We start from the raw sequence: 70,830 nt of genomic DNA, 5'->3' as shown, positions 1-70,830 counted from the left end.
ATTTATATATAATTTTTAGCTTATATAATATATATAAATATTTTTTGCTTGCCCTAGTAAAAACCCCGGAGAAGATTATAAAAAACCTAGATTAGTTAATAAAATAAATAAATAATTTAGTATAAATAACTAGTAAGTACTTGCCTAATACTTATTAATTACTTACTAAGTACTTACTTTTACCTAAGCTAATTTTTTTATAATCCTTAACTTAAGGCTTATTATTAAAAAAACAGGGTTTTTATACTTACTAAACTTTATTTAAGTTTTAGTAATAAAAATAAAGTTACTATAATTTTTTAAAAGTAGTGCTTATTATTTTATCCCCAGGGGCAGGATATTAATAGCTTAATTTATTTATATAAAGTTAATAAAAAAGTTAATATAAATACTTAGTAGTTACTTAGCAAGCACTTGCTAATTACTTAAAAATATATTTAAAAATATTTTTATAATACTTAGGGTATTATAATTTTTTATAAATACTTAAATAATATATACTTGCTTTTTAAGCTACGCTTGTTTAAGGTTAATATATTTTATAAGTAGATTTAGGGTAAAAAAATAAATAAGGTTTTATTTACTATATTTTTTATAAACTAGTATAAAAGTAAGTTTTAATTATTTAATAAGTGCTTAACAGGCGCTTATTAATTACTTACTTTACTTATAGTTATTACCCTTTTACATGTTTTTACTAGTTTAAAAATAACTAAGGGGTATTATTTATTATTTAAATAGGCTTTTACCCTAATTTAAAAAATAATAAAAAAGCTAGTTTTATTTAACCACCTTTATAGCTTTAAAATTTATAGTTTAGTTATAAATATAAATAATAAGTAATATATAGGTTAGTACTTATAAAGCATTTTTTAAGTACTTATTAATTACTTAGGTTTTAGCTAGTATTTTTATAATATTAATTTAAAAAAGTATAATATTATATAATAACTTAAGTAAATCCTTGTTTTTTATTATGTGTATTTTTAGTATAATATTTTTAAGGCTATTAATACTTAGGCCTATAAGGGCGGCTTATAAAATTAAATAATAAGCTTGCTAAAATATAAGTTTAAAAAAAACTATAATAATTTAATTAATTACTTAATTAATAAGCTACTAAGCGCTTATTAAGTGCTTATTAACTACTTGTTTAATACTTGCTAATTTTTTTATAAAATATAAAAGTAAAATAGTTTATAACTAGGCCATATAAAAAAAAAACTAGGTTATTAAAGTAGGCCTAAATAAGGCCTGCTTAAAAATTAAGTTAAAGTACTTTAACTTACTATATACTTATATTAATATAGTTAAGTAATTTTATTAAAAATTTTATACTTTAGGCAAGTAGCTTATATTAATATAAGCCTTAAAAAAGTAAGTGCTTGCCTAGTAGTTATTAAGTACTTACTAATTATATAAGGTTAAATTTATAGCTTTATAAAACTTAATAAAAATAATATTATTTAGTATAAGAATTTTATAAAGTATGGCCTTTATTATGGGTATAATGCTTTAAAAATAAAGAATAACTATTTAAAAAATATAAAAAATTAGCAAGTAAGTAAGGTTAAGGGGTAATTGCTTGTTAAGTGCTTGCTAACTAGTTAAAAAAAATATAAAAATATTAATACTAGCTTGCTAAGGCCTTAAATATTTTATTAATATAAAAGGTATTTAAAAAGGCTGCCTTAAAGTTAGGCAAGGCTTTTAAAAAAAAGGTAAAATTAGTTATATTAGTACTACCTTTTTTAGTACCTAGTATATAAAATAATAAGTATAATACCTTATTTTTTATTATTTATTAAGTGCTTATTAAGTGCTAGGCCCCTGTAATATATTATTTTAGTTATATAATTTTTTTAAAATTTTATTATTAAAAGGCAGGAGCTTAAGCTATAATAACTAAAGGTATAAATTAAGGCGCAGGATAAAAATACACAGGTAAAGTAATTAATTAATAAAAGGGTAAAGCTTAAGCTTATTTTAAAATATAAATAAATTTAAAAAAAATAAATATATTTATTACTTAATAATTACTTAGTAGCTATTAATAAAATACTTATAAATTTTTAGTTATGCTAGGGGCAGCCTACTCTTAATATATATATTAACTTAAGTAAGTAATATATCATGGTTGGCCTTATAAAGGACCATAAGAATTTTAAAAATATAGGCTATTTAATAATAAATATATAAATTATTTAATTTACTTTTTATAAACTAATATATATATATAAAATATATAAATAGTATTTTATGCTAAAAAAAAGTAAGTAAGTAATTAATAAGTAATTAATAAGCACTTAGCTTAACCCCCTTATTTAATATTTATTTATATATATTATTAAGTTTAATATTAATTTTATAACCTAGTAGTTAGCAAGCACTTGTAAAGTAGTTTTTAAAAAAATTAATATATTATATTTTAAAGCTAGTTTAAAACCGCTCCGTGCCTAGTTAGCTAGCATATTAAATAATAAAAAAAAGTTTTTAAAAAATAAAGGTAAAATAAAAATAACTAGTAGTTACCAAGCACTTAGAAAGCATTTAATAAGTAGTTTAGTTTAATATTATAATATAATAAAAAAAAAAAAAGCCTAAATAAAAAAACCTAGTGCTTACCAAGCAGTTACTAAGTAATTAATTAGTAATTAAAATTTAATTATTACTAGCTATATTAAAGGATTTTTTATTATTATTATTATACATGTTTTATTATAGTTAATAAGTAATTAATAAATAATTAATAAATACCTATTTTAAGATTAGTTAGCTCGCGGTTTATTTTTTTAAAAAAGGGGTTTTATTATAAAGTAAGTTAATAAATAATTAGTAAGTAATTAGCAAGCACTTACCTTTAGGTTTATTTTTTTTTACTTTTTATTTAACTTTTTTTTAAAGCTAGTCTTAATAATAGGTTATAAATAATTAGTAATTAATAAGTGCTTAAAAAGCAGCTAGCCAGCACTTACTTGCTTTTTTTTATTACTAATTATTTAAATACATGCCTTTATACAGGTGGGAAGGCAGGGAAAAAAGGTTTTTTATAAGTAATTAATAAGTAATTAGTAAGTAATTAAAAGGGTACTTACCTTTTTTTTTTTTTTTTTTAGCAAGGGTGTTATAGCGGGCTAATACTTAAAATTAAAAAGTAAGTAATTAATAAGTAATTAAGGAGTACTTATATAAGGGGTTAAATTTTTATAATTAAAAAAGGTAAAATTTTTATAGGATTTTTTTAAGTTTTAATAATATATTTTAAAATTATTATAGGTAGTGCACGGCACCTTATAGCCTATTTTTTTAACTTTTTTTTTTATATTTATAATATAAGTTTTTAAGTAGTTAGTAAGTAATTAATAAATAATTAATAAATACTTATAGTACCCTTTGCGTTGCAAGGGAGGGGGGGCTTTAAAAATTTTTTACTAGTAATAAAAAAAGCTAATTACTAGGTAATTACTTGTAAACTACTTATAGCAGTATTAGTAAAAAAAGGAAAAAAGGTATTATTAAAAAAAAACTTAAAAAATGCTAGGGGGATTAGTAATAATTAAGTAGTTAATAAATAGTTAATAAGCACTTATTAACTACCTAGGTAATATTTTTAGTGGCTATATTATTACCTTTTAACTTTTTAATATTTAAATTATAATTATAAACATGCAATCTAAGATTATATTTTTTTTTAAAAAATTATAAAAATAAATAGTTAGCAAGTAATTAGTAAGTAATTACTAAGTACTTATAATAATAAATAAATAGTTTTCCACGTGGTAAAACTTTTTTTTAAAGTAAATAATAATATAGTTATTTTTTTCCTATAATTAACTAAGTAGTTAGCAAGTAATTAATAAGTAATTAAATAAAAGAATATAAAAATTAAAAAATTATAAAGTTTATAATTATAAACTTAAGTAATTAGTAAGCAGTCTAGGAGCACTTGTTAAGTAATTTATAATAAGGTAAGTAAAAAATAGGAATAAACTTAAAAAATTAATTTTTTAATAAATAAAAAATTAAGTAGTTAGCAAGTAGTCTAGGAGCGCTTATTAAGTAATTTATAATAAGGTAAATAAAAGGTAAAAATAAACTTAAGAAAATTAATTTTTTAATAAATAAAAAATTAAGTAGTTAGCAAGTAGTCCAGAAGCGCTTGTTAAATAATTTATAATAAGGTAAATAAAAGATGGGAATAAACTTAGGGAAATTAATTTTTTAATAAGTAAAAAATTAAGTAGTTAGCAAGTAATTTAAAAGCACTTATTAAGTAATTTATAATAAAGTAAGTAAGAGGTGGGAGTGGACTTAAAAAATTAATTTTTTAATAAAATAAAAAAAAAGGGTAAATACCAAGCCCTTTATAAGTACTTAAAAAATGCTTAAAAAAAAAGTAACTTATAATTTTATAAAATAGGTACTATATTTTTTCCTTTAGGCCATGTTTAAGGTACTATTAATATTATTTTTAAAGTAGTAAATAAGTAATTAAAATATACTAAAAAGTAACTTAACTAGTTTTTAAGGGCTTAAAAAGTAATTAATACTTATAACTTTATTAAGCTAACCCATGGTTTATAATATTAGTAAAGCTTTAATAATACTAGAATATTATAAAAAAAATAAAAAAGGTTAAATGCGTGGTAAAAAATTTTTGGTGTTTATAGGTCATATAACCGCTAAGACTTAAAGATTACGTAATAAAGGCTTATGTAAGCGTTTGGAATAGCCCAGGTCACCTCAACCCTCATAATCTGCAGCGGATCTGGATCAACCGGCTGTGCTCTAGAAATCGGAGCGGATACGACCGCAGCGAGTCAATGAGTCTCTGTGGGTCGGATTGAGGGTTCGGAACTTCGGACTTTGGAAGACGAGGTCGTTTGACGCTAGGTAGGTTTTAGTTAGGCATACAAAATAAAAATTCAGTTCTGCGCGAGTTCCGATGATTGCCGGCAATGGGATAGGCCTAGGATATCGAAACCTCAAGAGTGCCGTCCCTAGTAGTGCCTAGGCATTACAAATAACGAGGGTCTTTTCGACGCCGGCCATTCATCGATGATCTCCCGGGTCCCTGGCCCACTGCACTGATTCAGGACAAATCCCTGAACCAGAAGTCCAGTAGTGCGAGCGCCCACGGTCCAGACTCGGCCACCCCCTGCGTATGTGGAAGTGGAAACAAGCTTCGGAGGATTGACCAATTTCGCGTTCCTGACCGGCTAAGCCGCATCGCATCGGCCGAAGCCAGCGATGAACAGTGGAGAAAGGATTTTTGGAATTGGCCTGCGTGAGGCTGCGAATGGGAACGAGACCTTTCCGAGCAGCTCCACTGTCCATGTCACTAAGGGTCCTGGGTCCTACCGAATACAGTCATTCGCACGAGGTGACTTGGTAAGGTGCACAAAGCGAGCAACAGACTTACTGCTTGGAGTATATGCAGAGTTTTCTGCGCGGTTAAATTAATGGCAAAGGCATTCGGCCTTGAGCCACACGGTGAGGATCGAGATTGGTAGCTTTGTTGATTTAGAGACAAGCTCTCGTCCAGGTACGGTAGTCTAGGAAATCTGTGTGTCACATGACACCTTAAGCGACCACCACCGAGACGGCCATCGCGGGCTTCCCCCCGGCTTCCCCTTGCTCCTCCTAATTCTGCCCGGGTGCGTCCAGGCCCACTGCTTTTCTTTTGTTCGATCTTTCTGGATCACCTTCTGGGTTGCCAAGCGATCGATACTTCCAGCGATGGCACAGCCAACAACTGATCTCCTTTATGCACTCCTCCTTGACACAGTCTGTCATAAACCCTTGGAAGAACTCAAGTCGATCTTGCCCAACATTCCGAGAGACGTGATCAGTCAGCTCAAGTACGATGGTAGAACTCCCAAGGGCATCATCAATGCGCTCATTGTGCAGCGGTATTATCAGCTACATGATAGACTCGAGTGGGACCGGACAGTTACAACTCCAGCTGGCGCCGATTCCGCTCGATACAAGCAGGACTTTGAAGCGGTGAAACTGCTTTTGGCCCACGGCTTCAACCCCCAAGACATAGCGCCGGAGCAAGACGGTTACGATACTATAAGTCCTGTGCAATTGGCCGCGCAAACCGATGACCATGAGGTCTTACAGCTGCTCCTGGAGGCCGGGGCTGATCCAGTAACTCATTATGATGATGGCTGTAGTTCGCGAACGCCGTTCGATGCTACCCATCCGCCTTTCCAACTTGCTGTGTTGACTGCAAGCCCGGCTGCACTACAATGCCTCATTGATTGGTCAAGACAGCATCCAGATAGCTTTTCCATCTCCGAGAACGGCAAGTGTCTTGCCCTACGAAGGTCCGCAACGCATCTGTTTTCGGGCATACTGCAACTTTTGCTATCGTCGTTTGAATTCTCGGAAAGTGCTTTATCTGAAGCTTTGGAGATTTCCATCGGACTAGACGTCTCAAACTTCAAATGGAAAGCAGGGTCACAGTACGCCGGTGATCATCGATACCGGCCAGAGAACGTTGTATGGACAGCGCAGATCGACATCGTACGAATGTTATTGGAGGCGGGTGCGAACCCTACTCACATTGACGAGGACGGAAACAGTACATTGCATCGAGCAATCGGCACAGCAAAGGGCACTGAGATAATTCATCTATTGCTAAAGCATGGCGTGCATGCTGAACCAACCGATCATAAGCTCACCTCCTTGGCCCTTCACAACGGGAATACCGGGCTTCTCCGGACATTCTTAGATCTGGGGCTGATTCCTACACAGAGTCTCACCGAGTCCGTCACTTGCACGCCTCTCCACATCGCAGCAGCCGAAGCATCAGTCGATACACTCAAGTTCCTAGTGTCCACGGGGTTCGATCCTTCAGCCCAGGACTCAAACGGATGGACCCCCTTCCACTACGCATGCAAATGTTATTCGATCGAAAACATGAAATATCTCCTCGACCTCAACCCTCACGCCGTCAATCAAACCACCACCGACGGCTGGACAGCTCTCACCATCGGGTACAAGGAAGATGCGGCCCCCATTGAATACAGCGACGGCGCCGCATTCCTGATCGAGAGCGGCGCCAAAGTAAACGTCACAACCCCCGACGCACCAAAGTACACGCCGCTCCATATAGCAGCAATGTGGACTCTCTGGGATACGATGGACCTACTGCTTCAAAATGGGGCGCAGATCATCAAAGCAGAGGGGAGCGGCGAGACGCCGTTGCACTGCCTGAGCTGTGAGGAGTGGGATGCGGACGACCAGCGCGGCGTCAAAGCCCTAATCGAGTACGGCGCCGACGTCAATGCGCAAGATGACGAGGGGTTCACGCTTCTGCACCGTCTCCTCAGGAGACACGACCCGCCCGGGAATCTCGGAGAGTTTGTCGATGTGCTCTTGGAAGCCGGTGCTGATCCTAGCATCAGGGATAAGGAGGGGAAGACGGCTAAGGACTGGAATGACGAGTTGCCGGAAGATTTGCGGTGGGGTGGGTCGGAGAGGATGGAGAGTTTGGTAGAGGCAACAAAGATACAACAGTAAAAACCGGCTAAGCAATAAATATACACCGGTAAAAGGAACGACGGAATCTCCCTACCCAGGCCCAGCCGGCATCCACTGCACCCGAATCGGCTCATGCCCCCCCTGAACCCTCACCCTCCTGTCCCTCGACCAAAGCTGAAACGACAAATCCGCCGCCCCAACAACAACCCTGACCTCAAACGTCGCCCGACAATACCTCGGACGCACATTATACCACTTCCCATTCTTCACCTTCCGCTCCACATCCTCCGTGCTGATATCCAGACTACACACGCGTTCGACGCCAGGATCCGCTACACTCCGCGCCAAACTTTCCGCACGCCGCAACGAGCTAACGATATGCGCCTTCCAAGGCGACGCCTCATCACCAGGCATGATCTTCAACTGGAAAGCCTTGCTTATCCCGCACGGCGGAACAGGCTGGCCCGCGACAACAAGCCACTCGATCTGCTCGACCGCGTAGAGGTTGTTGTCTCTCGGGTCGCGCCGCACGCGTTGGCCCAGGTGCACGGCTGCGTCGTACAGCTGGTCGCAAATGATGCCGTAGCTTACGGGGGAGCAGCGCGCGCCGAGACTCGTCAGGCCGTGGTGGAGTTGCTGCGTGCGTTCGAGGACGAGCCCGTGCACGACTGCTAGCTGGCTGGGCCCGTCAAACGCGAGTTAGTGGGTGGTGGGTTTGCTGGAATGGCAAAATGGCAGGAATGCGTACGGTTCTTCGGCTAGCAGGAGCTGCGCGCCTAGGATGTTGGCGTGCTTTGTTAGCCCTGGCATGGCGTAGCGGGTGTGCAGGCGGGTTTTGACGTAGGGGGAGCTGCCGAAGCCGCCGGAGAGGACGATGTAGGACTGCTGGTGTTAGCAGGGGGGTCTTCCCGGGGTTGTGGATTATGGGTTATGGGTTGTGGGTTATGGGTTATGGGTTGTGGGTTACTGGGAACAGACTATTTGGCTCAGAGGATGTCTCGTCTGCATCTGTTGGATTTGGCCGTCGAGGAGCTCGCACATCTCGTTGATCTTGGTGTCGAAGGCGGATCGGACGTGCTCCCTGCCATGGCCAAGTAAGCTATTGTCAGTACACCATTCCATTAACCGGACACTCCTGGGTTGAGTAGAAAAAGCGGGCGGACGCACCATTCAATCCGCATACTCCCGTTTGAAATGCCTGCCTCGGGCAAATCAACCCTTTGGTCTTTTAGAAACGGCACATCAAGGCTCAGGAAAGGCGTCTTTGCTGCATCAGTTCCAAAGGCGCACTTCAGCCGCTGGAACCGACCCGAGATCATTTTCCACGCTGTGTACTCGGGTGTCTGGAGGAGGTGGTCGGTCGCTTTGCTAAGGCGCTCAGCGATCAGTTTGTGGATTGCGCGGTCGATGAAGACGGATCCAATGGGTCGTCCTGTTCTCTTAGTGGAATGTCAAGTTTATGGATGGGCGATAGGCACCTTCCACGCTGCCGAGTTGCTCCAACTGGACGGGTTCGCCTCGGGCTGAAAGGAGTCGGAGGACATTTACATCCTGTAACATCAGTATTAGAGTCCGACTTGTCGATTGGAAAGGCAAACAACCGTAGTCCCACCGCCACTGTCACAGACCAGCACGATATTTCCCGGCTGGGTTGTTAGTAAGAGCGCCCGAGGTCGAGTTAGGGCTAGCATAGCAAACCTGATAATACCCCCTACAAGCATACACCGCCGCAGCTTCAGCCTCGGTAAGCGCTATGCAAGCCCAATGGTTCGGTCTATGGACAGCCTTATCAAGCAGGGCGCGGATCTCCTCAATAACACGCACATCCTTCCAAGTCGTCGGCACACTAAACATGAACTCGACGCGCATGGTTTCAAAACCCGGAATCGAGCCCGTCAAGTGCTCAAGGACATGTCTATAGATGCACGAAATGTAATCCTGGAACCAGCGCCTCGCTTCAGCCTGCGTAATCTGCAGCCCTAGGTCCGCAAACTCGCTCTGCGACGTCAAGTGCAGCTTGAAGAATTCCTTGATGTCTGCTGAGCGATCTTCGGTGTCACAGCCAAAGCCCCAGTCCCTTAGTATTTTCCCATCAGGGCTGTAGACAAGACTGGTCGGGGCTTTGTTGGCGAGTTCGCTCAGTAATTTCCCCGGCCAGCGTTGGATGGTCTTTGGGGGGCCCCAGTCTGGGCCGGTTGAGTAGGCCACGCCTGCCTCATTCAGCTATGATACGAATGGAATCTGATGGATGGGCGGCGTACCAGTGCATGTCATCCCAAAGTCAATCCCCACGACGATATCGGGAAACCGCTCCTCGACCCATGTGGATGGCGACCCGTTCACCTTGACGGGCGGGCCCAGAGCCTCTTTTTCGTCCATGTTTAGTTTGATACAAACCTTGAGCACAGTCTGGAGCAGTCTGGAGCGTGGGCTCCAGACTGGTGTCTGGGGAGGCAGAATAAAAGGGGCCTGCTGACCCGGTTAAGTGACACAGACCAAGACCAGTGCGGCGAAGCTCGTATCTGCGGTGACCCCAGCCCTGATACCAATCTGGTGTGGCATTGTGTATTTTTCAAAGTCCGCTTCTTTGTTCGTGCTTAAAGTGCCTCTGCCCCTGGCTGACGTTCCAACTGGTGTCAGCTTCTTTCTACCCCGTCCTTTCGTTCAATCCCAAGCATGGCTTCGGATGCAGATGCAGATTGGACAAGCCGAACCACCACCCTACCGGGTGTCGCAACAGACACCACAGTCGTGGCTCTTGATCCCCCAAATACCTCCACCGCTGCCTCGACATGGTTCATCCACAGCGGGACAACAAGCGTCCTCTACACGACCTGGAGAGATAACGCAGCGACCACTGTGTCAACCTCGTGGACTCCAGCCCAGGAAGCCGCCACTGACGAACAGTCCCCCTCCCCATCCTCTACGTCTAGTTCACGCACCTCTACGTCTACCTCCAGCATAGATGAATCGCCTGGAACGCCGACGATCACACCTACGCCCTCATCCCCGTCGTCCAATTCCACGAGCACACAGTCTCACCAAGCCAATTCGGGTTCTTCGAATTCGAAAAGCAGCGGTTATAGCACGGGGACTCTGGCGGGCGCAATAGTCGGAAGCATCATCGGCACCGCGCTCCTAACCTTGTTCCTGGCGTTCCTTTTCTTCCGCCGCCGCCGCCGCACCGATGCATCCCAGCCCGATCACAATCCAGGAGTCCAGTACGACAAAGCCGGGACTGCGATCTCTGAATCCGGAACTGGAGCTGGAGCGGGAGCAGTCTTCTCCCTCGCATCAGTAACTCCACAGCCCGCAGACGATGAGACGGTGCGTCGACGGATTCTCACACTGATCGACCAGGCGGATCTCCATGTCGACAATTACTACGTCCCGGCCTCATCCTCAACATTGCCGCATCTGACTCAAGCCGACATTGCCAAACTGGAAAAATACAACTCGGAGTACCTGCCCGACTCGGTCGTGGATCTGCTCCAGAAACGAACCGTCCAGCGACAAGTCGTCACGCATGTTCTGGTTTACACACTGCTAAAGGCGATAGGTCCAGGAGGAACGTTGCTGCCGGCGCTGCTCGCCGCACAGCCACAGGTTGAGACCGGGACTACATGTATCCATCGTCTCCCCTAGATAACACAAGCCCTCCTAACAAGTCCATTCCTCCCGCAGCAAACGAACTCCCAACCTACCTCTTCGCCTGGCGCATGCTCACCGCGCACCTCTACACCAATAGCAAAGGCAGCGCTCGCCCCCCTCCCACAAGCCCACACGCTGGAGATCTAGCCGCGCAATTCACATCCGCCTTCGCACCCTACGCCGTGTCCGTCCCAGAGCCCGACCGCCTCGCGCACCTTGAGAACCTCGCAACAGCCACCGCCGAGCTCGGGACATGGCTATTCGCGCAGCCCTGCACGTTCCGGATGGATTGGGAGAGGAGGGCGCGGGGGTTCAGCGTTTCACCGGGCGTGGTGAAGATAGCTGATGAGACGGGGCGGAGTCTGCTGGAGCCGCAGGTTCTGGTCGAGGAGGTTGAGGCGAGGTTTTAGGGTAAGTGGCTTTATTCTATCATGAGGACGGCACCAGCGTCAGACTCGGACAATATGATGTTATGGTATTATCACCGCCCGCCCTCCCGACCCTGCGCCTAGCGCCAGGATAACATGTCCAGTAACTCGGTCTCCATCTCGCTAGTAGATAAAGGTGGCTGGATATCCTCCCACTGCCCCTGCCCCTGCCCCTCAGATCCGGCCGTCGCACAGCGACTGTGTTCTGTTTTGGGTCTTTGCGATCCGGAACAAGACCCTCCATCCCAGCATCCTGCACCTCAACCGCCAAGTCCCACTTCGGCCTCGCCGCGCGCTCTTCCGGAACGCCAATTGTGGTCGTGTATGGCAACGCATCTGCATCTGCACGAGCACGCGCACGAGCACGCGCACAAACAAACCCCGTATCTCCCGCCATCTCCGGCACCCCCCGTATCTTCGGGTGTCCGTGAACGATCTGCAACCGCGCCAAAGCACCCATCAAACTGAGGCACAAATACAAATACTACGGGATGGAGTGCAAATTACAGGATACTGTAACTTTACCAGAGACTGGGTGGACCACCCGCAGCCTTGAGTTGGTTGGTCTAAATTAGCTCCAGCCCATTCCGAATGGCTCGGGCCGTCCACGGGTCCCCACTCTACCTGCCCAATCCAGCGTGCGGCAGACATTTTTCACCTTTCACGTTTTAAGCATACTCCATACAATTGCGGAGCAGCCGTGCCTGGCCCTGGATACTTTAAGTTTGCACTTTGCAGGCATTCCCCAGAGCAACACAGAGCAATGAGAAGTGATTGCCCTTGGATCCCCATTTCTCACCTCAGACTCTGTGCACCCATGTCGCGAAGCCCCTAGTCAGCTACGTCACTCACTGCCTGAATGTTGTCACTCCCACCACCCAATCCAAGCCGTGTAAGCATATCATCAGCAGATGGATCGGGGCTGCGCCGCACGGCGCAGCATAGGAGAGGAAGTTGGAACCAGCCAAACAGGAGTGAACCATGAATGCGACCCAAATGCAAGTTTCCTCTATTTTTTCCATCTGCACCGTTTTGCAATACATTTCGTGGAATGAGAGTTGGCCATGCGACGCAGCAACATAGGTAACCCGCATCCTTAGCTGCGGCTCTGCGTGGCACCCACACTTAATGCCTTCCGACGGCGCGACGCAGCCTGGTAGATGGAAGGACGGAGTTCATTCGGGAACAACCCTCAATCAGTCTTCATTAGATGTGTGAAGTGCGCTTGGAACTGCGATGGACATCAATGTTGGACCAGCCTTCCGCTGTACTAATCCAATTCACCACAACAATTGTTGTACACATCCCCGTTGCCGTAAACCTTTAGCGCACCCTGTTCCCACCCCCATCATTGTGCTACCTATTGTGGAGGGGTGGGTATACTTGGCGAAACTGCACACTAGATCAGGCCAGTTGCATGATGACTGCAGGTGGATGCTCAGTTTGGATCTGCCTGCGCTATCATAATAGAATAAACGCACTTGGACTGGTTCTGAAAACATCCTAACCCTTAGTACCCTACTATTGTTGTATCGCCTATGCTGTTAACACATCAGTCTTGTAAGTTCGCCTGTCCAAGCGCCTTCTGAAATACCGGTATCCCCAGGCCATCCCATCTGTTGCCTCCAGCATTAATTCATTAACCTTGGAATGGTACTTCCGCACTTGATGGGAATTCAATGCATCGCTACCTACTCCGTACGCTTTTCCCACATGTTGATCCACAGGGTCCACCTTTATTTTGCTTCCACCCCACCTCTTCCCCTTCTTCCATGTTCAGCACATGTTCAGCACGGATTGCACACTAGGGCAAAACCTCAGATAGCAAGATTTACTACTCGTGTAGTTGATACCGATCATGGCAACAACGAGATTAAACAAGAAGTGTCCCGTTCATTCTTCCAATCCAGGGATCTTCCGTATTGTCGCCGATAAAAAAGGACTTCTGTTCGCCTTGGTAGCTCAAATTCCACTATATATATGGCTTTATATCAGGAAAATGCATATCGAAACAAACAAAGATATCTGAGTGTCACAAGATCACCGCTCCAACCTTGCCCAGGTATGCGGGCTGCCACTAACTTCATACTTGAGGGCTAGGGTAGTAGTACCACCAGCGGTCGGGGCATCCAGTTCTGGCTGCTCTTCCGCCGATGCTTCTGCCCTGAAGACGAGGCAGATATGGAACGTCTCACGCAGTTGGCCCTGCCACTGAATATCCTGCCGAAATGATTCGCCTTTCCCAAGTTTGCATCTATGAGCCTCAAAGTTAATGCTGACTGCTCTTCCGTGAACAAGGAAACCGCAGCCTGAACTTTGGAGTCGATCCAGAAGCACACGCTGGTAGCGCTGCTCCAACCGACATCGTATCTGCGCTCGGAATGCAAACCCAATGCCATCTGGCAGCGGCAGTTTTGTCGGAGACTCAACACAGATGTAGAAAAGTGATGCGAGCAATGCCTCTGCCGCGCTTCGCAGCTGTCGCCGGGCGCCTGGATCATGAAAAAAGCGTCTGGTGTCATCATCCATGCTGTCCACTGCGCGGGTATCCGCCATAAACGGCAGAGTGCCTGACAGCTTGATATTCAGCCGATGGTGGCGGCGTCGGCCATCTTCGTCCAGGGTCGCGTGGTATTCTTGCCACAAGCGCTCGGCGTCGAGCTTGCTTTCGAACGAGTCGATGCATCGTTTCAGCCAGCCGTGCACAGCATACTGGGATAGTGTATTCTTCTCGGCGATGCGCCCTTCGGCGGAGCCTGTTCCGATGCTCAGCACAATGTCTACCTTCGGTCTCCCGGTCCACAGAGACGGCGCTTCCTTTACAGCTAATCCGACAGGGTTATTGTGGTTCATTCCCCCGTCCTGGAATGCATGGCCATTACTTGCTCTGTACACTGGGAATAGGAAAGGTGCAGCGGATGTGCATCGTGCTCTGTGGCAAAGAGGTCGGTATCAGTTAGTGCTCTGAGATGGACTAGAATAAGAAAGGAATGGAAAACAAGGGAGAGTGCAAGAAGAGTAACGTACGCTTCCCAGACCTCAATCTCCTCATCCATATCGTCTTCTCTGTATATGGAGACGGTTTCGTCATCTTCCCAGTACAGTCAGTGCGGGAGGTCAAAGATATTGATGGTCAACTTGCCTTCATTTTGTATCTTCCGATTATAATTGGTCATAAGAGTCGTATGATTGTTAATCACATTGACTGTTGTCACGCCCACTTTGAGATCTCTCATGGTAGTTTCAGAGCCAAGGTTGTCCCTCGCGCCCTTATAGGGCTCACTAAACAGGAACCGAGGCTCAGTATCAGTAGGAGCAAACGTATCTTGCAATGCTTCTTCGATAGCAGATGCGTCATAGTAGCTATCCCGCCCCAGACTGAGGAAATACCCCAGGACAGGTATTTTGCTGAAAGCGAGCTGTTTGAAAGAATTCTTGGACAGCCTCTTAAAAGCATCTATACACCTTGCAGCAGACCATAAGTTCGCGCCCATTGCGAGGGAGATGATACCTCCTGGAACGAAATTAGCTTTTTTATACTGCACCCCGGTTGAGATAATGCCGATGGGGAAGACTATCAACGCCAGAATGAAACTCTTACCTGAGCTCGTGCCGACAATGACGTCAAAAAAGTGGAATAATGGTAAATCGAGGCCGATTTCTTCTTCCAGCAGCTGCAGAATGCGCGCAGAGATCACGCCGCGTACACCTCCACCATCGATGGCCAAGACGCGAACACCCGCCTTTTCGGGCTTGAGTTGGATCTGGGCAAAGGGTTGTTGAGTCTGATCTCCTTCGCTACACAGCGGGCAGAGATCGAGGGTGTAGACTGGATCTTGAGGCAGTTTGTGGCCAAGCATCTTGACGCAGGAGCAACATATTGCATGCCCACATTCTAGGCTGAAGTCAGGCGGTTCAACGAGGCAGCAAAAGCATATTATGTTCGAAAATGTTTGCTTCCAGAACTCTCGTTCTCTTTTAAGCACCTTCAGATGGCGCTCGACGATTGACTTGTCCTTTTCCAGGCTCGGCTCCTCGAGTAATGATATCCAATTCCTGGAGTCTTGTATAATGCCTTTCTTGAAATCAACAGACTGTTGCTCTTCGTAGTCGGTTTCATACTCCCCAGAGGCGATAGGTTCTCCACGATAATCCAGATGACCTCGAGTGTGGCCTTCCCGAGTGTTGCGGCACCGTCGTCGATTTTTCTTGAACCAACAGCGGGCAGAGGTGTGGAATTCTTTATGCGCGGACTGGAAGTGTTCAGCAAATGTTGTGCCTTCTAACACCCCTTTGATCGAGGATCCTGTATATAATATGGGTTAGCTTCCAAGTACAGAGCGCTACCTCAGGCAAAGAAAGATCGGAAACCGTTTCGTACCGGACATTCTCTCCAAGGTCATGATTACCCGGTAGGATACAAAGAGCCGATGGCAGCGTTTATCGAGCTCTTTCTGGTTTGACTCTGTTTCTTCCATCTTTGCCATCAGATAAGTGGCGTTGCCAACAATGGATTTGGACAGCGGCCTGTTAATCCTGGCAATCTGGAAGAAGTCAAACGGTTCATCGAACTTGGTGAAGAAGTGCTCGATCCCGATATTGAGGAAGGACTCTAGCCACCTTGAGTTGAGCTGATTGAATGTATGCAGCCTCTCAAGCCCGACCTCTTTGCTCAAACCCAAGATCTTTGCACGAAGCTGCTGCACTTGACGGTAGAATCCTGCACCCTGTTGGATATTTCCGCGGGGAGGCATATAAACGACCGAAAGGGATTTGAAATACCGGAGGAACAAATCCATGACTGAGTGTATCTGGTCGTCAAAATCAAGGATGCGGTTCCATTGGTCCGCGATTTCCTGCAGTTCGCCGCTTAGATTGGTGCAATCCTTCAGTCTCTCAACCACTATCTGCGTTGCCGACATTCCATCTTCCCATGACTCCCTCTCCTTCTCACTCAGCGTAACATTGTTAAGAACCAGAACAACGCGTGGAAGAGTAACCTGATTTAAAGACGCATTACGTGCCTTGTCGGCCCACATGATCATCTGTGTTACCAGTGATTCCACGACGCGAGGGTTCTGTTGAATCACATAGCATAATACTTCACTGAAAGAATACAATATTCGCGGATATATATGCTCAACGCAATATTTTCGGGTGATCTTATGTGTTGATCCCTTCCAGGAGATCATCTTTCTAGATTTCTTGTCAGTGAGAGGTTCCCGAACGTGAGGACCTGACGGGTACCTACCTAGCAATGCCAGCGATGCTCTCGATAGAGGCTGCGAATGGGGTTTGGTTGCCTCCCAGAAGGCCCTCGCTGTCGGCAAATAGGATAGGTCGGGCGGTGTCAATTGTCGCCGTGTCATGGTAAAGGTGTACGTCAGAACTCGTTGGTCTTGCGGAAAAGGCTTTGATGCCCGGGATTGGAGTAAGAATGCGAGCCCAGCCAGTGGCATCGGCCTCGTGTTTGCTACCAGAGATCCCATAGTTGATGATTGCTTTCTTTAGCATCCATAAGCAGGTACTCTGGTGCATTTCTACCATTGGGATGAACTTACAATCAGAGTGGACTTTCCAGCCCCGGTATTCCCGATAAAGGATACTAAGCTTGGGAACTGCTTCTCCCGATCTTGAAACGCTGATGATAGAATAATATCTCCGTAGAGATCACTGTTGATGTGAAAGCTGCCGTTGGTGAGATCGGCACCGAACCAAAACGATGGCAGGTTGTTTTTGTGTTGCTCCGAGTGCGCTTCCCCATCGTCTTCGTGCCACTCCTTATACTCTTCCTCCATCCTTGCCTGCTCAAGAAACGGGATGCGTTCATGTTTCGCGGCTTCCCTGGACTTTGAGTTGGATTTCAACTTTGATTTTCGCTTTCTTTCCAATTGCGACTTATGAGGGTGCCACAACTCCCAATCTGTATCGCACAAAAAGATATCGCAGGTGTTGCATTTGAAGAGTCTGGACTTGTCGCTCTCACCACACATTTCGCACATCTCTTCAGGTCCCAAATATTCAGATGCGTTATCAGACTCCCTGAATTAGATATAAGTATGCTTCATCGATGCAGGGAGGTGGCAGGATCTTACATGATTCCAAATTGACTGGCCGTATTTCCGATCAGTGGCAGGAAGAACGGAGAGGGCGGGTTGCGAGACGACAATCGTGAAGAGGACGAGGGGGACGTGGGATTTATCCCACCACCCGAAGCGCGCGCGAAAGCCTACCACCCGGGCCTCCCCTCAGCCTCGCCCATACTAGATTGGTTGATTGGCTCTGATTGAACTTGTGATCAGGCACGGCCGCCCTGAGCCTTCACACTTGATAAAAATAACAGGTCGGGCGTAATTCTAACGTGCTGTTACTTACCCATAATGCATTCAAGTAAGCCTACTCACTGTTTCAAATCAGCTTGGCTGAAATCAGTGGTCGGCAACAGTTGACATCCCACCCAGGAAACCCCGGGGCGGTGGGTGTAAGCGCCCTGTTTGCTTTTCCTGGGTATGATGAGGCTCCCTCTTTGCTCTCTTTTCAAATTCAACAGTCCATATGATTGCTCGGAAATCAGCCCAGAGAGCGCGAGCGCCAACTGTAACATAATCGGTTTCCGCCCTATTTGCAACTTTCACTGCTCCCCTTGACGCTTCGTTAAGGGTGTCGACTCTGCCTTGGAACCTTAATGCGCCATGAGAAGGCGCCTTGTAGCCGCCTTGACTGGAGAGTCAGGATTGATGTCGCGTCTGAATGGTGATGAAGTCTTCTCTTGTCTTTGAGTATGTTCAAGAGTCTGCAGATAACTTCCAGCGGCTGGCTTTGATGAAAAGGGTGATGATACTGGTTATGATCAAGCAAGGGTGAAACTACTAAAAGGAATGAATAGTTACTGTATGTAGAAGTCTCTTGTATTGCTTGGTGTACTAAACTAGATATTTTAGGGATAGATAAAGAGTTTTACAGGTGGCTATTTAGGCTAAAAAAACCTTTTTTTACTAGAGGCCTAAGGCCACTGGTAGCCTTAGGCATTTACTTTTAGTACTTTCCCTTATTTATATAAAAAACTTTTCTAAATTAGTAAGCCATAAGCTATTAATATAAAAAAAGTTTTTTTTAAATTAATAAGTTATAAGTTATTAGTCCCGGGAAAAGGCTTTTTTAAAAATATAATTTATAAATAAGTATTAAAAAGCTAGTAATTAAAATAATAAAATAATAAGTATTAATAAAAGCTTTAGGTATTAATAGGCTAAAGTAATCCTAAAAATATAAATAAATAATAATAAAATATATAAAATAATAAACTTTTAATAAAAGCTTTAGGCACTAGGTAGCCTAAAAATAAAGTAAATAATAAATAATAAGCTAAATAATTTATAAATTTAGGGGCTAGCCAGCGTGTTTACTAGCTTTTTTATAAATTATATAGCCCCTTTATATTTAAAAAAGTAATAATAAATATTAAAGTATATAAAAGCTATTTTAAGGGTAAAAATAAGGCCTAATTTATATAAAAGGTATTATTAACTAATAGTAATAAACTAATATATAATAAGTTATTTAGGGATTTTAATTCCTAGTATAAGGTAAATTACCTAGTATAGTAGTATATTAAACCTATTAAAATATATATTTTAAGTATTAATTTTTTTAAAAAAACTTAATGCTAGTATAATATTATATATTTTAAATAATATAGTATTAGCCTAGTAGCTATAATAGGTATAATTAAGCCCTAAATATAAAGTTTTTAAAGCGTAGGCTAGCGGGATTATAGTAAAAATTATAATTTTAAATAATAATATTTTTTTATTAAGAAATAAAATTACTATAGTAGCCTATATATACTAAAAATTAATAATACTATTTAGCTACCTAATTTAAAAAAGTTTTAGGGTTTTAAAGGCTGCTAGCCACGTGGTATAACCATGCTTTAAAGCCTAAAAAAATATTAAATAAAAATTTTAATTAGGGTAATTAATAAGCTAGTTATACTAATAAGCCTATATTCTAGTATTTAAAAATAAGATTTCCTATAGGTAAATATAAAAAGCACTAGGAATTTTATTAAATTAAGTTAAAAATATATTAACTTTTAGTATTATAGTTAGTATATTATATAAAACTAAGATAAGGTTTTAAAATAGTATAATACTATACTATTTTTACCATAAGGTTAATTCCTAAAGATAGGGATAAAGTAATAGTAAGCTAAAAATAAAAATTATTAAGTATAGTTTTATAATATATAAGTTATTATAAATTTAATATAAAAAAGGCTAATTCTAGTATAAAAACTACCTAAAAAACCTACTTATATAAGTTTAGGAAGGATCCCTAATAAGGCTTTAAAGTATTTAAATATCTTAGGCCCTAGTAGCTTAATAAGGCTATTTATTATTTATTTTTTGTAAAAATAAACTAAATATTAATAATATTTTTAACTTTTTTTTTTAAATATAATAGTGCTAAATATTAATATACTTACTTTAGGTATAAAACTAGGGGTTACTAGCTAGTATTATAATACCTTTATTATTTTTATAAATTATAATAGCTATAAAATTTATTTTTTAAGTATTTATAAGCTTTTTTAGCAAGCAGCAAAGCTAAATAACTTTTTTAATAATTTATATTTTTTTATATACTTAGCTTTATAGGAAAATAAAGCTATAATAGGTTAATACTTAAAAAACTAGCTAATAGCTATAAAACCTATATAAAATATATATTTAAAGGTAAAATAGCATGTTTTTAAATTATTACCTTAATTAGTATTAATATAGCTAGTTAGTAGTTAAAAATCCTTAAAAAATATTAATTTATAATTTATAAAGCCCTAAAAATAATAAAACACGTGCTTAATAGTTACTACATGTTTTTTTATAGGTTTGGTAAAAAAATAGCTTAAAATAAATATAGGGTAGGTAATATTAGCCTAAGTACTTAATATAAAATATATTAAAAATTTAATAGCGCTTTAATACCACTTTAAAATATTTATTAAAGCTAAGTACTTTTTAAAAGTAGGCTTTAGCTTTAAGCAGGGATTTATTAGCATGCTATAAATTTTAAAATTATTTATGTTAAACTAGTAAAAAATTTTATTTATATAGCTAAGTTAAAAAAGCTAAAGTATTTAGTTAGCCTAATTTTAATAAACCTTTATGCTAAAATAATAATAGCACAGGCTAAAATTAAATATTTTAAAGTACTTATTTAAAATATTTTTAATTTTTTAAATTTAAATTTTATTTTTATTAACTAGTAAGAAATTATTTATATATATAGTAATAAAAATCTTGCTATTAATAAAAACTTTTAAGTTTAAATAAATAAAATAAAAGCCTAGGGTGGCTAGGAAGTTTATAAGTAGCTAGTACTAAATTTATAGCACTTGCTTTAAATTATAAAAAGCCTTTTAAAGCTAGTAAACGCGCTTAAAGCTATTAATAAAAAAATAAGGCTATTTTATAAAAATTATAATATTAATATCCTTATATAAAAATACTATTTTTATATTTATTTACTTAATTTTAAGGTTTAATATAATAATAATAATAAATAAAAGCTTATAACTTATTAGCTTTATTATTTTAATATAGGTTTTATAATAATTAACCTTATAAACTTACTTAAAGCTATAAATTACCTAGTAAGCTTTATAATAAAAAATCTAGCCTTTTAATTTTTTTTTAACCTTTAGGACCTATTTACTAAAAAGCAAGTATTTTTTAAAAAGTAAGTTAATAAAATTTTAGGTTTTATTTTTTATTAAAAAATTATATTTATTTTATATATTTTTAAATTACTTATTCTATTTACCTTTAGCTTTAGCTTGCTAAACTATTAATTTATTTTTTTTAAAAAAATTTACTTATAAAGTATTATAACTAGTATTAAAATACTATTTAAGCTAGGCTTACTAGCTAGTACTTAAAGGTTATTTAAATAAGGTTTACTAGCTAGGGTAATCCTATTTTATATAGTTTTAATAATATTTTAAAAATAAAATAAATAGGCTAGTTTATTTAAAATTTAAAAAGCTTTTTTAAAATTAATAATAGCTTAAGCGCGTGTGTAATACACCAGGCTAGTATTATAAAAGCTAAAATTTAAATTTTTTAAAAATATGTTAACTTTAATAGCTAAATTAATAGCTTTTATTACTAAATTTTTAGGGTTTATATACCTAGAAAGGTCCCTAAAAGCTAGGCTTTTTAGGAATTTATTTTTAAGGTTTTTTTTAATATCTAGGTTAGTATTAGCTAGTAAGCTTTTAAAAATAAAGGTTCCTAAAAAGGCAAGAGCTTTAAAAATAAAGATTTTTAAAAATATTAAAGCTTTTAGTGCCTTAAAAATAAAAATTCCTAAAGAATTTAGAGCTTTAGGTAGTACCTTAAAAATAAATATTCTTAAAAAAGGTAAAGCCTTGGGAATAAAGATCCCTAAAGGCATTAAAGTAATTATTTTTAGTAAAAAATCTAGCCTAGTGTAGTAATTTTTAATAATATTAATATTATATATTAAAACCACGTGGCCATTATTTAAAAAAACCTAATATAGCTTATTTATTTTTTTATTAAATTTAACTAGCCTTTTAGTTTTTATTTTACTATTTTTATAAAGCTTCTTTTACTTTTTTAATAGGTTTAAAACATAGACCTTAAACTAAAAAATATAAATATAAAAAATATTTAACTAGTAGCTATACTAGGCTTTAAATAATATAATATTATTTAATATAAAATATAAAGTTTAATTATATAAATAACTAGTATTTTTATAAAATTTAAATCACATATTAGCTAGGGCTTTAATATTATATAATATAAATTATATAAGGCTAAGCAGCTTATTAATAAGTACTTTAGTATAATTATTTTATTTATACTAGTTTATATTAAATATTTTTATAATAGCTTTAAAGCTATAAACAAGGCGTTATAAGTTATAAATATTTTTCCCCCTTAATTATAATATATACAGCGTAGTAGGAGTTTAAACATGTTATATTAGTAAATAATAAAAAAAGCTTAAGTAATTAATTTATTCTTGCTAGCTAGTATTATAACCTAGCACTAGTAAAATTTATTATTTATAATAAAGTTAATATATACCTTTTTATTAAATAAAAGTAAATATAAGCTAAAAATATTTATATAAATTAATTTAAATAGTTAATTAACAAGTATTATAATACTTTTGTAAGGCTTAGCCTGCTAGTATATAATAATATAAAATTTATAAATATAGCCTTTAGGTATGTATATACTATAAACCACTTTTTTTATTTTATTAAGGTAATTCCCGGAAGTGTGGCCTATTTATTAATACTAAAGTTAAAAAAACTTATCCTGGAGAATAAAGGCTATTAATATTAAAATAATTAATATTACTAGCCCCTGGTAAAAATTAAAAAAAACACTTTATAAACTTTAATAGCCATGTATTATACTAAACTATAATTATATAAGGTAATAATATTAGCATCCTATAGCTTTTTAGCTTTTATATTTTACTAGCTAAAGCTAATTAAGCAGTACTTATTTAGTAACTAAAAAATAAAAATTAGTATAAAAAACATGTTAAAATAATATAAAATATTATTTAAAGTTAAAATTTTAAGCTAGCTATTAACATAATAGGAAATCTTAATAATATTAATACCCTAAGTATTAAAAACTTTAAGATTAATACCCTTAATACCAGGGCTATTATAAGGCTTAAGGTTTTAAAATAAAAAGTAATTATAAGTAATATATTATATATAATTATTATTTAGAGTAATTTATTAAATAAAACTATTTTAAATAATCTCCTACTTAAAATTAAAGCTAATTTAAGCTATAAATACTAGCTTAAGTATAGGTTATATATTTTTTTTAAATTTAAAGCTTTTTTAAGAATGCTTAGCGTTTTTACCACCCTAAAAATTTTTTAGGTAATTTTAAGCTTAAAATAAAGTTAATAATAGGTTTTTTAGTTATAAAAAAGCATGTTATAATAAGGGTAATAGCATGTAGTAATATTTATAATACCCTTATTTTTATATATTTAAATAATATTAATATAGTTTTTATAGCATTTAATATTAAGCTTAAATATTTTATTAAAAAAAAGTGTTAGGGTACTAGTGCCCTGGTTTTAGTTTAATTTAGTAAACTTAGTAATAATTATAAAATTATTTAAAAAGGTAATTAACATGGTGGTGTCCCCCAGGAAATATTTAATAATATAATTATTAAAGTATATAGCCTTAAAGTAATTAAATTAATTACCTAGGGCTTAGTAAAAGGTAGTAATAATAAGTTTAATTAAAAAAGTAATATTAACACGTGTAAATTCCTGCTAAATCTCCCTAAGTTTTTTACTAAGGTTAGAAATGCTTTTATTATAAAATAAGGATATTAAGTTAGCCTAGGCCTTAAAAATTATAGTATTAGTATTAGGTTTAAAGTAACTTTTAATTTTATTAAGTAGCTTATATATTATTTATTTATTAGTAAAAAAATTTTATAAATTAAAACCTAAATAACTAAAAATTAAGGCTATAATATAATCCTAGTTTTATTACTAAATTTTAGCCTTGTTATAGTTTACTAAGGGCGTAGGCTTGGTAATAATAGCCTTAATAATAATAGTCTTAGTAATAGGCTAAGCAAAAGGCGTAGTAGTAACTAAAACTTTATTATTAATACTTATATTTTTAGCTTAGCTTATAGTGGATTATTAGCTAAAGGTTTTAATATCTTTACCTGCTAAAGCTAGTATAGTAAAAGCTAAAGTAATAAAAATAGTTTTTATAAGGCGCCTTTAATTTAGCTATTTTATAAAATAGCCGTAGCTAGCCTTCCAAAGCTTTAAAAATACCTATTAATTTTATTTAACCTACTAGTTTTTTAATATTAAAACCGGGATATTCTTTATTTTAATTAAGGTTATTTTTTTTATTTTAGCTTAGTATAAAAAAACTAAATAGTAAAAAAATTAAAGTAGTTTAAATACCAGGAATTAAAGTGCTTAGGGATTAAAAACCTAAAATAATTAGGAATAATAAGCCCTAAAAAGTTATTATAATAAGGTTAAGGTTAAATAGGCTAAAGCCTATGCTAAAATAGTTATAAAAAAAGCTAGTAACTAAAAATAGCTAGTTAAATATTTAAAAATTAGTTTAAATTTTTAAGGAGTAGTTAAAGTTAAAGTCTAAATTAAAAAACCTAAAGGTGTTATATTACCTTTAAAGATCTTAAAACTTTTTAGCTACTAAAAGAAACTTATTTTTATTAAGGAATTAAATATATATGGCCTTAAAAAGTAAATATTTATAAAGTTAAAAGCTAATTAAAAAGGTAAAGGTAAAAAAAAATAAAGAATTTAAGGTAGGATAGAACAAAGTTATAATATTTATATTTTTATAATAAGGCCTTTACCCTAAGTGTAAGGCTTTTTAATTATTATAGTAACTAGTAAAGTTATAAAAAAATATAAAGTTAAATAAGTAAAATAAGAAAATACTATGTATTTAGTTAGTATAAGTTAACTTAAAAAAAGACTTTTAATTAAGTATATAAGTTAAGTAAACCCGGGCTTATAACCTACTAAAAAAATAAATAATTATTATATATAAAAGTCTCTTATATTACTTGGTGTATTAAACTAGATATTCTAGGGATGGATAATGTAAGGCCTATTATACTGTATATAGCCTTTTATAAGACTTAAAGATATCCGCGGATAGCTTTGCTCGCGAATAGCTAAGTTAGCCTTTAGGTGCTAACTTAGTATATACTAAGGATATCTAGCCTCTGCAAGGCCAAAGATTTAAACCTTAGTATTAATTTTAATATTTTTACTTTTTTTAAAATTACTATTTATAAACCTTTTTTTTAGGTATATTATATTTTATTATACTATTTGCAAAACCCTAAGGCTAAAAACCTTATAATTTTAATACTTATTAATATATTTAGTTTATTAAAGGTAACTTATACTTATACTATAAGTTACTTAAGCATCCTTGCAGTAATTAAAAGTAACCTTTTATAAAATTATTTAAAAAAAACTTATTTACCCCTTATAAGTAAACCTATTTATAGTTATAAAAAAAATTTAAAAAATAATAATTTAAATTTTAATATATTTTTATAAAAAAAATAATGGCTAGAACCTTTCGCGGGTAACTAAAAAATATTTATTTACTTAAAAAACTTAGCTTAAATAAGCTACGCCTGCAAGCCACGCGAATTAAAAAAACTAAAAAAATAAAATAGTTTATTTATAAAATTTATAGGGAGCTTTTAAAAAGTAATTTATTAATAAGTTTTATAAATAATCCTATTTTTTTTATAAAAAAAACCATTTATCTCGCGGCTATTTAATAAAAAAAAGTAGTATAAAATTACTACCTATAATAATTATTATGCCTTTATAAAAAAGGTAAATATATTTAAAAAAGTAAATAGCTTTTTATAAAAAAAGATATTAAAGTTTATAATACTTTATTTAAATTTAATTTTATAAAAATAATAGGCCGTGAAGGCAAAAATTTTAAAATATTTAACTTAAAATACCCTTTATAAATTTTTTTTTAAATAACTAAAAGACCCTGTAAATAAACTATATATAATATAAAGTAAGGTATTATGCATAACTTTTAATAAGGGCAAGTTAAATTATATATACTTATAATAATAAAAAGAGTAATAATTAAAACTAGGTAATTAAAAAGGTAAAATAAATATAATTCTTTTATAAATATTTTTTAAATTTTACTTATTTATAATAAAGTAAAAAATTTATAAATAATTATATTTTTTAAAAACGCTTGCAAAACTAGTTTCCCTAGTTACTAAACTTTAATTAAACCTTTTTTTTCATAAGGTGCACTAAGCACTAATTTAAAGTTTATAAAAACTAATTTTTTATAAAATAAGTATAAAAAATTTTTATAAAAAATAAATAATTATAAGGTAAAAAAGCCCGCCTTTATAAAAAAAAATAAAAATAAGAGCCTTAATATTACTATTATAAAAAAATTAGGTATATTAAGTTAAAATACCTAAAGCTTGTAAAAAAGTAAAAAAGGTAAAAAATAAAAAGTAATATAAGGACCTTGCGGTGGTGGCAGTTATTACTAGTAAATAATTTTAGCTAAATATAAATTAGGTTATTATAAAATAATTATTTTTATTTATAAAAATTATATTACCTAGTAAAATAATTATAAATTATAAGGCCCTTATAAATTATAAAAGTGCTATAAATATAGTTTTTTTACTTTTTATAAAATAAGCAAGATAAAAAATCTTATTATACTAAATTTTTATATAAGTTATTAATAACAGGCGCGTGCGGAATAAAAATATTATAAAAGTAAATATATATTTTTAAAATTTATATAAAACTTAAAAAAAGTTCCGGGTGCTTGCGGTAATATTACTAAATATAAAATAAGTAATATTAAGCATGCTATAACTAAAAATTTATAATTTATAAATAGTTTAGGTTATAAAAAAATTAACCTTTATAAAATAAAAGTATTATATAAAAGGGGTTTTTATAAAAAAATTTATTAAAGGTGTGCACGAAAAGCAAGTTAAGACTTTTTAAATTAATATAATAAAAGTTAAATAAATTATATTAAGCAAGGAATTACCTAACTAGTGCTGGGATTTTATAAAAAATATTTTTAAAAAAAAAGTTATAATAGCTCCCACCTTACTATAAAGGGGTTAATTTAAAAATTAAGGTTAAAAATAGTAAAAAACTATTATTTAGGCCTTTATATTACCACTCCCCGCAGGAAATAGCAGTTATTTATAAGTATATATAAATAATATTTATAAATAGCTGGATTTAATTATTAAAGTCTTTTATAAGGGCGCCTTTATTATATATACTTAAAAAAATAATAAAGTTTATATATGTATAAACTTTTGCGGGCTAAATACTATATTTATAAAAAATTAATATTTTTGCCTTTAATTAATAAAATAATTATAAGGTTAAGTGGTGCTAAGATTTATATATAATTAAATTTTTATAATATATATAATTATATTTATATCGCGGCTAGAAATAAATAAAAAATAGTATTTTATATAAAGTATAGGCTATTTAAGTACTTAATAATATTATTTAAACTTATTAATACGCCCGTGATGTTCCAGGGCTTTATAAATTAGGTATTTTATAATTTATTAAATATTATAGTTATAATATATATTAATAATATTATTATATTCTTGCAGGATATAAAAAGCCATAAAAAATATATTTATAAAGTACTAAAAAAGCTTTATAAGGCAGGCCTGTATTATAAGCAAAGTAAGTATATATTTATAATATAAAAAATTAACTTTTTAGGGTATATTATTACACCTAATAAAGTTAAGATAAAAAAGTTATATATAGCTATAATTTAAAAGTAGCTAATATTAAAAATAATGCATGATATTCTTATATTTTTAGGCTTTATTAATTAATATTATAGGTTTATTTATACCTACGTGGTAGTAATAATAGTTTTTATAAATTTTTTTTAAAAAATTAAAAAATAGTTTTATAAGAATAGCTAAGAATAAAGTATTAGTTATAATATTAAAAGCTTGTAAAGTAGTAAACTTTTTAAAGAGAAAGTTTAAAAAATAATATATTTAAACTATTTTATAAAGAAGTTAACCACGTGGGTAAAAATAAATACTTTTAAAGGTAATTTTTATAATATATTAATTTAATTATATTTTAAAAAAAATATAAAAGCCTGTGGCTTTTTTTTTATAAAAGTTTACCTTAATAAAGTATAATTATACTACTAGTAAGTAAAAGCTTTTAGCTATTATAAAATCCTTTTATAAATAAAGGCACTATTTTTAAGGTATATTATAAAAGGTTAAAATAATTATAAATTATAAGGCACTAGTAGTGTTTTAGTTATTTATAAAAATATTTTTATAAATATAAATTTATTAGGCCTAGTTTCTAACTAGGTTTTAGTTTTAAATTACTTATTATATAGGTAAATTAAACCCTGTAAATAAACCCTTATAAAAAATTAATTATATATAAAATAGTTAATATAAAAAGAATTAAAAAGGTTATATAAAGTAAGTAAAAAAAAGCTACTTTAATAATTAGGTATTACGGACGCGCAAGGTACCTATAATAATAAATTTATAAGTATAAAAAGCACTAGCATGCAGGCTATATAAAAAAACCTAGTTAAAAATTTATTACCTAAAATTATAAGTAAAAAATTTATTATTACTATTATTAAAAATAAAAAAATAAAGAAAAGTTACTAGGTTAAAGTAGGTAATAAATAACTAAGCCATGCATGGCTTATAGTTATTAAGGTTATAAATTATAATACTTTATTTAAAATAAAGGTGCCTTATAAAAAGGTAAAAAGGCTTTATAAAAAAAAAGGTTTATTTTATATAAATTTTTTATAAAAAGTTATAAAAAGCCTACTAGCGCTTTTAAAGCAGGATTTTTTTATAAAAAAAGTTATAAATATTATTTATAAGTATAAATTTAAGCTAAAAAATTTAGGTGCGTGAAAGAGTATTCTATAACTATAAAAATAATAATATATAAATAATAGCCTTTTATATAACCTTTTATAGTTATATATCCCTAATTATTACTAGTTATAAATAAAAAATTTAATAAAGTTATATAATAACCTGTTTGCAGGGCACTTTATAAAAAAAATATTAAAATTAGTTTAATAAAGGTTTTTTTAGCTAAAAATGCGGGATTTTATAAAAAAATATTATAAAATATATAAAATTTATTAAAAATTATAGGTATTACGTGGTAAGTAATAAGGCTTACTTTAACTTTTATTAATACTTATAAAGCCTTAAAAGTAAATTAGCATAAACTTTATTATAAATTTACTTATAAATATTAAAATTAAAAACTTAAATAACTCGCGAGAGGCGTATAATATTATATTAGTAATTATAAATAAAATAAGTAAAATAGCTTATTTTATTTTAATTAAAAAGTTAATTAAGGGTTACAAGCTAGCTTACCTAGTAATTTATAAGGTATTTTATTTATATAAAATACCCGCAAATATTATAATAAATTATAAAAGCATATTTATAAAAGGGTTTTAGTTAAACTTTATATATAATATATTAATTAAGCATTTAATAAGTACTACGTACCACCTGTAAATAAATAATTAAATAAAATACTTAAATAATATTTTAGAATAGTTTTTGCAAGGGTATATTAACTTTTTATAAAATAATTAGGTTAATTATCTACCTTTTATAAAGTTTACTTATAATAATTTATAATAGGTATTTATTTATAATATATTATTTTATATAATATATAGGGTAAACCCTAGAATTATAGTACTTAACTTAAAACTAAAAAATAAAATATTTTATAAGGTATTAAATTAGGTAAAGCATTTATAAAAAATTTAAAATATTATATAAAAAAGTATTAAAAATACCTAAGTAGTGCAAGCAAAATATTTTAATAAAAAAAAAAATAAAAAAAACCTTTATAATGGGTAACTATGTTTAGGTTAGTAATACTAATTAATTATAAATAAAATTAAATTAAAAGCTAGACTAGCTATAAGCTAGTCTGTGTAAGGTAATTAAGTAAATAAGGTAAAATACTTATTATATAGCTTTATTATTAAGTTTTTATATATATAATATTTTTTATGTGTTTATACTCCGCGAATATAAAAAAAATAAAAAAAATAAATATTTATAAGTAATATAAAGCAAGGTTTACAAATAAAAATTAGGCTAAGTATTATATAAAGGTAATATTAAGGCCGGGGATAAAAAACCCTAAGTAACTTTATATAAAATAGTTAAAATATAATAAAATAATAAAAAAACTAGTTTACGGGTTAAGGCACTTATAAGTATATAAGAAATATATAATAAAAAAAATAAAACCTAGTTTTTAAAAATAAAAAAAAATAAAAAATAACTTTTGCAAGCCTAAAAAAAAACTAACTAATAATTAATAGCACCACTACCTATAAATTAAATAAGATTATTAACCCCCTTTTATAACTATTAATATTTTTTATAAATTACTAATTAAACGCGTGTGCTTTTTTATATATAAAAATAAGAACTAATATTTTATAGGTGTAAAAAGCTTTAAAAGTAATATTAAGTAACTATTTATAGTTTTTAAGCTAATAACTATTTAGTACTAGTCCAGGTTTTATATAAAAAAGTAGGAATATAAGTAGTATAAATAGTTATTATATTTTTAGCTAATACCCTTCAAAATGTATTCCATAAAAGTAGAATAACTAAATAATTTTTTTAAAAAAATATTAATATATTTTATATACTTATGGCCCTGTAAAGGTTTTTACCTAGCATGTATTATAAAAATAACCTTATAAGTTTATACACGTGTAGTAATTTAGGCTATATTAATAAAATTATATTAATATATATACCTTTATACTAGCATAAAAATTTAATATAATTTATAGCTAAATAGCGGCTTAATACTATTATAAAATAGTAATTTTAGTAAAACTAATAAGCTAGTAATTATAAAAAATTTTTTTAAATTATTTATTATATTCCTAGGAAGTATTATAAACTAGGCTTACGCCTAATTTATAATACTTATCTTGCCTAAAGGTAAGGTATCCTATATTATTTTAGTAAGTAGCCCTTTAATAAGGTAAGGCGTAATAATAAAAAGGGTGCCTGGTAGCTATAAATAAGTTAATAGTATTTTTATAAATAGGGATTTTATAAATAGGAATATACATAGGTAAAAAAGTAAAAAAAAATTTATATATATTAATAAGCAAGGGACTTATAAGTAAAAAGGTAAAAATACTTATTAAATATTATAATAATATAATAACCCTAGTAAGTTATATATTAATACCATAAACATATATTATACAAAAAAAAAATTAGTAAAAAAGGGCAGCCAGGCGTTAAGTAAAATTTATTTATATTAATTAAGGTTAAACTAAATATTAAGGCCTTTACTAGTAGTAAGGGGCAGGATAATAACTAAGCTAAAAATAAAAATAAAAGCTATTTTATAAAATATTATTTCTAAAAGTAAAAAAATCTTATTGTGAGGCGCCTTTGTATACTGCGCTGAGCTTAGGAGAACATGAATTACCGCAATAGGGAAGCATTGTGTATTTATAGTAGGAATTAATTGCTAATTTTTTAAGTTAAAGTTTTAAGTTAAACTTAGTATTTTATATATTATATAACTAACCACTACCTTGGCGCGCGGTTAGATTAGCACTAAAGTTTTTTTATTAAATAGTCTTAGGCTATTAAATTATATTATTATAATATTATATAGTTATAATACTATAATAATAATAATAATACTTTTTTTTTAAGTAATTACGCCCTCGCGATTTATAAATTTATATTTTTTTTATAAAAAGTAATTTAAATTATAGATTTTATTAAGCGCTATAAAATAAGCTATTTTTAAGTTTATAAAGTATTATAGTTCGCGTGTAATTTATATTTAAAGTTAGGGGTAAAAAATTAATTTAATTACCTTACTTTATTACTAGGTTTAAATATAATATTACTGCCTGCGGTAACTAGGCATAGTATCTTAGTTTTAATATTAAAGTGCCCTTGTAATTTCTCTTTTTTTTTTTTAAATTTTTTTAATATTTAAAGTAAAATGGCGCCTATAAGTATACACCTTTTTTATTACGTTTTTATTACTTTTTAATTATTTAATTATATTTTTAAAGTTAAAATACCTTATATTTACCCTTTTTTATGCTTTTTAAGCGCGGTGTTATTTATTTTTAATAATATTAATTATATATTAGTATTATTAGGCCTGTATATTTTATTTTACTTTATACTTAATTTTTATAATAAGGCTTTAAGTTTTAAATAGCTAAATTTCCTTATTTTTACACTTTTTTTAATGCTTTTAGTAGTTATTTATAATATATAATTATTTTATTTTAGCTATTAACATGTTATTATATTAGCTTTTTATTTATTTTTTTTTTATGCCTTGCTACATGCTTGCCTTTTTAATTTAATTAATAAGCTTTTTATATTTAATTTTTTTTATTTTTATATTTTTAAAACTATTTTTAATAGTTAAATTAAACATGGTTTACCTTTATTATAGCCTTTATTATATTATATATTTTTAACCCTATTTTATTTTTTAAGGTTTTTTATACTTGCTTTTTACTTTACATTTTTCTTGCTTTAATACCTAATATAGTCTTATATTATACTTTAAATATTATTATTAGTAGTTATTTAGCTTATTATGGTATTTTATTTTATATTTTTTTATTATAATAATTAAGCCTTAGTTTTAGCCTTTACTTTTTATTTTACCCTTAGTATATAAAAATTATATTTTCCTGCCTATACTTTGTAGTATTAATTATTAATATACCTTTTAAAATTACTTATTTTTATTACGCTCGCGCCGCCACCCCTACTACTAACTTTATTATTATTATTTTTTTTATATTTTTAGTATAACTCCCGGCCCTGGCCCTTGCTTTTTTAGTTATTTTTTTAATTATTACCCTGGCTCCTTTTGCTTTACTACCCCTTAATTTACTTTAGGCTTGCTATTTTTAATATATACTACTTATTACTTAAAAAATTAGTTATTATTTTTATATATAAATAATAATTTAGTATTTTAAATATATTAAGCCCGCGGGTAAAAAATATAATTATTATAAAAATAGCTATAGGACCCCGGCGGAGTGTATTATATTTAATATAATTATAATTTAGTTAAAATTACTTTAGGTTTTAGGTTTATATAATATTATACATGTTAATAATAATAGTCCGCAGGAGGATATAAATATTATAATATTAAAAAAAGCTTATAATACCCTTTTTATAGCTATTTAGGTTATTATAACTATAGGCATAGTTACTTTTTTTATTAATTTAATTATATTAATATTTAATTTAAATTTTTTTTAGCTAGTGCCCGTGTAGTCCGTGATAATATTATTACTTATAAGTTATAATTATACTTTACTAATATTATTTATACTAATACTACATGTAGTTTTTATTTATACCTTTAGGCTATTTACTACTACTACCTTGGCAGCTACTTTTACCTTTTATATTAATATAGCTTTAGCCGCTAACTATATATTTATATATTTAATTTATTTTATATTATATTACTAACCCTATTATAAATCTATATTTTTTTTAATTTAGTATTTATTATGCTACGGCGCTGTTTAGGGTTATTATTTAATTAGCTTTTATATTAGGGGTTAGTATTAATGCCCTGCTAGGTATTATTTTTATATTAGGTATTTAAGGTTTTACACGCTGCGCTGCCTAAGTACTTGTTTAAGTTTTATTTTTTATTTTATTTTATTTTTTATTTTCTTTTCTTTTTTTTTTTGCTAAAGGCCCTGCGGGCGCCACTAATTAGTAAAAATAAAACATGCTTTTTTTTTTTATTATTACTTGTAGCTTATAAAAAGTAGACTTTTAAGTACGCCTTTTTTTTACCCTTTGTAGTTTATTTTTATAAGATTACTTAAACTTATTAAATACTATAATTTTAGCTATATAGGCCTTTGGCTCCCATATATTATTTTTTATATTATTTTAACCTTATTATTTTATAAGGTATTATACTTTACTTTTATATTTATAAATATTAAGAATTTTTTTAATAAAGTATTTTTTCTTGTTATTTACTAGTATAAAACTAATATTTAGCGCTTGGGATAAATTACCTTAATAAGGTTTTAAAAGTATAATATAAAAAATATTATATAACTAGTGTATATTTAGTAAAAGTAGTAGCTTGTATAACTACCTTTCTTATTTTATAATTATTAAAAATAGGCTAATAAATATCTTACTTAATTTATAGTTTAGCCTTATAAACTTAATATTTTTTATATAAAGTATAATATAATTATTAACTTTAAAGCTTATTTTTTTATACTTCTTGTTATACTACACGGCTATTACCTTTTTTAATTTTTATAATTACTTTTCTAGCTTTGCATGGATTTTTTTAAATTTTATAACTTTTTAAAGTTTAATATTTAATACATGCTTAAGTCCCTTAATATTAATATATATAATAACTTTTAAGTTTATAAGGGCCTTAATAGGTATGTAACCTATAAATTATTTATATATATTATTATTTATAAATTATATTATTTTAATCCAGCGTGGCTAATTATCTTAGTACTAGTTAATATAAGCATAAAAATAGTACTTAAAAACTTAATTTTACCTTTTAGTCTAGCTATTTATTTATGGGTAATATATAGTAAATAGTTTTTATTTTACACCCAGGCAGTAACTTAGCGTGGCCTAAAATATACTAGTAAAAAAACTTTTATAATTATTAACCATGTTTTTTAGTATATTAATAAAGCAAAAAATATTATTTATAAGGGTATTTATAAGTTATTTTATATTAATACTTTTTAAGCAAGGGATATACTATATAAATTTAATATATATTTTAATTATTACTAGGATAATATTATACACACGCTTATTATATTTTATAGGTAATAATTTAGTAATAAAATTCATGCTAATTTATTTTATAAGCGCTTTTAGTAAACTTAGTAGTTTTAAAAGTTTATATAGCTTATATTTATAAACTATAATTTATTAGTATTTATTATATTTTTTAATATATTTTTTAATATATTTAGTTATGTCTAGCTAATAGTACCTTTATAAAATATTTATAATAATAATATTAACACCTTAATATTTGCCTTGGGGTTTATTATAATTTACTTTTATAATTTTTTTATATAATACTACTAACTTTAGTATATAAATTTAGTTTTTAAAATATAATAAACTATTATTTACTACTTTTTAATATTTAAAATTTTTTATATGTTTTAGATTTGCAAGATTATTTTTTATTTTTTTTAGATTTTTTATTATAGTTTTAGGCTACTTATAATAATTTTTTAATACTTAGTTATAATTTATTTACATGCTAGTTTTTATTAACCATAGCTGCTTGCATATTAATCTATAACTTAAATTTAGGGTATAATAATATTTAATTATTTAATTACTTTTATAATTTATAAAAAACTATCCTGCCTGCGGCTTTTTTCTTCCCTTTTTTAAGAATATAGTTTACTTTTTTACTTAGGGTATTTACCGGGTTTTTTGCCCCTAAATAATACTTAATAATAAAGTTAAAAGCTATAAATTTTTTAGCCTATTATACTTGCCTTCGCGTTAGGTTTTTAGTTATTATAAATTATTATAAATTATTATAATTTATAAGTACCTTAATAAGAAATTTATTACCTTTAAAATAATATTTTTAAACTTAAAAGTATTTTATAATTATAAGTATTTTAAAATTATAGGTTTTATAATAGGTTTTCGTGTTTTTTAACTTATAAAACTAAAAAGTAACTAGGTGTTATTATATATTTTTTACTAGCTAAAATAGTATTTTAGTAATAGCATACTTTAAGGCATTAGTTTATAATTATATATATAATTTTAAATTAAAGTATTTTAATAAGGGCTATTTTATAAACCTAAGGCATAGTATATTAAATATTTTTAATACTTTTTTTTTAATAAGTATTTTATAATTATATTAATTTTTATAAGGTTAAATAGCGCTGCTATAACTTAGCTATAATTTTTAATAAATTTTTAGTAAAAGTTATAAAATCCTAAAAAAAATACTATTTTTTTTATATTTTTTAGCATTGGCCACTTTATAATAGTTTAAACTTTTTTTAATTTTATTTTAATTTTATTAATGGTTATAATAAAGCCCAAGAAGTTAATTTTTTTTAATATAAAATAAGTATTTACTAACTTTTATATATAGCTTAAAATCACGCAGTTTCTTAAAAACTATTTATATATATTATTTATGCTTCTTCTTATTTTCTAAGAAAATAATAATATTATTTAAGTAAGTAATATAAATTATATTAATTAGCCTAGCTAGGGCGTGGTTTATATAAAATTAAAATATTACTAGTATATTTACTAATTTAAAAAGTATAACTTAATATTTATAAAGCCTAAAGCGTGTTTTAAACACTATTTTTTACTTATTTTTTTTATAAATTTAAAGCCTGTGGTATGTATTATATAAATTAAGCTATATAAAATTTTTTTTTATTTTTAAATAATTAAGAGTTATGTTAAGTAATAGTAAAAGGTATATATTTTTAATTATAATAATATTTAGGCCTTAGTAATTAATATAAAAATATAGGTTATTATTTTTTTTTAATATAAATAGTACTAGAGCTCCCGCAGGGCTTTTTAATAAATATATTTAATTTTTTTTTAAGGCTTTTTTAATATATTCGCGTAGGACCTTAAGCTTTTTTAAAAATAATAAATAAATATACTTACTTAAAGGCTTAGCACTAGGTTATAACTTAATTATATAATTATATAAGTAATAAAATATAAAAATATTTATTTTTACTTTAAAAAATATATTTATATATTTATGGTATTATTTAGGTAGCAAGATTTTTTTAACCTTTATTTTATTAAGGTATATTATAACATAATCTTCTTGCTTAAAAATTTATATTAAAAGTATTTTAACTTTTATAGTAATTTTTATGGTATATTTTTATATTATTATTATATACTATAAGTATTTAAAATTATACTTTACTTTTTAATTATATATTTAATTACTAGTACACTAGTTTAAAATAAGTATTATAGTTAAAAGCCACGGGAACCTTAAAATTATATTATAATTATTAATATTAATAGCTTTAAAGTTTTACTAATAATATTATATATTACACGTAAAATCTCTAGCATAAACTATAAGTATATATTTTTTATAAAATATTATTATATGGCTATTAATTACATGTACTTTATAAGTTAATTTTTTATTTTATATAAGGTAAGACTTTACCTAGCACTAGTTTATAAAATTTACTTTTATTTTAAAGTTAATAAAAACTCTTGTATATTATTATTTTTTATTTTTTTTTATTTTTACCTAAATTACCTAGGCCCGTGGCGCACTTTTTTTTTTATATAAATTTTTAAAGCTTATATTATATAAAGCTTTAAGGTTTTATATTTTTTATATTACTAGATTTACTTGGGGGTTACTACTATAAAAATGCTTTTTTTTAACCTTTGCCTAGTAACTAATAATATTATTTAAAGTACTTAATATAATTATAATTTAGGTATTTGCCTAGGTATAGCTTTTTTATAAATAAGTAATTACTTAAATTACTAGGTTATTTTATGCTAGTATTTACTTTTATACCTTTTTTAAAAGTAAATAGCGCTTTAACTTTTATTATTAATAACCTAGTATGTGTTTAGTTTAGGAATTTTTATTTTTTTTTATAATAGTCTTTTTTTATTTAGGCATGTTATTTTTAATACTAGTTAAATATAATATATAATTTTTATAATATTTTAGTTCTTAGTGCTTGTAAATAAGGGATTTTTTTATATATTTTTTAAAATTTTTTAATATAGGTGCCCTTTGCGCTGGTTATTTTTATATTTATAAGATAAGTATTTTTTAATTTAATTTAGTAATTATATAAATTACCTAATAATTTACTATAGTTACTATTTTATATTACTTTATTTAATAAGTAAATTATTAACAAGCATAGTTTTATTATTAATTATTTTAACTAGTGGATTAAGGAATTTTTTTTAAGTAAATATAGGTTTTACCTTATAAATATTAAATTATTTATATTAATAGTTTTTTGCTAGGAATTTAATAAACCAAGATATTTTATAATTATTATTAGGATAATAGGTTAAAAAGGTTTTAAAGTATATTTTTATATTTAATTTTTAATTATTAAATTTTTTAATATTATTTACTTGGTATAATTTTACGGATAATAGTTTTTTTAAAAAGATTTTTTTTAGGGTGTGTAGTTATTACTATAATTAATTTTATAATAATTTTTTTAAGGTTTGCAAGGGTGTTAAAGTTTATTTAATAAAAAATTATTAATTACTTAATAAATTAAATAAGGGTATTATATATTTATTAATTAGCTTTAGCTATTATAATTTACTAGCATGCCTTTTTAATTTAGGCATGGATTTATTAATATTTTTTTTTATAATATTCTTGTTCCTGTAATTCCTTTTTTTTTACTAAAATTATATTTAGTATTACCTATAGTTTTTTAGTAATTTTTTTATTACTTTTATTTTTATATTTTTAAGCAGGTACTTTGTGTTTTAATATTTTTTATATAATTTAGTTTTTATTTATAGGGGTGCCCTAAGGTTTTTTTAATTAAAAGTTTATAAATTTTTTTTAGGTATATTAATTAGTTATTAAGTTAGGGTTTATAATTACTTTTCTAAAGCTTTATTTACTAGCCCCTAGAATTAAGTTTATTACTTAACTATTATATAAAATAAGTTTTTTTTTAAAAAAAAGAGTAATTAAAATTATAAGGCGTTTTTATATACTATACTAAGCTTAAAAAAATATAAATTATTATAATAAAAAAGTATTATATATTTATAGTAGGAATTAATTACTAATTTTTTAAGTTAAAGTTTTAAGTTAAACTTAGTATTTTATATATTATATAATTAACCACCGCCTTGGCGCGTGGTTAGATTAGCGCTAAAGTTCCTTTATTAAGTGGCCTCAGGCCGCCGGATTGCGTTATTATAACACTGCGCAGTTGCAACACCATAGTGGTAATAACACTTATTTTTAATTAATTATACGCAAGTTAGCTATGCTTGCAAAATAAAATTTATAAAAATAAAGTTAAAATTTTATAAAATAAAGTTAAGAGCTTGGGAGCAGAGTTAGGGGCTTATAAATAAATAAAATTAAAAGCTTATAAGTAGGTAAAAGTAAAAGCTTGTAAGTAAATAAAAATAAGGGCTTGTAAAAAAATAAAGGTAAAACTTTATTTTTATAAAAATTTAAAGCTTATAAAATATATTTTTTAAAGCTTAAAAGTTTGCAAGACTTTTTTATAAAGTATAATAGTTAAATAAATAAATACTAGCATAAAAAAATATGTAAAAAATATAAAATACTTAGTAAAAAATAAGTAAAGGCAGGAAATTTAAAGTATATAAGTAAGTATTATATTACTTAAGGCATGGGAAGATCTTGCAAGCTATTTAAATTAATAAGTTAGTAAAAAAAAAGGCTTATAAAATATATTTATATAATAAAAAAAATAAAAAAAGCTAATAAAAAAATATACTTATAAAAAGTAAGTAGCTTATTTATAAAAAAAGTTATAAAAAAAAATTAAACAAGAGCTTTAATATTAAGCTTATTTAAAAAAAAAAGTATAAAATAACAATATTTTATAAATATTAAAGGTAATTATAACCTGCAAGAAGGCAAGAATATTATAAATATTAACTTTTTTATAAAAATTATAAAAAAATAAATAAGGTAAAGTTTAATTAAAAAAATAAAATATAGCTAGTGCTTTTATATAAGCCTAGGTTATTAAAATAGTTATAAGCTTTAAATAAATATATTTATAAAAAATTAATAATATTTATAAGTATGCTTATATTTAATATAAGATTTTAATACTATTAAAAAATGGTTCCGCGAAATAAAGCTTAATATATTTAAGAAAAGGTGCTAGTAAAGTTAGCTATGTAAAAAAAAATATAAATAAAATATACCTTTTTTTATTATATATAATAATTTTTTTTTATAAAGGTTTTTTATATACCGGCAGGGGTTTTTTAAAAGTGTTTTATAAATTATATATATATATTTATTTATTTATTTATAAGGCTTTAAAAAACCAAGGCTATAAAAGGGGGGGGGGTAATTATAGGGCTTATTATATTATATATAGCCTTTAATAAAACTTAAAAATATTTATAAATAACTTTACTTATAAATAACTAAGTTAATTTTTAAGTACTAACTTAATATATACTAAGAATATTTAGCCTCCGCGAGGCTAGAGATTTAAACCTTAATATTAATCTTAATATTTTTACTTTTTTTTAAAATTATTATTTATAAACCTTTTTTTAGGTATATTATACCTTATCACACTATTTACAAATCCCTAAGGCCAAGGACCTTATAGATAAAAAGTTTTACAGGTGGCCATTTAGGCCGGAAGAACCTTCCTCCACCGGAGGCCTAAGGCCGCCGGCGGCCTCAGGCACCCACTTCCAGCAGAAACTACTGTCCCTGAAGTGCATGAATTGACATTTACCAAAAGTTAGTTATATTTTTTTTACTCCCTTTGCCTGCTCTTATCTGCGTAAATCAAAATCCGCACGCAGCCTTGTCCACGCCTCTTCAACCTCCACAGGAACATCCACATGGGGTATAAACCCCCGTCCTCGCGGCCCATACCCCCCCTCATCATCCTCGAGCCTCGGGATCTCCCCCATGACCAAACTGAGGAAGCGGTCCGTCGGCCAAAGTGCCACTTCCTCCCGAGGTTGGGATTCACAGTCCGCACAAAGCACCGCCTCCCCTCCAGCTTTTGACAAGCTCATCCGCGGGGCAAGGACCGGACAACTGACGAACGACGGAGGCGAAGTTGTATCCTCGTAGACCTTCTGAAACGATACCTTCGTGCGCAGCATCATCGTTGGATCCTGGATCACCACGCATGTCTGCGGATGGATTCCCATGTCCTCAAGCACCAGTCGCGTAAAAGCCGCATTCTGTCCGCAGTTCGTCGATTGATCTTCCACGAGGATCCTGTAGCGCCCGTCTTGGGTGATAGCGCCTCGATCGAAGAAGCGATCTAGGATCTTTTCGAGGACGCGAGCTTCAGGGAGACCCTTGATCTCACTGCTTAAGACCGAGAAGCGCGGATGCTGTGCGACGGCCTCGTAAAGGGATTGCGTGGAATGGCCGATGCCGCCGCAGAGGACGAGGGTCTTTGTTAGAGGTGGTTGGGTTTGGAGGGTGTGGAAGAGGGACTCGGCTTGGTGGAGGATCATGGAGGCGCAGAGGACGATGCAGTCGACTGGTGTGGATGAGGGGAGATCATGAAGGTGGATTTGTTGGTTGGCGAGGTATCCCGCCACAAGGTTTATGTCGGTGATTGTTTGGGGGTTTGTGATGGCCATTGTTTTGGGTGAGATGTAAAGTGTGCTTTGATTTGCTGGAATATGTTTTTGCAGGTTGTATGCTGTCTTCCACGCTTGTTTAGCTTTGACAGAGTGGCCCGGCGCTCTTCCCCGCGAGAATGTTACGTGCTCGCTGATTGGCCAGAGGTCTCTTACCTAGTGGATCAGTACGGACCCCTACCATTGGTCCATTAGCTTCAGCCAACTTTCTTCACCAAGCTCCTGTTCCCTCTAGCCAGGTCCCAGATCCTTCTGCTATCGCGGAATTAAATAAATAGAACGGCAAATGGCGAACACCTTCTATTCTGCACGCTCTGCAAAATAATCGGGCACAGTCATCCTGGCCAGTTACAGCGGCGCTGCGATGAGATGGCTAGGATCATCGGAGAGCGCCCGAGATATGGCCCGGCGCGAGAGGATCATCTCCGGAGAATGTTGCAGAACCTCGGTATCCACCTGCAGATTTCCTATCGTGGGAGCTGGGAATGGCAATTGGGCTGGGGATAAATTGCGCTTCTCCCGCAAGGATGAGACTGTCGCGCTGACATCTGACAATTATAGCCTCAAAAGCCGCAACAATGCGAAAGGCAAGCCCCACCATTGACTGTAGATCCCGTCACTAACGAGCCCTAGGAAGTACTCCTTCGAGTAATGTCTTGGGCATTTTTGTCTCTCCAAGCAGCTGCAACGGTTTCCGATATCCCAGGAATAACCCCCCCAATCCCGCGCGTCGCGAGCATAGCACAGGTCGACGCGTCCAAGTACTTCAAAACGAAGCCTGGCGAGTTCCAACATCCAGGGATATGGCACACGCACGATGACCTCGAGCGCGTACGTGACAATGTGCGAGCCGGAAAAGAACCCTGGTTTTCCGCTTACGCGCGCTTCGCCGCCGATTCCTACTCGCAAGCAAACTATACGATGGAAGGTCCATACCCGGTGCTCAGCCGTGGTGCGGTATTGAATTACAGTTCCTTCGCGCATGATGCGCGCGCTGCGTGGCAGAACGCCTGGATGTGGTATATCACACGGGATCAAGCGCATTGGGAAAGGAGTACGACAATCCTGGATGGGTGGGGATCAACACTCACCAACATCGTCGGTACAGATCGCTCTCTGATGATCGGACTGGACGGGGATCTGTTCGTGAACGCGGCTGAAATCATGCGTTGGGAGGGTAACTGGACGGAGGCTGGCGCCAAGTGGCAGGGTGGCAGCGGGTTCAGTATCCAGCTCTACTGGCTGTTTTCGCGACAGTCCATACCAATCGGACAGGCGAACTATGGGATGGCGAGTACCAAGGCACTGATGAGTTTCGCGGTGTATCTGGACGACGTGCAGTTGTGGAATTATGCAGTCGATGCATACATCCAAGATAACTGCGCCGGGCTGTTTGCGACGTATGAGCCGCAAACCGGGCAAAGTGGGGAGGCCGGAAGAGACCAGGGCCATGCGATGTCAGGAATCGGATGGGCGGCATATGCTGCAAGAGTTGGACAGAGCCAGGGCATTGACCTCTATGAGCTTGGTGATGATTTGCTTTTGAAAGGGGCGGAATATGCGGCTAAGTATAACTTGAACGAGAGTGTGTCGTATGATCCGAGTTGGTGCAGGTGCGAGGCGGTGCTTGTAAATGGGCCATGGGATAAGATCTCGGAGGAGAAGAGAGGAGTCACAAATGCGAATCCGATATGGGATGTGCTGTACTATCAGTATGTGAAGAAGCGAGGGAAGGAAGCTCCGTGGACGGCGAAGGCAAAGGACGAGGAAGGCTTTGAAGGGGCTGTCACGTCGAATGACCATCCGAGCTGGGGTGATCTGATCTGGGCGTATTAGCAAGAACGATCTAGTAGTTGGAAGTGTTCAGAGACATTCTGGACTGTAAGGTTGGGTACGGTAGACGCGTCGGAGTCGGTCCGGCGATTCCTCCGGCCGCGTGTCACTGTCAACACTCAACACTGATTCCTGAATGCGGGGGAGTGGCACCATTTCTCCGTGGGGATATCCCCAGATTCTGCATCCTGATCTTGATTTTGACTCTGTTTGTTTTGCAAGTATCCATCAGTTCCATTTCAAAATGGGCCCCAAACACCATGATCAATCCGACACCCACAAGTCAGACGAAGACATCCCCGCTTGCCAATCCTGCCGCCGCAAAAAGGCCCGTTGCAGTCGCGAGCAGCCGTGCTCGCAGTGCGTTAGATTCGACGTGGCCTGTATTTACGACGACCGCAGGTTGAAGCCTGGCATGCGAGCCGGTGTTGTGGACAGTTTGTCGCGCCGGATCGAGACGCTCGAGAACATGTTTCTTGGCCAGGAGATTCTCTGGAAGCAGATGTGGGAGACGCTGCACCCGGGCTCGCAGTTTCCTGGTTTGCCTACGGATGACCGACAGCTGGATGGAGAAAGCACGAGCGCGGATGGTATTCAGGACAGTCGGGAGAAACTAAAGATTTCACTCCTTGAAGTCGCTGCATCGCATAAGAACTCTGTTGGTGCTTCAGACGGGCCCCGCCCCAAGAGACAGCGGACGGAGGTCTCGCTAGGCCCCTCGCCGGATCCAGAGAAACATACCATAAGTGCAGCGGACATTATTGACTCTGACCTCCTGGGTCTTTTCGTTGATTTCTATTTCGACAATATTCATCATTGGATCCCGATTCTGCATGTTAGCCGGTTCTGCAAGAACATAGAATCCGCTGCCGGACGAACGAAGTCGAAGTATATAATCTACGCCATAATAGCAGTGTGCATTTGGTTTGTGGATGACCACCGGTTAGCGGACGAGGACAAAAAAACACGCATCGCCGAGAGCTGTCGCCAGAAAGTTCTTCTCTGTAGCATGGAATCCTTCTCAGTCCAAAACCTGCAGGCGTTGGTGATTATCGCATTCGATACAGTATGTACCTCTTGCCATATCTAGCCAACCTGCTGATTGTCAGATTGCTCGCGGCCGGGGACCTTCATCCTGGTCCGTCGTGGGCAGCATGGCTCGGACCGTGGAACAGCTCCAGCTCAGTGTCGAAGAGGACGATCTTTATAGACGAAACCAGCCGGGTGAGACTCTGATCCGACGCATGGCGTTCCTCAAGCCGTCGACCTGCTGGAGGGAAGCCGAGGAGCGGCGGCGGGTATTCTGGACTGTCTTTCTGATGGACCGCTTCTGCAGCGTTTCCACCGGATGGAACGTTAGCCTCACTAGTGCAGATGTCAAGCGTCGATTACCCTGCGAGGGAGCACTCTGGCACCGCGAAGAGGAAGCCAGGGCGCCCTACTTTGGCATTTCCGATACAAAAGAGACGGGACCTGGACAACATCGGCCGGGCTCTTTACTGGTTAATGTCAACAGCCCGCTCTCGACAGACCCCACCGAACAAGACTGCATCGGTGGCTTTGCATATTGCATCGAAGCTACCGAATCGCTCGCTCTCGTATCGAGTTTCTTTGTGCACCAGCCTCTGAACGTGCAGAACGCGGACGAGGCACAACACTGGTTAATGCGGTTCAAGGAATTAGACCTGCGTCTTGTCCAGTGCGTCTATCCGTTGTCCCTTTCAAGCCCAATAAACATTTGCGAGGCTACTAATAAGAGAACAAAACAGATGGAAACTCTTCCTACCACCAAAATGGCGCGAGGCCTCAACTCTCAATGCCGACGGCATCATGGACTCAAACCTAACACTCGCTCACATTACCCACAACACCGCCGTCATCCTTCTCCATCAGGCAATAGCGTACCCACCACATCACTGGAAATCTTCCCCGGTGAAACTACCTTCTTCCTCTTCTGCTGAAACGTGTGTCGAGGCTGCGACGGAGATTATGACCCTCGGTCACCAGTTCCTGTTATATTCACGCATGCTGACGAACCCGCAATTTTCGTTTTGTCTGTTCATCGCGGGACGCATGCTTCTCACGCACTCGAAGATTTATTCTAACGCGAACCGCATCAATGGGACTTTGGATACGTTGATCGCTAGTCTGTTTGAGATATCAGGGCGATGGGCTGGGCCGCGTCAAGCCAACGGGACCGAGAAAGAGAACCTGGCATCTGTTTTTGCCAAACGACTCGTCCAAGCGCGTGGCCTTGATGATAGCGCTAACGTTCGCCCCATCCCAAAACCTCTGAGTCTTGATATCCGGCAGACTGTATACTGCGAAGCGGAAGATGTTGTTGTCCCTTCCAACCAGAGCGTGGACGCACCAAGCCGAGGACAAGTACTAGAATATCAACAAGCGCAGGTACAAGAGCCTTGTGGACCTGGGACAGTAGAGTCGCCTGTCGCAGCAAATCCTAGTCACCAAATTGACCTAGCAAACTTCGACCCAGCTCTGACATCGGACCCATCGTTGACGCTAGCGTTCCCACCCCTTCCTTTGTCGTTTCAGCAGGGCTCCGCTTCGTTCTCTGATATAAATGCGGGGGCGGGCTCGTTTGATTTGGGCTTTGAAGCGGGAATGCGGAGTCAGGAAGGGTACGGGTGGGGTGGGATGGCCGATGCGCCGTTCTATAACGGTGTCAGTCGTTAGATCACAATGTTCGCAGCGAATCGACGTCAACACTGGGCCAAGTGGTTTACCTTTGTTGGCAGTGTTTACTGCTATGATGCAAGGAGGACAACGCTAAACTGCATTACTATCTGCTCTGGCTAGCCATCATTCGGCGCTACGACTGCGCAAAGCAATACATAAGGACCCCCCAAGGCAGTGCCATACTTCTCTTACTGGTTCCTAAGCTCCAGTTGTTGCCGCCTCTCAACTGCCGAGATGAAGGCAAAGCCGGATAACAGGCCTGCCTCGCTATCAAGGTGAAATACCGACCTTGACTAGTACACATACTGTTGACCGTCGAATCAACTCAATCAGCTTACGACCCTTTTCATTGTACTTCCATGCCGGAGGGCTGGTAAGGGAAATTGCAACGAGTTGAGTTGAAAAAACAAAAAACAACGTACCTTGAGTTCATCATTCTCACGGTCGGTCAGGTCCAAGAATGCATTCGCGTGGACACGAGTCTGGTTCACCTGGCTCTCCAAGCCTGAGGCCAGCTCGGGGGTAGAGGCGCCAGTCTTCTCTCGGTTTCGCCAGATGTACATCATTCTCAACGCAAAAAGGAGAACATTAAAGAGCCCATACAGACAGAAATGCGCCGTGAACCCTTTCGCATATCGCGGGGCATCTGTAGATTGAAAGATCTATCCGATCCCACCAGTTCATGGTCAATATGCCGCATGGATGGATTGCCACACAGGGGCAAAGTACGTACCTGAGGAGCGGTAGCGTTACCAGCAGCCCATGCGATGAAGGTCATAGCTAGCACTGTCGACTTCTTGGTCTGGCCGGCGACGTTGCGCGATATGAGCGAAAAGAGAAGGTTGCCTTCGGCTAGGACAAATTGGGTGCAGTAGAACGCAACCAGGAGGCCTACGCGCGTTGCTGGCGAAGGTGAGATGGAGTAGATCACCGCTGTGCCGGCTATGGCCGGGCTATAATACGTCAGAGAGACAACTTAAGACAGTGCGAGAGGAAGAAATGGAATCAGAAAGAACTGACAAGGTCCACAGATGCATTATCACGACGGTCCGCCGACTCCAGGTCGCCAATGCCGCACCGCCGACCATAACAGCAATTGTCACGCCTCCCTGCGCGATATTCAGCAGCTGCGTCTGCAGCGTCGTGAATCCGAAGCTTTTGATGATGATGTTCGAGAACACGCCCAGCCCGCCAATAATCAGCGTGCTGCTCAGCTGGAGAAGGACATACAGCCAGACGATCGGATCCATGAGAGCCTCAAGCATCTGGTATTTCTTGAAGGTTTTATTCTGGATTCCCGTGTCGTTGGCACGTACGCGCTCGACCATTAGCCGCTTGTCCTCTTCGCTGAAGCATTTCGCCTTCATCGGACTATCGGGGATATACCAGCCTAGGAAAACGCCCCAGGTGCAGGTTGCCGCGCCGAGAACGAGGAAGAGGAGCTGCCAGGAACGGATGGCGTGGCCGATATAGTGACTTGTACCCCAGGCTAGGATACCGCCGATCTGTTCGATGCATTGTTAGCAGGCTGGAGGGATGCAAGGGGAAGAGGGTACCATTAGCTGGACACCAGTCACTGTAGTTGTTAGTGCATGCTCTCGTTGCGTTGACTAGGAGGGGCATACTTGAGTACCATAGACTCGTTAGGACGGTCTGTTCCTCTCGGGTGAACCACATGGCTGTCATGATGATGAAGGTCGGTTGGACACAGGATTCAAAGACACTAGCTCGTGGTCAATACGAGAACTAACAGAGCCGATGGGTATTGCCTACCCCAGCAGAAATCGAACGGCCATGAGACCGGGAAAGTTGGTAGCAGCTGCGCTGCACTGGGCGATATTAGGACGATGCCTGGAACTGCATGTGGGGGTAGACGCATACCATGATCACTACCCCCCAGAGAAACACACTTTGAACAAGGATCAGTTCAGTTCAATCTCTGAGCAGGACACGCACTTTCCAGCCAGATACTTTGCAATAGGAAGCTTCTGAAGCAGGAAGTTGGTCGGATATTCTCCCACCAAGATCCCAAGATACAGAATCGTCCCTGAGGAGTCAGCGACCCCTTCATTGCGCCGCAGGGGAGAAACTTACCCAGCCAGTTGTATTTATCCCCATCGAGTCCGGCATCCTCCTGGATCCCCATGATCGAACTGAATCCCAGGGTGCCTTTGTCCAGCGACTGGCAAAAGTACGTCTGAGAACATTAGAACCAGCCAGTGAGGGGTTCGGGACATGTCACTTACCCCAAGCATACCCACGAGAATACGCCGGTTGATCTGCCAGAAGAGCCGGCGGTTCGTCGCCTTGTCAATACTGGCAGGGGCCCCGGTGGTGTACGCCGCAGTTTCGTCATCAGCAGCAACATGTCCGAGGCCCTTTTCAGGGACGGGATCGGCGTGCTCGTCGTGGGCGGAGCCAGCGGCCTTGTGGGTGTCAACAGTATCAGCCATTTTGGCTTTTGGTGAGATTGATGGTTTCTGGGGTGAATCTGGGGGCCAAGCCAACGGTTTTATCACAACCCCGTTTGGCAATGCAGGCCGGAGGGTCTCCGGGACTCGTCCGATCGTCGGCCTCAGCTCCGGCGATTGCGCCGGCGGCGCTATAACAAGGCTGGACACCAATCCTGACTACATCCTCAACCCATCAGCTTGACGCCTTTAGTCGCTGACAGTCTCTCCCTGCCATCGCCATGCCTCCAAGCGCACTGTCTCCCAAACAGTCACTCGAAGAGCTTGACACGAGGAGCCCGCAAACGACATCAAAAAACACAAAAACTACTAGCCGGAGTCAAACCATCCCTGATTCCATAGTTGAGGCCCTCTACTCGGAGTCTGCAATCCTCAAAATCTGGCTCGTCGCGCAAAAAGCCCTAAACGCCGTTTCTCCACCGGTGCTATACCCCGAATACACAGACCGCAACAAGACCTACGTCTACCGCTCCCTCGACTTCTGGACATCCGGTTTCTTTCCAGGATCGCTATACCTTCTTCTCGAGCGACAGGTCAAGTATCCTGACTTCTACAGCTGTCGCAATGAGACGCCCCTCCCGCATCGTCTTCACCTCCAGCACCTATGCCAATGGTGGAGCGCAAGCCTGCACCAGAACGCCGCAAGGCGCGACACCCACGATTTAGGCTTCATGATTGCGCCTTGGGCTATCAAAGCATGGGAGTTACATCGTGATCCACAAGCTTACAGCAGTATTGTCCTTGCGGCACACTCACTTGCAACTCGCTTCGATCACCGGGTGCAGTCGCTTCGGTCTTGGGATGTGTGTCATACGATGAAGTATTCATTCACAGATCCAGCACAGGACTTTCTAGTCATCATCGATAACATGTTAAATCTGGATTTACTTTTCTGGGTTGCGCGGGAGACGGGCGATACAAATTTATATGAGATCGCCGTTGCGCATGCCCGGAAGACACAGGAGCATCATATCCGGCCAGACAAGAGCACCGTCCACGTCGTGAACTATGACGCTGATGGAAGTCCTAAGTCCAAATTTACGCATCAGGGCTACAGCAACGAGAGCTGCTGGAGCCGCGGCCAGAGCTGGGGCATCCTGGGATTCATGCAGACGTATGAATGGACGAGAGACGTCTCATTCCTACAAACTGCAAGAGAGCTAGCGGATTACTTCATCGAACACTTACCCGAGGATGCAGTCCCGTTCTGGGACTTTGATGCCCCCGTCAATGCGTCTTGCCCGCGAGATACCTCTGCTGGAATGATAGCGTGCTGCGCCTTAGTCCTGCTGCATAAGGCCCTCAAAGAGAGTGATCTGAGCGCTGCTCAGCATTACCTCACCTCCGCCCTCCGCATTCTCGAAGGCACAGTTGCCAAATTTATGACCCCATCGCCACTGAAATTCGGCGTCGACTCGTCAGCGGCTGCTCTTCCCACCGTCTCTGGTGAAGAGCGCGTCAAACAACCCGGTACCCTGACCGTCTCACCGAATGAGGCTGTTAACGGCTGTAATGAGAACGGGAATGGGTCGAATCTGCACTGCCCCGAGACGATCCTTGACGCGGCCACAGTATGCAATTATGAGTCTGCGTCGAGGCGGTGGGCGGATCATGGGCTTGTTTATGCGGATTATTATTTTTTGTTGCTGGGGAATATGTTGTTGGAGTTGGGGCTTATCTTTACAGCTGGAGAGCCTAGGGTTAGTTCGTAATATACTACAGAATAATTCTATATGGTCTGTCATCCTTTGTAATCTAGAAGTCTTCACCAAGTCAAACAAAACGCTGGAGTGAATGGTTTTTGTCCTGGTTTCTCCACCTTCTGTTTGCCAATGCTTGCTAGGTATTATGCAGATACCTCTACAATTAAAGTGGATAAGCATAAAAAAGGTTTGCGGACTTTCTTTCTCCCACTAAGAATAGTTTTTTTCACGCCCTTCATTGACACTCTCCACCTCTACTACCGTAATTCAACTCACCACTTGCACATCCCATAGTACTACATAAGGACAACCACCCCAGTACTCTCCTACGCCTTCTCGCACACAAAACACTCCATCCTAAAATAACACCCCTTGCGACATAAACCTGGAACAAGCTATTCCATCACCAGCCACCATGAACAACTCAACCCTCCACCACGCCATCATCTCCTCCTTCCTCACAACCCAACGCGCCCCAACAATAAGCGAGCTCGCTACTCGCTTCTAATGCAGCGAGACAACAGCGCGGACCGCCCTTCAAGGCCTAGCAGACTACCACGGCGTCGTGCTCCACCCGCACTCCGACGAGATCTGGGTCGCGCACCCGTTCTCCGCAGCGCCCACAACCTGCATCGTGTCCTGCGGCGAGCGAAAATGGTGGGGCAACTGCGCGTGGTGCTCGCTGGGGGTTATGCACCTCGCTACGGCTGCAGCTGGCTCTGGCTCTGGCTCTGGCTCCGGCTCTGGCTCCGACCACACCGCGACTCTAACAACGAGGCTCGGGGCCCTCGGCGACGAGGTGACCATCACCGTGCAGAACGGGGAGCTGCTAGACAGCGCCAAAGACTACGTTGTACATTTTCCGATCCCCATGCGCAATGCCTGGGACAACGTCATCTACACCTGCTCGGTTATGCTGCTGTTTCGCGATGAAGCGGAGGTGGACGAGTGGTGTGTCACCCGGGGGATCGCTAAGGGGGATGCGCGGCCCATTGGGCAGGTTTGGGGATTTGCGAAGGAGTGGTATGGGCGCCATGCTGATGAGGACTGGACGAAGTGGTCGGTGCATGATGCGGTGGAGATGTTTGGGAGGCATGGCCTTGCTGGGCCGGTTTGGTCGATTGGGGATAATGCAGGGCGGTTTTAGGCGCAGCATGTAAGGGCAGTTATTCTTGCTAGGCCATAATTAAGGCTATGCTTAGGTAGTATAGCGAACTGAGCTACTGGACAAGGGCTATAGGCTATAGCAGGGCGAGCCGTATACTACGTATACATCCAATTGTCCGGTCTGTAAGCGGCTCAATGGTTTAATTGATTTAGTCTTCGATCTTCCCGAGTTCATTTGTCTCATTCGTTGGTCAAACATCGACCATGGAACTAGCTCATCGGCCCCTATCCCAGAAAAGCAAATTGACTCTTATATTATATAGTACAGTTTCAGAACAGACAAAGATGAGTTTACATACCTTGGAGATTTAGATTGAACAACGTTAATAATACTGTATGTCAAGCCCCTCCAAATCGTTGCCAGCTCTCCATTCCTCGAGCACGTTTACATACCCAGCAATACCTTCCCCCCAAGGGGCCAGCCTCGCCGCCCTCATGAGCTCCTCCATGTCCTTTGGCCGATCAATCTCCCCATCATTGTTGTAATAGCCCGGCGTACAGCCGGCAACACCCGCCATGGCTCCCGCCCGGCGAACAATCTCTTCCGCCCAGCGTCCCTCCGCCTCCTCCGTGGGCTCAATGACGACCTTACTCCCCGGTCCCGCCTGCCGCAAGGCCGTTGAGATGATATACGCCACATGTCTAGACAGCTGGTCCAGAACATACATCTGGTTCGCGCAGACCCCGATCTGATGGGGGCCCGGGTACCAGAGGTTGGGGAAGTCCGCCGAAACAACGCCGTGCAGGGTCGCCGGGTTGGTAGCCCATTTCTGCGCCATGGATTTCCCGCCTCGGCCGCGGACGCTGATCTTGGCCTTTTCGGCTGGGCTGGCGGCGCCGCAGTACGTCTGGCCCGTGCTGAGGATCGCTACGTCCACTGCGTACTGTCTCTGCTCCACCAGGACGCCGTGCGCCGTGAAACCGGTGATTTCTCGGTCGCGTAGATCCACCAGCTGCACGTTCTCTCGGTTGAATGTGGGGAGGTAGTCGTCATGGAAGCAGGGGCGCTTGCACCAACCCCGGTACCAGGGCTGGAGAAGGTCTGCGGTTTCGCTGTTTGAAACGAGTTGGGACACTCGATTGCGGATTCGAGCTTGCCGTTCATGATCTGTCATGGAGACTCTTCTCAGATAGTCTTTTTCCAGGTTCCCCGGCCCGCCGACCAGCACGCTGAACGATGGCATGGTGGTCCATGCGTCGCCTACAAGATCCTCAGCCGGCAGTGGGTTCTCGTTGCAGGTGAAGGAGTTGAAGTTCTCCATGCGCCGTCTCTGCCATCCGGGCTTTGCCGATATCTGCTTCCAGGACTCAGCGTCGGTACGCTGGTTGTGCCTCCAGTCGACGGCTGAAGGCGTGCGCTGGAAGACGATAAGCTCTTTTGCCCATGCCGCAAGGTGCGGGATCGCCTGGACAGCAGTTGCGCCAGTCCCAATCACGCCAACGGTCTTCCCCTTTAACTTGTGCATCGCCGGACTCTCCGCCGATCCCCCGGTGGTTCCATAGTCCCAGCGCGATGCATGAATCAAGTCGCCCCGGTAGCGTTCTATACCCGGGAAGTCTGGGATCTGCGGTCCCGAGAACGGCCCCGAGGCCAGAACCACCATATCAGCATTCAAAGTGATATTAGATGACAGACCGTCCTGCGCGCCTTCCCGTACCGCCCGCGCAATCCAGCCCCTGTCGCCTTCATCCCACTGCAAACTGCGCAGCGTGGTCCGGAACAATGCACATCGCGCGAGACCCCATTTCTCCGCAATAGCCTCTGCATACCTCCGCAGCTCAGTGCCAGAGGCGTACTTCATCGCCGGCACGTACCCCGTTTCCTCTAGCAGCGGCATGTAGATGTAGCTCTCCACATCGCACATGATCCCCGGGTACCGGTTCCAGTACCATGTGCCACCGAACCCGCCCGCCGTGTCCATGATGGTGATGTCCCGCGCTGCATATGCCTGCGATTCAAGCAGCCGGACCGCGAACAGCAGCCCGCCGAACCCTGCCCCGACGATCAGGACCCGTGTGGATGTCGGGTGGGGGGACGAGGCGCTGTTGCTTTCGCCGCTGTTGTTGGCCCAGGGGTCGTGGGCGAGCGTGCTGAATCGCTCGCTGGTCAGGAGGTCAACGGAGGGGATTCGGCCGCGGTGTTGGAGGCGCTGACTGCGTTCGCTCTTGTATCTGTGCTCGATCTGGGCGAGCGAGTCTGGGTTGAGTTTCACTGCGTTTGATGGGCTTTGGTTGACGGGCATGGTCTTAGCGCTGTCTGGTTTTGGTGGGAAGTGTGGGCGTGTTTTCTTGACGATGAGTGATGTGATGGAATTTGTGCCTGCAGATGGATCAGGGCATGTCTGCTATTTCAATCACGTATCCAGGGATAGATTGATCCAGTAAGGCTTCTTGTATTGGTGCAGTGGGAATTGGCCGCTAGCGCTGTTAGTCGGCGGTGCTGAGAGAAGTACAGAGGGGCCAGTCCTAGTATACCTATTGGTTGGCGGCATGTTATCAGAACAGCCGACCCGTGATCGTGGGTCTTATAAGGCACTGCAAATAGAAGGGTGGCCTTATATCTGCCCAGTTGGTCCCATGGGTTGGTGCAAGTAAATACCTAGACTAGTGACAAGCCAATCACATTGCGTCGGCATGTATCCGCTAGCGTGAACTAGACCCATTCTTCAAAGTATGATTGGCCTGCCCCTTTGTATATCATTGCCAAACCCAAAGTCATAGTCCGTAACTTCTGGCTCTCTGGCTTCCTCGCTTTCTCAAAATGACCAGACCCAGTCACCACTCTCATACAATCAAGAATCAAAGCCCATGCTCCCAAGTATGACACCCCCATCAGTCGCCCTGTGCATAGGATCGCTATCATGTCTATACCTGATCTCAAAGATAATCTCCCTATCCAGATTCTACAGCCAAGCACGCCGAAGCGGCTTCCCGATTTTCGTCGCTCCTTTCCCCTCCAAAAACATCCTCTGGATGGTCGTCACTCCCATGCTGCAGCCCCATCTTCAGAAGTACCTCCCCAAGCGTCTTTACGCACGTATCGACCTGGCAATCTATGGCTGGGAGTTTCGACGGAAGGATGAGGTGCATGGGAGATTAGGGAAGACGTTTGCGTTGGTTACTCTGGACGAATGTACCCTGTGGCAAGTTGTATGATTTGAGACGATGCATAGGACTGGATTTACTGAGACCGTGCCCAGGGTAGCGGATCCAGCACTTGCGTCGGCTATACTGCAGCGGAGAAAGGACTTTCATCAGCCGGCGGTTGTGGAAAAGGTCATGGGGATTTTCGGTTCGAATATTGTCACTGTGAGTCTCGTGGCTTTTCCTCGCGACTTTATCCTAGGTGCCGATGCTAAACGGAAATGGAAATTAGTCCAACGGTGCGACATGGTAAGACATGGGATTCGTTGATGATTGCCTACCCCTGAGCTTACTTGCCCTGTATGACGAATACTGACGGGTCTCGTTTTCTTTTCTTTTCTTTCCAGGCAACGCCAGCGCAGAATGATCGTACCGAATTTCAACGAAAATATCTCGCAAACGGTGTGGAAAGAGACCTGTCGGCAAGCGCAGGAAATGCAATCTTACATGCTGCTACGTCCTGGAAACCAAACTCTGAGCGGGCTGCGGTGCATTGCAATCAATGTGCTTGGGTTCGCTGGATACGGAGAGAAGCAGGAGTAGACAGCCGACCCTCGCAGCTTTGCGCAAACCATTGACGAGGGGAAAAATGCTTACTTCGAGACGATCTTGCTGGTCGCGGAGATGCTTCTGGAGGCTGCTTTGATTCCCGCTGCAGTTTTGAAACTGTGGTTTATGCCGGCGCGGTTGCAGTTATTGGGCCGTCGAAAGGAGAAGATGCCCGCGTATACCAGGGCCGTGTTGGACATGGAGAGACGCGCGGCTGGCGAGGAGCCCACATCGCACAGGAGCTTCCTCAAGATGCTTGTGGGATGCGCCGAAGAGGCAAAAGGCGCCAGTGCGTCCGATCTCTTTCTCACGGATGATGAAATCAGCGGAAATCTGTTCATCTTCAGCGTTGCAGGCTTCGAGACAACCGCCAACACCATGGGCTATGCGGTTATGCTCTTGGCGGTCTACCCCAAGTGGCAGACGTGGATGCGCGAGGACATCCAGCATCTTCCGCTGGATCCATCGGTCTGGAAGTATGACGAGGTGTTTCCAAAATCCACTCGCATTTTGGCGGTGATGGTGAGCTACTTCCGCCGCAATATCCCCTGCCCTCCGGTAATCTAACATCCGACCGCAGTTCGAAACCCTCCGTCTATTTACCGCGGTAATGCACGCAACACGGTCCGTCGCTGAGCCCCAGCAGGTGGCCGGGGCAGCATCAACCTCCCCGCACCTGCTCCTCCCCCCAATGGACATATTCATCTCGATGCAGATCATCCACGCCGACCGGGATCTATGGGGCCCTGATTGCGCGGATTTCAAGCCATCACGGTGGATTGACGGTACCGGCCAGCTAGTCACCCCGCCAAAGGGCACGTTCATGCCGTGGTCGGGAGGCCCTAGGGTCTGTCCGGGGATGAAGATGGCTCAGGTGGAGTTTGTTGCAGCTCTCGCGGTTCTCTTTCGGTCCGTAAGGTGTGACCCCGTCCCCCTTGGAGGAGAAGATCTGGACGCTGCAAGAAGGAGGCTGCGCGGATTAATGAGGGACCCTGTTGCTCAGGTCTCGCTGCAGATTCGGGATCCGAACGCAGTGGTACTGCGGTGGAGTGAGATTGGGAGGGGAAGTGGAGAGGGCCGACCAGATGCTCAAGGGTAGAATTTGTCTGGTTTTTTACAGAGGAAATCTCCCCAGTAGACGCGGGTTAGCCGGCGGTCATAATCTTCGCGAACTTGTACCATTTGCCTGTTGTGTCGCTTTTTTTGTGGGAGAGCCAGGTGTTTGTGCTTGTTAGGAGAGAGGAGATGGTGGAGAGGTATGATGTAAGCTCGGTGCCGGGGTTTGGAGGGTCAGGGAGGGATTGCGAGGTAGGTGGGTCGTTTCGGTCGTCCTCGCCGGGGTTTTGGAGGTTGGTCTTGGTGGTGCTGGTCGTCGTGATGGCGGTAGTAGCGCTGAGGCTGGTGTTGATCGTGGAGACGGTGGGATTGGTAGAGGTGGTGGTGGCAGGTGATGTTCCAGTGAGAAGAGCGATAAGGAAATCAATAATGAGGTGCACGAATGGGGCTGGAGTGACGGTAAGTTCAAGAGGGAAGAGCTTGATTAAACAGCTGGAAGAGCTGCTGGTGCCGTGCTATGTCTTGTGGCCCTGGCTTCAGGGACAGGAGGCAAGTGCACAGGCTCAGCAGGCAGAGGGCTTAATGACTGACGCTGCCCAGGTGTGTTCCTGGGTTTGAGGAAGAGGAGACTTGCAGAAAGGGGAATTGCAACTCCAGCGGAGGATAATTTGCTTTTAGAATGCGGATAAGCCCTGGATAATTGGTTACGGACGTCAATCATTCATCACAAGCTGTGGATTGTATTCAGTAGATGGCCAGTGCTTCCCAGGACAGGGGTTCTTCTGGCACTCCACTGCCCTATTGACCTATGCATTCACCTCAAATAAATATTCCACTCAAGTACGTCTAATTGTCAACGCTTGGATTTCTCAACATTAGTATAGAGAGAGATGGTTCTACTATGCACAGCTTCCATTGACAGCCTACCAGTAATAGCGCCGCGCCTCAGGTGGAATAAATACAATAGTCTTGACCTCACCCTCCTCCCCAACCCGCTCCTTCATGAGCGCCACGGTGGGCTTGGGCAGTGTCCACCTCGAGTTAATGTCGGGCCCGAGACATATAGCCCATCTCCACTTCGCCTTATCTTTTTCGACTTGCTCAATATCCGGCCAGTTGGTACCATCTTTGCCAATGAGTTCATAGTGCTCCTTGACGGCAAAGCCCATGTCCGCCCCAGGAGCGAGGAACTTGATGTGGAGATCACGCATCCTCTTTTGGTTCATCAAGCCCGGCCTTTGTGCTTTGGCGATAGCAACGAGAGACCGTAGCTTTGGCATACGGAGAGCTGCCTTGGCGAGAGATTTGACTAGGGGATTGAACGTCTTTGGCTCAGGCCTGCGACGCCAAGCGTACTCTGGCAGGTTTCCGTCGAAGAAATCTGCCCGGTCACGGTTTAGCGGCTCGCGCCAGGGGTCGTTTGAGAAGCTGGCCACAGACTCGCGGTCAGATTCGTCATCGGACCTGCCTTCGTCCTCGGTGTCCCACTCTATCTTCTCGAGTTCTTTCTCGTGGAGTTCCTCTGGTTTATATGTTGCTGGGTTACCTCCATAGTACCAACGGCCGTCATAGGTGTAAATGGGGTATGTGATCTTCAGGGATTCCAGGTAGGGAAAACCAGCCTCGTCTTCTTTTTTCTTCCCAGATGTAAAGAGCGCCGGGGAGATGGGGCATCCTTCAAGTCGTAGCTCGCGGAGACTCCTTTGGGCCAGTTTGCGTATCGCGTGGCATAACACGTCCCCAGCTGGATATGCAGGATCTTCCTGTTCTGCTACTTGGAAATCATGGTTTTCCGGTGTCTCTTCGGCCATATCAATACTCAGATTCTCCAACCTATGAAGGGTCGGCGCTTCGAGTGCCTTGGCAAGGTGAATCCGATACTCCGCGCGGAGAGCACGATTCCGTGCATGGCCAGGCGGGAGTCTCAAGTCGAGCGAGCGTAAGCAGGGCAGGGAAAGGATCATATCGCCCATCGTTCGTGGGTGGATACGACGCCCAGCCCCAAGAACCAAGTTGTAAACGCAATCCAGCGTCGGCAACTTGACGCTTTCATCGCCAAGGGCCAGGCTATATTCACGGTAAAGCCAGCGAGCCTCGTTGTCAAAGTCCCAATCCGTCCAGTCATCGGTTTCGGACTTCGCCGTCAACTCGAGTCGAAGTGAACCAGGGGCTTTGTCAGTCCAGGAGGAGAGCTCGTTCCACAGAGCTGTCACGCTTTTCTCGAATGCCGCAAGGTTGGCCTTATGCTCTTTGCGCTTCTCCAGGCAGTAGCGATGATCATCAGGATAGGTAGGCAGGATGGTTGTGTACTGAAGGCTGCTAAGAGCTCTTCGTTGCACCGGGCGTTTCCCAACGACAGTTAGCAAAGACTCCCGTGAGCCGTGACTGGATACCTCCAACCAGGCGATTTCCCGTCGCCTGAACGCGGCTTGGAACCTTTTGTTGACGAGGGCGTACGGGGGAAGTCGCGCAGGGCCGACGAGCTTTTCAAGTTCATAAACAACGAGGTGGATGAGCTCGGGGCCGAGGGAATCAAGCGACGCTGACATTCTGGAGATTGCGCCGAGGAAGCGTTGTCTGGGAAATAAATCGCCCAGCACCTTTGTCAATGGCCGAGCGCGGTATTCGGTTGGAGGGTTGGAGGTTCTGCACAGAGTTTGAAGAGCCACGGCCCGTGGAACCGAAAATACTTGGTAGATTAGGAGCCGAGTCGGCTAAACTAGCAGGTCAGTAGTTGCTCGCGCGGTCTATTAAGGTTGGCTAAGACGGAGACTCCTGTTCAAATAACGCGCCTGGAGCAGTAACAGGAGTGCGTATACTGCCGACAACAATAAATGTCGGCAGAATACGCATAACAGAGTCTTGAGTTAGCAATCCAAAACTACGTGCTGAAAGCCTATTTCGGATATATTGTAAGACAAGAAGTAGAGTTATTTCTCATCCGACCCTTGGGGACTCTTATCTCAATCTCTACCTGGCACCTTTCGTGTTGTTGAAAATGTATAAAAGTCCCCAGTATTGTTCATTTTTCTTTTGTCACCATCCCATGCTCTCAAGCACCCAAGATAGATTAACGGCGGTCTCAAGTATATAGAGATGGAAACTTCATCGTATCTTATGGAAGCTCATGAACGAATGGATCTTCGATGGCTCTACAGCATTAAGCGGTACAGGTATATTGGCTTCCCTGCCCGGCGGCGAGAAGCCTGCATTTTCACAAAGCGCAATCCATTCGTCGCGAGATAATAGTGACTCGGCCTGGCCACCTTCTAAGCGGGCATTGCTATGGGCGGGTACCGGCGTCGCCAGGGTCAAGGACCCGCCCATCTTCAACCACCTCGCCATATTCAAGACCATCTCTCTCGTTTCCGACTGGCTCAGATGATGAAGAGAGTGAATAGCGAATATGGCATCGAATTCGAAGGGCGGGTGGTATGCCATCGGACTGACCTGGTGGTAATCGCCTGGGGCGCGTTGAGCAAGGACAATGGCATCCTTGGACTGGTCGATCCCGTGGATCTCATGGCCGGCGGTAGCAAGGTGATGGATTAAGGGCAGGGAGGACTTGCAGCCGATGAAGAGGATTCGGGCGCGGCGAGGGAGCGTCTTTATCACGTCGAAGATCAACTGCGCTGTCGTGTGGCTTTGCAGGAGGTTGCAGGGGTCGGGGTTGTGCTCTGGGTAGGGGGAGTGCATTTTGAAGCTCCTCAAAGGTATGGTGAATTAGTCTCCATGATGGAAGCTGGGATTGCCGGGCTTAAAGAGGTTGTTCTCGAGAATTGCGTCATCAACACGCGGCGCTCTGGATCTTGAAAGAGATCGTGGACCTGGGCTGATGGAGTCGATCCCCGCAGGTGGATCTGGACTGTGCCTGTGCTAAGCCTCTGCTAAGCATACTGTTCTGCAGATCGGTTGCTTGCCTGTTCCACACTGAGCAAGTATTATGTTATATTGCATAATGCTGAACGCGTATATGTAATGGCCCAGAAACTTATCAGGCCTTGAATGGCAATGTACGCAGCCTGGAGGGTAGAAGTTCACAATAGCAGACTCTACTACAAGGTCAAACCAACCTCCAGAAACTAACTGATTTTCTACATGAGCTTACGGGACACTTCATTAAACAAAGTTCTGGATGCTATTTACTACACTTAAGCTCCTTATATAGACTTATTTTGTAAAAAGTGACGAGCGTGAGCCGCATGACCAGCGGCTTCTGGCGAGCAAACAGGGATCGACTTATTGATTGCACGGAGGAATTTGTCAAGTATACAATTTTGATGAGGCCGCATTTGGAGCTCTTGGGGATCGGTTTAGCGAGCGCGAGGAGAGGAGACAGGAGGAGGCTGCTGGTAACTCGGACTCATAGAAATTGATGACATAGAATGTGATAACTACCGGTATTGGGTTATCAAAGACGTCATTGCAGTTAGAATGCTAAGCTTCTCGGGCAGATCAACCAGATCGATTTCACAATATGAATGTCGCTCTTGGTCCGCAGAGGACTACCTCTTCATAGCAACCATAGCACGATACCTCTTCGCCCCCAACCTCCTACAACTCTTCCCCTTCCAGATCAACAAAATCCCACTATAAAACACCGCAAACGCCAACAGCCCCACAGCCACAAATGTATCCTGCAACCCCGTTGCCTCAATCCACGGCGAGATCGCAAACGTCATACCGCACCCAATGATATTTCGAATAACAATCACGGCTGTCGTTGCCTCGCCCGCTAGACTGGGGTAGCTCTCACTTACGTACCCCAGGGCGACCTCCGCTGCAATTGGCAGCGCACAGCCGATCATACCCATCCCAATGATAGGGCCTGACCAGTGGATATCATGGGCAGCCCCAACACCGTAGAGAATCAGCCCGGCTCCCATTATCGGACCGGCAATCAGGACGGAATACAGCCGGGCTTCGGGCTCCATGATTCCGTTGTTGCGGCGCGCTTTCCAGATCATGAAATGTCGGACGCCCGGAGGGCCGGCGCCCGGGACGCGCCTATTTTAATTAGGACTAGCGCAGCACGTGATAGTTAAGGTTTTTTTATAACTTACTGCTTGTTATATATAAATAATTTAAAGGTTTACTATAAGTAATATTATTAGCTAGTTATTAGGTTATAAGCCCTTAAACTTTTTTAATTACTTTAAAATATTATTTAAAACTTTTTTAAGTGCCTTTATAAGCTTTAAAGCTTATAATAAGTATTATTATATACTTTTTTTATTTTTTTAAAGCGTAATTTTTAATACCTACTATTTATAAATTAATAAAACTATAATTTTTTAATTAATTAAAACTTAATATTTAATATAGCTAAGCCTTAATAAGTTATTTTTATTATAAAAATACTTAATCCTGCTATAGGAATGCTTTAGTAAGTAATTTAGTTAATAAATTTTTATAATTTTTTACTTAAATAAATATATTATAAGCACCGCCTGCTTGGGGCTATAATTTTTATTATTATATATTTACTTAAAATTAAACTTTTAGGCTAAATTAATTATAATAAATAATTTAATTAAGTAAGAAAATATTTATAAGCCATACGCCTTTTTTAATTAGTTAATTTCTTACTTGCCAGGCCTTTTAAAAATAAATTATATTAAAAATAATAAAAAAATTACTTAATACTTATTATTAATTAGCTCCTGGGCTAAGTTAGCTATAAAATTTATACTAAAGTTATAAGATTTTTATATTTAATAAAGTATATTAATAAAATATTTAATATAATTTACTAGATTATTATTAAATAAGGCATACTTTAAATTACTAAAATAATGCTTAATATTATTAATATATATAAAAACTAATTCTTTATTATTTTTAAGTTTATTATAATATTTATAATCACGTGGGATATTACTAAAAACCTGCATGTTATTATTAAACTTAGTATTACCATGCTATTAATTCTTTAAAAAAATTATAGTAATTTTAAAATATAGGCTATACTTTAATAATTATTTTTAATTAATAAAATTTTAAGAAACTATAGCAAAAATAACCTAAAATAATTATATAAAAATATTATAGCTAAAGTTAAAATAATTATCCTACTTGCCACCGCGGCCCCGCCCTTAAAAAAGTAAAAAAAATAAGTTTATTATAAAAAACCTTATATTAAAGCGCTTACTAGCCCTTTAAATAATATAAATAAAAAAAAATAAGCTAATTAAATAAAGCAAGGGGATAATAAGGTTTATTTTTATAAATATTATAAATATAATAGCTACTTTTAAAAAAATTATTATTATTTAAACTTTTAACTTTAACTTAATAGCTAGATTAAGCTTTTTAAAATATAAGTACTATACCTAAATAAAACTAGCATAAAGCTATAAGCTATAACTTTATATAATAATAATAAATTTAATAATTATAACTTTAAATATAATAAATTAAAGCCTAAAATTAGCCTTAAATTTTTAGCTATACCTACTTTTATTATAACCACTAAATTAATAAAGTGGCTTATAAATATAAAATTAGCTAAGTTTATTTTTTTAAGCACTTTAATTTTAAAAATTATATAAAATATAGCCTAAACTACTTAAAATATTTATATAAAATATTTAGCAAAGTAATTAAATGTATTAAAGATTATAAAATATTAATTATTATTATAAAGGGTGTAAATAATATATATAAAAAAATTAGGGTTTATAAATATCACGCGCCTAAGGTTTTAATTTACCTATTATTTATTAAAAGGCTAAAAAAAATACTTAGCATATAATATTATAAAGAAAATAATACTTTTATTAGCTTAAATAAATTTATTATAGGGCAAGCTTACACACGCCACGGCGTCCCTTTTTTAAAGTTTATATTTAAATAATATTTTTAATTAGCTATAGTTAATATAAATTTATTTTACAAGTGCCTTAGCCACGTGGGTATTTTTAGATTTTATATTATGGCCTAGGTAAAAGGCCTTAATATAAATATTATTAATTAATTAAACTACTTCGCTTACCTTAAGGCTAAATTTTATAAAATATTATTCTAGCTTGTCCCGCAGGAAGTAAATTTAGGAAAATTATAATATATAAATATATAACTTATTTAATTAACTAAAATTAGTAAATTTAACTATTATTTTATAGTTATTAATAATACTACCTAATTAGCCACGGTATACTACGTTAAAAAAAAAAAAGTATTTTAATAACTAATATTACACTAAAAATACTATAAGTGCCTTATAAAATAGTATATTCGCGCTATTAAAATAAATAATAGTAAAAAGTTTTTTAAGTATAAGGCCTGGGCCAAACTAAAAGGTTTAATATTTTAACCTTTTTTATTAAAAATTTTAAAGTTTAATAAAATTTTAAAATATTATACCTAGTATATTAATATAATAACTTAAGCTATAAGAATTAATACTAGTTTATTAAAAAAAATATAGCCTAAAATAATTAAGGCTGTTATTATAACCTTAAATTAACTATTTATTACTAAAAATTCTTATAGTAAGTTACCTTTATAGCTATAGCATAAATATTATTAAATTAGTAATTTAATACCCTACCTTAATAACTTCCACGCTTATAGCTATAAATTATATATTTATATATTAATTAAAAATTATAAATAGTTTTATAAGCTTGCTATAAAAGTTTTAATTAGCTATTTAATTAAATATAAAAAAAATAATAATAAGATTTTTCAAGTATAGTGTAGTGGGGTTGCACCCCAACATTGATTCCTATAGTACTTATAGCCTTGCTACTAGCCTCCTGTACCTAATTTATTATTTACCCTAATATATATATTTTTTTTTTATTATTATTCCTACCTATATTACGTACTGTTTAGTCCTAGGTTTCCGCTATTATTTAGCTTTTTTAGCTTTTATACTTTAGTATTACCCCTTTATATATTAGTAATTAATATAGGGCATGTTTTTTTAATATTATAAAGGTAAAAAGGGCGCCTATTAAACCCTTAAATTAAAAGTTTTTAATACTAGTAGCTATGCCTTAGTAACTTAGGTACCTAAAATTATTAAAAAAAGGGGTAAAGAATTATTAAGGCCTAAAGGTTAAAAAAAATTAAATAGTAAGTATAAATTAAACCTAGTAGGCAAGGTAGGTAGGCCGCGCATAAAGCACCCTGGTAATTTTTAAAAAAATAATAAATTAAAAAATCCTAAGAAATGCTAATTACCTAATAAATATAATAAATTAAATAATAAAATTAATAAATTTAATATAAATATAGCTAGTAAATTTAAAGTAAAGCTCCCAGGGGCCTACCTAGGTAGTTATACTAGGTGCTTAATAATAAAATAAAAATATTTTATAAGTCCCTTTTTATAATTATAAAATTTTATTTTTTATTAAGTATTTGCAAACCTAGCCCTTTAAAAAACTATTTAAAACCTTTAATATATACAAGCCTATTACTTGCTTGCTAACTTTTATTATTAAGTAAAGATATTTTATGTATTTAAGTTTTTAAGTAAAAAAAGTGGTAAAAATATTAAGTAAATGCCCATGCTTATATTTAAAAATTTTAATAATATATCCCCCGTGGCTAAAGGTAAGCCTGGTAATATTATTAATAAAATTTATATATTTTTTAGTAACTCCCGCGGTAGTAATACTAGTACCTTTAAAAATATAAAAAGTATAATAAAAAAAAAGTATTACCCTTTATTAATTATTTTTATATTAATTCCTGGTATTTTAGGCGCACCTATATTTAATAATAAAAATATAACTAGATTTTTAAAAATATATAAGTAAGCCTGCAAGAATTAAAATATTTATAATAAATTAAAAAAAGTTACCTAAGTAGCAGGCTATTATAATTATAGTATTTTAAATATTATTAAAAACCTAAAAGGGTATACTAAATAAAATTAAAAGGTTTTAAAAACTATTATGCTAAATAAATACCAGCGCCTTAACTAGTGCTAAATTAAGTAATTATACTAGTATTTTAAAAAATTTAAAAGCTAGCCACGCACGTGGATTAATAACCTTTATAATTATATTATAAAATATAATATAATTTTAGCCTAAGTTATATAAATTAATAAATTAAATAACTATATTTAATATATTTAGCTAACCCAAGGCCTCCCAAGTAACCTAGCCTAATAAGTTTTTAAAAAATTTAAACTAAAGGTAAAAAGCCGTCGCTAGCTTAAGTATAAGATAATTAAAAAGTATATATTAAATACCCTGGTAGTAAAAAAACTATACCTTAAGGTTAGTAAAAAGGTTATTATATTTCTAAAAAAAAAAAGCTAAAAAAAAAAGGCTATATTTTAAATACTTTTAAGTATATAGCTAGTATTTTAGTAACTAAAAAACCCCTGGTTTTATTTAATAAAATTATAAGCTAGTAAAAAAGGCACTTAAGTCCTATATAAAATAATTTTTAAAAAATTATAAAAGCTATTAAAGTATTATAGCTAAACCTTAAAGCTATAATAGCCTAGCAGGCATAATAATTTTTTTATTTTTTAAATATATAGTAGGCACCGCCCCCCTAAGTATTTATATATTAAATTATTATATATATTCCCCCTTAAATTAAAGCCGCCCCTTAATAATACCCGCCTTAGTAATACTTATTCTAGTAGTACCCGCCCTAGTAATACCCGTCTTAATAATATTAAAAATAATAATATTTACTTAATAATATATTAGTACTCCTGGTTTAAGCGCCCTTATTTTATAATAATTATTATTATTATAGGACCTTAGGATACCGCGTAGGTACTTATATTATATAAGTAATAAATATAATAAATAAAATATATTATAAAAACTTAAATATTAATAAACTATATGTTAGCAAGGTAGGAAATAAAAAACCTAAAATTAAAGGCTAGTTAAAAATACTAATAATAAAGCACGTGCTAAAAGTTATTAAAAACTAGTTAAAGTTAAAGTTTTTAAGGGTAAATATTAGTATTATTAAAGCCTTAGTTATTAAGCTTGTAAATACTAAAAACCTAAAAAAAAATATTAAAAATAGCAAAAACTTTAACTATAAGTTTAATAATTTAATTAAGGTATAACTATAGTTATTTATAGCTAATAAACAAGTTAAAAAATATAAAATTATTAATAATAAGTACCCTATTATTTAATTAGTAAGATTTAATTAATATATAAACAGGATGATTAAAAAGTCTAAGCTTTTAAAAAACACGGAAAAATAGCCCTAGGAGTAAAAAAAAAAAAAAAAAAAAAAAAAAAAAAAAAAAAAAAAAAAAAAAAAAAAAAAAAAAAATCTTAGGCTACTATTTAATCCCGGCCTGTAATTAAAAATAAGTTAGTAATTAAGTTAAAAAAAAAAATATTAATAAACTTTATACTTAATTATGTATTTTAGCAACCCATGGCTAATATTATAATTAATAACCTTTTTAGGGTATTTAAATACCTGTACTTTATATTTTTTTATTAACTTTTTATAAATTTAAGCCCTTTTATTATTATTACCTAAATTTTTTAAGTAACCTTAAAAAATATAGCCATTATAAACCTATAGTTAAAACCTAAGTTAATTAATAACATGCCCTTTTAACCCGCGTAAGTAGCACTTATAAATATTATTATAAAAGGCTTAAGGTTTAAGCCCCTACCTAGTAAAAAAAATTTTTATATATTTTTAAGTATTAAAATCCTAATTAAAATAAAAAAATAATTTATAAAGGCGCTCCTGGACACTAGCGTGAAACTTAATATTATTAATAAATAACTATATAAAAAAATTAACTTGCCTTATAGGCTAAAGCCGCGGGTAAAAGTAGTAATTATAAATTAAGTTAAAGGTAGCTATATAAGTATTATAAAAGACCTCTTGGTAATTATTAGTAATTTTATATACTAAAGTATTAATTATTTTATGCTAAATAACTTAAAAAAGGAATTTATTTTAAGAAGGCCCTTTTAATACCAAGCCTTATTTATAATAAATACTAAAAAAAATAGCAACATAAAGTACATAATTTATTTTTTTAGTTATAACTAACTTTTAAAAATTTATGTACCCTAAAAGCTATTACTAGCTAGGTATAAAAGAAATATTTAGCCTAGGTAGGATTTAAAAAATTAAGCAAGAATTATAATATTAAGTGGTTGCTTATTATAAAAGCTAGAATAATAATACTAGGGGCCCTAAGATAATTAATAAATAAGGGCCTTAATAAAATAAATAAATACCTAAGCTACGCCCAAGCGCCTAAAAAATTAAAAATTAAAATAATTTTATATTTAGTTAAATATAAAATTATTAAGTAAGTTAAAGGTTACCTAAATAACTCCTGGCCGCTTAAAAATCTAAAAATTAAGTTAATTTCACGCCTGGTAATTTTATATTTAAATAAATATAAAATTATTAAGCTAATTACAAGCCATAAATTTATAACCACTAAGTTTATACCTAACCTATTTAATATATACAAAGTACTTATTAATAAAGTTACCTGGAAATTATTAAAACACTTAAGTAAACCCTTAAAATATATTTAATAAATAAAATATAAAGCTAAAAGAATATAAGGAACACAGCCTTTAAATATAGCCTAACTAGTAACCTTATTTAAAAAAAAAGCTAATAAAGTATAACTAGTAAATAGTATAAAAGGGGGTAATATATTAAAAGGCGTAAAAAATTAGCAAGAACTTTACCTTAAATAATACTATTTTTTTTACTAAGCGCCTAAAGCAAGTACTAAGTTTAACTTTTATTTTTAGTTATAAATTACCTAGTTCCCGCGAGAAACCTAATTAATACTTAAAAAAGTTATAAAGTTAAAAATTAAAAATTAGTTAATAGTGTAGGAGAAGAAAATACTACTAGATATATTATATTAAAAAAAGGAGTGCTAAAATAAGGGACTAAAAATATTAGCCATGTGTAACTAAAGGTAGTACCTTTATAATAATTATAAATAGTAAAATATTAAGCATAATAAGTACCCTTAATTAAGATTTTAAGAGCGGCCTAAAAAATAATAGTTAAAATACTTAAAAAATACCTAAAGGCTAGAATATTTAAACACTCCCAGGGCCTTTATAAAAACCTATATTTTTTAATTATTAAAAAAACGCCTGGTACTTACTAACTAGTAATTAATATTATTAAGCTTAATAAAATTATTATATAAAACATGAACCTCCCGCTAAATACTAATAAATTTTTTAATAAGTTTACTAGCATGGCCATGGCATTTCTTATTAATTAAATATTTAGGTATAACTAAATTACCCTAAACCCTAGAAATAGGGATAAGACCGTTATTTATACTATAATAAGTTTTTTTTAATAAATAACTATTATATAAAAAGCCACGAACTTGGTTGCCTAGTTTATTAGGGTTAAAAAAAAGATTTTAAAAAAATTAATATTATTAATAATATAGATATTTTTAAATAATATTAGCGTAAAAAAACTTAAAACTAAGTATAATAATAAAAAAGCTTTGCTAAAAATTTAATAATATATATTAAAGCACCTAGTAAATTTAAATCACGTGCTTTACTTAGTAAAGCTTATAAAAGTTATAATCTTAGTAAAAAAGTTATAGTTTTATATAAAGGGGCTTAAGATTATAGGATAGGTATGTAACTATAATAAAAAATATTTTAAAGTAATAAAAGTAGCTAAGGTTTTTTACTAACCTAAGCCTTAAAATATTAAATAAGTTTATAAATTCACGGGGCTAATAGCAGGGTTTAAAATAATTATTAATTACTATATTTAAAAAGCTAAATTACTACACTTGTTACTCCGCAAGAACGCCTGCTAGTAATAAGGAAAAAAATAAAAAAATACCTTTATTTATTTATAAAAGATTATTATAATATTCCCATGCATGCTACTTATTAATTATATTATTATTTTATTAATAATTATTTTAGTAGTAAACGCGAGCCTGGATAAATAAAAAATATATATTATATAAAAAAAAAATAGGAAGTAACACGTGGTAAGATATAACTTTAGTATATAAAGTAACATGGAAAAGTAATATAATACCAGGAAAAAAAAATATTAAGGCCTTATAATAACTTTTAAAAAGCTTAGGTTTTAATTATATAAAGTATATTTTTTCTTAGAAACTAATACTAATACCCTAGTAGGCTAGTTAAATAGGTTAGTATTTAATTTACTAGGCGTACTAGTAGTAAGTTAATTAGCATAAATTTAAATATTTAACTTTATTATAAAGCACGTACCTGGTAATAAAAATATAATTATAAACACTTTATTATATAGGCTTATTATAAAAAAAGACATAGTGTAAAAAATATTAAAATTAATATTAATAAATAAGTAAAAGTAAAATTAGGGGTAATTAAGGCGTAAATATAGTTAACTAAGGCAAGGGCCTTTAGTAAGTTTATAAAAACCCTAAGAAATTATAACCTGCTGCCGGAGGATAATAAAAATAAACCTAATTTAAAAGTAAGTATATTTTTAAAAGGTTATTATTTAATAAAATATTATAAGATTACCTGGTACCTCGCGACCCTATTAAAGCTACTAAAAATAAGCTAGTTAAATTATTATAAACTTTAAGCTACTGCTGCTATTTATATTTTATATAAAGGCTATTTATTTTAAAAAGGCTTTAAAGGCTAACTAGTTTAATAAGTAGTTAATAATATAAAAAAATACTATATAATTTTTAAAATAATATATAAGAAATTAGGGTATAGGGGTCGCGAAGGCACCTATAATTACTTATTTTTTAGGTATTAATGGTTAGGTAGCTATGCGGATATAATAACTTTAGTAAGAAAATACCTTACCTACTAAGCTAGGGATCCTTAGTAAAAGTATAAAAAACTTTATTTTATTACTATATTACTTTTTTTTAACATGTTTAATATTAATATTATTTATATACTTTTTAATATTAATTTTAGGTATATAGTGCTAAAAACTTACTTATTATTAAAATAGCCTAAAGGTAAACCACTAGTTATTATAAACACACCTGCTATTATAAAGTTTTTATTTAAATATATTATTTATAAATTTAGAGTTTCCCGCTAAATAGTCCTAAATAAAAAACTAAAAATAAAAAAAAAAGTTATTAATATTTTTTTATAAAGGTATAAGATTAAGCAAGTTAATATTTTACCATGGCACTTAAAAGTAAACACCACTATTAAATACATAAACTAAGTTATTAAGAATGTTATTAGCAAGCTTATTAATAGTATTAAAAAAGGTTAAATCTAATACTTTTACCCGATGCTATAATTTATTTAATTAATAACTTATAAAATTACTAGGATAACTTTTATTTAAATACTTATAAGCTAAGAAATAGTTTTTTTAATTAAACTTAAAGTACCTATATAGGTAACCCTATTTTAAAAAAATATTTATACCTAAAAAAACCTAATTATAATAAGGACCTAATAAATTAAAAAAAAAAATAAAAACATAAAAAAAGCGGTTTTACAACTAAAATATATTTAAAAGAAAAATAAAAATATCTAGGATAATAACCATG

General features: G+C 35.9%; 14 protein-coding genes across 14 annotated transcripts; 6 read left to right on the top strand and 8 right to left on the bottom strand.

Annotated features, from left to right (window-relative positions):
* Positions 1 to 5,739: 5,739 nt before the first annotated feature.
* On the top strand, positions 5,740 to 7,530 carry DSM5745_07517 (ankyrin repeat domain-containing protein; the record flags this gene model as incomplete). Its single annotated transcript, XM_026749533.1, has 1 exon — positions 5,740 to 7,530. The coding sequence occupies one exon, from the start codon at positions 5,740 to 5,742 to the stop codon at positions 7,528 to 7,530; it is 1,791 nt and encodes a 596-aa protein (XP_026601565.1).
* Positions 7,531 to 7,581: 51 nt separating this feature from the next.
* Positions 7,582 to 9,870, bottom strand: DSM5745_07516 (Hsp70 family protein; the record flags this gene model as incomplete). The annotated part of the gene is made up of 8 exons (XM_026749532.1): positions 7,582 to 8,170; positions 8,240 to 8,373; positions 8,470 to 8,572; positions 8,659 to 8,923; positions 8,970 to 9,042; positions 9,090 to 9,137; positions 9,190 to 9,701; positions 9,753 to 9,870. The coding sequence occupies 8 exons, from the start codon at positions 9,868 to 9,870 to the stop codon at positions 7,582 to 7,584; spliced, it is 1,842 nt and encodes a 613-aa protein (XP_026601564.1).
* Positions 9,871 to 10,167: 297 nt separating this feature from the next.
* Positions 10,168 to 11,552, top strand: DSM5745_07515 (uncharacterized protein; the record flags this gene model as incomplete). The annotated part of the gene is made up of 2 exons (XM_026749531.1): positions 10,168 to 11,116; positions 11,176 to 11,552. The coding sequence occupies 2 exons, from the start codon at positions 10,168 to 10,170 to the stop codon at positions 11,550 to 11,552; spliced, it is 1,326 nt and encodes a 441-aa protein (XP_026601563.1).
* A 2,058-nt stretch (positions 11,553 to 13,610) lies between these two features.
* DSM5745_07514 (patatin-like phospholipase family protein) lies at positions 13,611 to 14,626 on the bottom strand (the record flags this gene model as incomplete). The annotated part of the gene is made up of 2 exons (XM_026749530.1): positions 13,611 to 14,502; positions 14,598 to 14,626. The coding sequence occupies 2 exons, from the start codon at positions 14,624 to 14,626 to the stop codon at positions 13,611 to 13,613; spliced, it is 921 nt and encodes a 306-aa protein (XP_026601562.1).
* Positions 14,627 to 14,674: 48 nt separating this feature from the next.
* On the bottom strand, positions 14,675 to 17,563 carry DSM5745_07513 (uncharacterized protein; the record flags this gene model as incomplete). The annotated part of the gene is made up of 5 exons (XM_026749529.1): positions 14,675 to 15,084; positions 15,172 to 15,876; positions 15,952 to 16,766; positions 16,822 to 17,075; positions 17,132 to 17,563. The coding sequence occupies 5 exons, from the start codon at positions 17,561 to 17,563 to the stop codon at positions 14,675 to 14,677; spliced, it is 2,616 nt and encodes an 871-aa protein (XP_026601561.1).
* Positions 17,564 to 40,861: 23,298 nt separating this feature from the next.
* Positions 40,862 to 41,692, bottom strand: DSM5745_07512 (YdcF family protein; the record flags this gene model as incomplete). Its single annotated transcript, XM_026749528.1, has 1 exon — positions 40,862 to 41,692. One exon carries the CDS (start codon positions 41,690 to 41,692, stop codon positions 40,862 to 40,864), a length of 831 nt encoding a protein of 276 aa, XP_026601560.1.
* Positions 41,693 to 42,343: 651 nt separating this feature from the next.
* DSM5745_07511 (uncharacterized protein) lies at positions 42,344 to 43,528 on the top strand (the record flags this gene model as incomplete). The annotated part of the gene is made up of 1 exon (XM_026749527.1): positions 42,344 to 43,528. One exon carries the CDS (start codon positions 42,344 to 42,346, stop codon positions 43,526 to 43,528), a length of 1,185 nt encoding a protein of 394 aa, XP_026601559.1.
* A 241-nt stretch (positions 43,529 to 43,769) lies between these two features.
* On the top strand, positions 43,770 to 46,222 carry DSM5745_07510 (putative C6 transcription factor; the record flags this gene model as incomplete). Its single annotated transcript, XM_026749526.1, has 3 exons — positions 43,770 to 44,591; positions 44,635 to 45,224; positions 45,295 to 46,222. The coding sequence occupies 3 exons, from the start codon at positions 43,770 to 43,772 to the stop codon at positions 46,220 to 46,222; spliced, it is 2,340 nt and encodes a 779-aa protein (XP_026601558.1).
* Positions 46,223 to 46,571: 349 nt separating this feature from the next.
* DSM5745_07509 (putative MFS transporter) lies at positions 46,572 to 48,678 on the bottom strand (the record flags this gene model as incomplete). Its single annotated transcript, XM_026749525.1, has 11 exons — positions 46,572 to 46,595; positions 46,648 to 46,887; positions 46,959 to 47,178; positions 47,246 to 47,730; positions 47,782 to 47,801; positions 47,851 to 47,948; positions 47,999 to 48,054; positions 48,107 to 48,134; positions 48,182 to 48,272; positions 48,320 to 48,422; positions 48,472 to 48,678. 11 exons carry the CDS (start codon positions 48,676 to 48,678, stop codon positions 46,572 to 46,574), a joined length of 1,572 nt encoding a protein of 523 aa, XP_026601557.1.
* A 239-nt stretch (positions 48,679 to 48,917) lies between these two features.
* Positions 48,918 to 51,546, top strand: DSM5745_07508 (glycoside hydrolase family 88 protein; the record flags this gene model as incomplete). Its single annotated transcript, XM_026749524.1, has 3 exons — positions 48,918 to 50,396; positions 50,551 to 50,567; positions 50,913 to 51,546. The coding sequence occupies 3 exons, from the start codon at positions 48,918 to 48,920 to the stop codon at positions 51,544 to 51,546; spliced, it is 2,130 nt and encodes a 709-aa protein (XP_026601556.1).
* Positions 51,547 to 51,889: 343 nt separating this feature from the next.
* DSM5745_07507 (flavin-containing monooxygenase) lies at positions 51,890 to 53,809 on the bottom strand (the record flags this gene model as incomplete). The annotated part of the gene is made up of 1 exon (XM_026749523.1): positions 51,890 to 53,809. The coding sequence occupies one exon, from the start codon at positions 53,807 to 53,809 to the stop codon at positions 51,890 to 51,892; it is 1,920 nt and encodes a 639-aa protein (XP_026601555.1).
* A 730-nt stretch (positions 53,810 to 54,539) lies between these two features.
* On the top strand, positions 54,540 to 56,358 carry DSM5745_07506 (uncharacterized protein; the record flags this gene model as incomplete). Its single annotated transcript, XM_026749522.1, has 5 exons — positions 54,540 to 54,706; positions 54,767 to 54,959; positions 55,058 to 55,198; positions 55,254 to 55,781; positions 55,840 to 56,358. The coding sequence occupies 5 exons, from the start codon at positions 54,540 to 54,542 to the stop codon at positions 56,356 to 56,358; spliced, it is 1,548 nt and encodes a 515-aa protein (XP_026601554.1).
* Positions 56,359 to 56,404: 46 nt separating this feature from the next.
* On the bottom strand, positions 56,405 to 58,864 carry DSM5745_07505 (uncharacterized protein; the record flags this gene model as incomplete). Its single annotated transcript, XM_026749521.1, has 2 exons — positions 56,405 to 56,763; positions 57,295 to 58,864. 2 exons carry the CDS (start codon positions 58,862 to 58,864, stop codon positions 56,405 to 56,407), a joined length of 1,929 nt encoding a protein of 642 aa, XP_026601553.1.
* A 556-nt stretch (positions 58,865 to 59,420) lies between these two features.
* On the bottom strand, positions 59,421 to 60,011 carry DSM5745_07504 (uncharacterized protein; the record flags this gene model as incomplete). Its single annotated transcript, XM_026749520.1, has 1 exon — positions 59,421 to 60,011. One exon carries the CDS (start codon positions 60,009 to 60,011, stop codon positions 59,421 to 59,423), a length of 591 nt encoding a protein of 196 aa, XP_026601552.1.
* Between the last annotated feature and the right edge of the window lie 10,819 nt (positions 60,012 to 70,830).

This window comes from Aspergillus mulundensis (genome assembly GCF_003369625.1).
Source record: "Aspergillus mulundensis strain DSM 5745 chromosome Unknown scaffold_8, whole genome shotgun sequence".
Taxonomy (NCBI): Eukaryota; Fungi; Ascomycota; class Eurotiomycetes; order Eurotiales; family Aspergillaceae; genus Aspergillus; species Aspergillus mulundensis.
Note: the sequence above shows the minus strand (reverse complement) of the source record. Positions and strands in the feature narration are given on the sequence as shown.